This window comes from Elaeis guineensis, chromosome 6 (assembly GCF_000442705.2).
Source record: "Elaeis guineensis isolate ETL-2024a chromosome 6, EG11, whole genome shotgun sequence".
Taxonomy (NCBI): Eukaryota; Viridiplantae; Streptophyta; class Magnoliopsida; order Arecales; family Arecaceae; genus Elaeis; species Elaeis guineensis.
Genome location: NC_025998.2, coordinates 67,692,825 through 67,764,913, shown reverse-complemented (window position 1 = coordinate 67,764,913; position 72,089 = coordinate 67,692,825).

The window sequence follows — 72,089 nt, the reverse complement described above, 5'->3', positions numbered from 1 at the left end:
ATCCAAACCAGTAGCCCCCATGTCCCATAGAAAGTCTTCACTATTGAAAAATCTATCCCAAAGCCAATCATCAGTCTGTTGATGGTTGTGCTATTTAATGTAATTATATATGAATTAATTAATAAAATATTTATTTGATAATTTTCATCATAAACTTGTACATCTTCTATATCGAACTTCTGTGTTATGATGAAAGAGTCTTTAGAACTATTTTAAATCGATAAAGAAGGATTTATCGTTTAGTCCTTAAATGAGTTCGTGACCAAATGATTTGCTATTACTAAAATGATAAACATATCAAGTGTAGATCGTTGTGTGCCATATAAATTGGTTGTCCTCGTAACCAATGAGCATGGAGATGCTGGTATGACATGCAGGTAAAATATAGGAGTATATTTCACTGAACATGACCAACTCCGGAGCACTCTGCTATCAAGAGTCACTCCGAAGGGATAGGATATAAGTATCCCTCCGATTTGAGATCACCACAGTGACTTGCAAGCAACTTATTGTGCTTTGGTGTCGGACTATCTAAATTTTTAATTCAAGATTGAAAGCTTTCTAGGCATAGTCAAGTGCATATGAAGTTGGTGCGTGAATCAAGATGGAATTGACCACTCTAAAAGATTGAAGAGAATACTTTGTGTTTCCATTTAGTAAGACCTTGGCCAGGGCAATACTTGTGAGGAGTCATAGGATTTATTAGGTTCAGATACATAATGAATATACTGTTAAGAGTTGATAGTTTAAACTCTAAGTCATTCTAGCATCAAGGGTCAAAGGGATGAATTATACAGTAACTATATCCAAATAGGTTCTTGAGTGTTGCTTTGCATACATTCGGTCTTTTCGGACGTCGGGTACCATTGCTAGATGGTTACTTTGATTAGTATAAAAATCAATTTTTATACTACCGGCTTAAGTTCGAACCTATTGGGTCAAATACATTAGAAGTTCTTCTCTAATTATATGGCTAATTTGAAGAGTTCTAGTGAACGGAGACTCTGGTGAAGAGTCCCACTAGACTGGGACTCTGCTGGAGAGTCCCACTAGACGGAGACTCTAAAGAAGTATCCCACTAGATTTAGACCCTATCATTAATAAAAAATTAATTAGTGATTAGATCATTAATTAGCTCAATTTGATTGAGCATTGAAATCTGGATCAAATTTAATTGAATTAGATTCAATCAGGTCAAGTCTAATTAAGTTATGAGATGACCTAATCGATAAGGAAGAAATGATCTTGATTTGATCGGGTCTATGACTCAATTAATTTATTGATTTAATCAGATTTAATTAAGATTATAAGAGCCTAATTAGTTAGGTTCATCATATTTTAATTGGGTCTAATTGGATTGGATTTGAAAGAAATCAAATTGGTTAAACCCTATAATCCCAAATGAATGGGACTCTCTCCCTTATGCCACCCAAATTATCTCACGCCTTTTATCACCACATAAAATTAATTTATGCATGAGAAAACTAGAAGATAACCCTTCTTTTGTCAACTATTAAGGATAGAAATTGGTTAATTTTAATTTAAATTCAAAATAGTTTGAATTTCAATCTAAAACCTTATCCATATCCTTCCACACATTGGCTGTTTTTGAAGACACCTTTTGTGTGCGAGAAAAGAAAGTCTTCCTGATTGTTTTCCAAGCCTAATTTTCTCTGATTGTTTTCCAAGCCTAATTCAGGATAAGAGTGAGAAAAAGTTAGAGTCAAATTGAAATTTAAAATGATTTGAATTGCAACAAACTCCAACTCTTATCCTGTCTTACTTGGTTTATGAGACAACTATAAAAAGATCATAATTTTGTGTGCCAACAAGAGAGAGCTTTTCATCGTGAGATACTAGAGAAAAAGAGGGGCCAAAATCATCCTTTGGGATGTGAGGTTTGGGTGGTTTTCTTTCTTCCTTGGCATGAACAAAAGAGGAGACCGTTCTCCTCTCAGGTGAAAGACCTAGAATTGTTCTAGATTTTTGGGTGAGAGAAAAATCAAAGAGAAGAGAGTCTTCATCTAATTTTTCTCTATCATATAGTATCCTCCTTTGATCCATCTTCGACATTGACAAGGTTTGAGATGATCAAAGAAGGAGATCAAGTCAGATCTGCCATCAAAAGCTGACTGCGTGAGCTAGCACTCCTGTAGAGGGCTAATTGGTCCAAGGGCTTTATGTGCACCATCCGTAGAGGTCAAATGTTTGTGCGGCTATGAGGGATCAGAGAGAACTTTTAAATCTATATTCTTAATCATAGAGTTCGACTACCCATGCTCAGGTATTGGGCTCAAAATCCTAGAAGTGGTAGATTAGATCTATTACTAAATATTATTTTTGGTTCACATGCTTGTCATTTTAGATTCAAATTTCTATGCATATAAATTCATGTCATAAATCTATTTGTCAAAGTTTTAAGATCAGATCTTATATATGTATTTATAGATTAAATAGTTTAATCTAATATTTTTCTACTGTAAAATTTTTGAAATGCATGCATGAAATTCCTGCATATCCCAACAGTGGTATCAGAGCCACGATTCAATATGATATAATATTATATGTATATAGATCTATAATTTAATTTAGATTAGATCTAATATATGATATTTAAATCTAAAATTAGTTATAGATCTGATCGCACAAACTGACATAAGGTTTCCTGTTGTAAAGTTTACCCCTTACAATGCAAAGGTTGTCTTGGTTGAAAGAATTATGCCCTACAAGCCAATCGCATATGGGATACGATAGGGTATTTATTATAAATTATCTTCCAAACTCATACAATTGACATTAATATTATTAATAAAATTGATATTTTTGATTCATTATATGCTGCATCTTATTAATTTTAAGATTATAATGAACCCCATAGGTCTGGGCAATAGTCTTAGGGCTGTGATGAGATCACGCCAGTGAGATCTAAATCTTTTATAGCCCTGATCTAAAATATTTCTAGTCGTTGGTATATTAAGTCAGGGATCAATGATACCGGTAAGACTGGCATTTCCTATGTATGCTCAGAAATGAGAATCGTTGATCTCACAATCACATATGTGGTGATCTTAATACAAAGATATGGGTGCTCATTAGAGAATGAGTTCACAGAATTGACCTATGAGAGAATAATCAAATAGAGTCTTATTTACATGTCAACTGATGATTCTCTAGTGAGAGTTGTGTAAGTGATCCTTTGACCTGAGGTTACCATGGTACCTTGTGTACATGGATCCATGTTTTGATTCACTACCTAACTTGATTCTCTGATCCTTATATGGGGTGTTCTGGATATGGTGAAGTATGCATGGAGGTTGTAAGTGATCAATAAGAGATCAGTCACTCCTAATAAGGGGAGTGAACATCCTATGTGATCTCATAAGACGATGATTCTAGAAGTCTTTGGCCAAAGCAAGGTGATAATTAAAAATGGGTTTCTAATATATTGTCAACTGAATCATCATCTTCAGATCAAGATACATAAATATAAGTGATTGGGTTTAACATATTTTCATATCCACAGCTCATCTGGGATGTTGTTTGATTGAAAGATTGAATTACACAGGAACTTGCCATTGAAAGATATTTTGATAATTTTTTATCAAAATTTTAAATCTTCTGGGTAGTCATGACATATTGCTAGATGTCAATCTTGACTTGTGAGCTTAATAAAAATTGAAAGAATTTAATTTTGGAATCAATTTAAAAGAGTCCAAGTTGATTGGGACTCTTCGGGTGACCTAATCTCATCAGATTAGAGTTATATCGAAAGTCTGGATCCACTGCTGACTAGATTTAGAACCCAATGGGTCATATACTTTAGAATTTGGCCTTGGTCTAATTTAATTAGAGTTTAATATAAATTCTATGGGTTAATTTGATATGCTAACATATTATATTAATCCAAGTTCCCAAATTGGTTTGGTTCAAAGTATTTGAGCTAACCTAGACTAGTTGGCTTTGACCTAATGAGATTGGGTCAATTTGGATTGGATCCTTATCCAACTTGGACCAGTTTTAAGTGAAAAATATCTCTTCCATGTTCACCAAAACCTACACAAAAATATAATTGCTGCCCACCTCAAATCAACATGAGAAATAAAGAGTCCTTCTTAAAGAAGGCTCTTTATTAAACGCATTGTGTTAAAAGATAAATCAGAAATCCTATGTTTTAATGCCAAAAATTAATAAAATTTTTATGGCATGTAGAGATGCAAAAGCCCTTCTATTCTAAGTATCTGAATCACCAAAAATTTACTCAGTGACTTTATTTGGTACATGGGAAATTGGAGCACCAAAAGTTGGCACCTCTTCATCCCATGTAATGTCCCCTAGTCTTCTATTTATAGGGGATGCTCCAGATAGCTTCTGGCTGAGATTTTTGGGTGAGCCATATAGAAAGGATGTGGAAATTGTAAGAAAGAGGGGAATTTGAGTGGCAAAAAATTTGAAAAAAAAAAAGAGGGGAATTTGAGTGGCAAAATTCGCTACAAGGGTGGTGAGATTTTCAGCAAGTGTTGCTAGAGTGTCTTAGGATTTGATTTTTCTATTTGTAGCTAAAAATTAAATCTTAGGCTGCATGATATCTAAAAAGTGTCTTCTTAGTGTCATTTTAGTGACAAGATCAAAAGCATTTGGGCTTTGGTGCGATCATGGCGTAAGTTTGAAGCTGGCAGTGTTCTTGAGAAGACAAGGCTGTGGCTGCGCACCGATTGGGAAGGACCTTGGCCAACTTTCATGTGGATCATCGTTGGAGGACTTCTACCTTGGGATCTTGTGGAGAACACCAATATACTACTTTTCTATTTTGGTTGAAGTATAATATTCTATCTCTTTGCATGCTTGAATTTGCTTTGATCATATTTGGTAAGGTGATTCTAGGATTTTAGGTTCGGCTTGATAGTTTTATTTGATAAAGCTATTGATTTGAGTATTTTTAAAAATTTTAAAAATTATTTTCTATTGTGTGATCGAAATCCAACAGTAGTATCAGAGCCTTCCTTCTCTGAATCGATCAAACAAGTATAATATAGTAGCTTAGAATTATTCTTGTTCATATCCTATCAAAAATGTAGCATTATTTTTGCATCGATTCTTCAAACTCAAAAAAATATTTTTGATTTTTTGTGAACTTTGATTCTAAATTTTAATTATTAAATTATAAATTTATGATAATTTAAACTTTTATTATCATAATTGCATGATAATTAAATCGATGTATAGCTAATAAGGGTGTTATGCATGCCTAATTAGATTAGAGTATATTATATTATATGAATTTGTTCGTCATGTGTTATGATTTTGATTGCATCCTGATATATTTTTTGGCATGATAATGTGATTGTTATTTTGAATAGTAGAAGTATGCAAATTTGCATAATTTATAGTGCATATTTTATGCACTTATATAGTTAGAATGTGTCGAGACCAGTTTAAAATCTCTAATAAAATTATATTAAGTTGTAATATCGAGATTTACTTTTAAATCAAAAATTAAATTCTTAAGATCAATTGGTGTTAAGAAAAGTGTGAAAAATGATTTTCTAAGTAGGTCCATATGCTGGCCTAGTCAACTCTGTTGGTGTCTAGAAAAGCTACGGAGAGCCTCCCACCTACTTACCTAACCAATTTGATCTTCTTGAATTTTGGACTTAGATTGATTAGTGATGTAGATACTACATGGGTCTTCCTTAAAACTTGGTTGATAGAGTATGTCAAGATCTTAGTGAGCTTATTGTGCTATCCACAAGACTTACTTTAGAAATTGACATAATATTGATCAAGTGCATATTGATGCTTATAGCATATTTGAATAGTATTGCTTTGTTGTGCTATCTATAAAGGCAGCATTGTTTAAGTATGACTATATAGAATTGAATAGTCAACTTAACTAGAATACTATAGTTTGTTGTACTATCCACAAAACTATATGTGATCTAGAGGTCAGAATAAAAGATGTTGAGAATTGTAAAGGTACAATTGATAAAGTTACCTACTTTTGAACTCATGAATACTTGTTGTGCTATCTATAAGGTATTTGTAAGAAATAGAGATCTCAACCCCACTAAGAAACATTAGTATATTTTTCGATTTTCATATTTAAGGGCTATGAAGTTCGATAAAATAGTGAGAGATACAATTAGATAAAAGTCCTAGTCTAGTTGTGAACTTCTTCATGAGTTGTCCGTTTATATTGTGTTCTTATCATTGTAGATTAACTACACTTATGGCATCCTCACTGTCCCTTGGAGGTATCCTAGATACTAATAAGTTGATCAAATCCAACTATATCGATTGGTTAAGGAACTTGAAAATTATTCTCACTCAAGAGAAAGTCTCCTATATTCTAGATACACCTACTCCAGATTCTCTTGGGGAAGATCCTTCCGAGGAGGAAAGGGCCATATACAAGATGTGGAAAGATGACAGTGTGACTGTCAAATCTATCATGCTTATCTCCATAAGCAATGAGCTCCCGAGGCAACATGAGGACATGGACGTTCCCTCAATTCTTTTTAATCTTAAGGAGTTTTATGGGGAGCAAAGTTAAACTGTTCGATATGAGATATCGAAGCAGTTGTTTCATGCCTGTATGACTGAAGGCTCTTCCATGCAAATGCATGTCCTAAAGATGATTGATTTGATCACTCATCTGAGACAGCTAGGTTTTGCCATTGATGGTGAACTGAGCCAAAATTTGATCCTGTAATCTCTCCCTAACTCTTTTTCTCGGTTTGTCATTAATTATTATATGAACAAACTGAACATCAGCTTGTTTGAGCTGCTGAACATGTTAAAAACAGCAAAGAGCCATTTCAAGAGTGAAAAGGCTCAGATTCTTCATGTTGATAAGATCAGCAAGAAGAAGGCGAAGAAGGGTTCTAAGAAAAAGCTGAACCCTAAGGCATCTCCAAGAAGAAGGCGAAGATGTGGGGATAATCAGTGCAGGGGTAAAATGGTAATTTTAAAACTTTTTCAAAATCACTATTTTACAGTAAAAATTATTAATTAATCTAATTAATTAATAAGAATTTACCCTATACTAGGATCTAAATATATAGCATGCATGCATTTAAATTTAAAATTCAAATTTGAACAGTAAACACTTTACTATAATGTATTCAGAACACAATACCTTTGTGCGGGTAGTAGATCGCCGCAATCTGATCACCATCGGGAGAGTCTGATCATCGCGATGTAGCCACATAGTGTGTCTGGCCTCTGCAGATCATCCACACGAAGCTCCCGATCTGATCGACTCCTCACGAGTGCTAGCTCATTGTAGAGCCTTTTCAACGGCCGATGCTGATCGAACTCCTTCGATCGATGTCTGTTGATTCCTTGGATACTCTGAATTATCAGCAGACGTGCTTAAGAGGATGTTGAAGATCTTCCTAAAATTTGGAGGGCTCATGATACTCGTAGCTCACCTTCTCACTTTCCGAACTCCAGACTGAAACCCTGAAGAACTCACTGAAACCCTGCGCACACTTTTTCTTTCTTTTCTTTCTTTTTCTCTTGGAAGGATATTGACCTTCACCTTGCACACAAGGATTCCAAAATTTTTCTTGCACACGCCCCACTCTTCTTCTCCTTTTAAAACAATGTCAAACGTCTTATCCACGTGAGAGGATAAAGATGAGTAATTTGTACATTTGAATTCAAATCAAATTTTAAATTCAAATGAAAACCAATTTATCCCTATCCACTAAGGGTGTGAGAAGAGGAGGGCGTGACTTAATTTGTGCATGAGTGATTTCATGAGAAACATTTTCTCGTGTAATAAATGGGGCGTTAAAAGAAGATAAGGTCAAGGCGCTAAGATAGGTTGCTCATTCAAATTCAAACTTTGTTTTGAATTTGAATGGCCAACCAATCATCCTTATCCACTCATATGGCGCATTAAAGTAGGGCATGAGGAGGGCTTTGCGTGAGAAAAAAATTCATGAGAACTTTCTTCTCATGAATTCAAATGGGCGCAGTGGAAGTGAGGTGGCGCAGGGAGAATGGGTCAAGGTGGTTTCATTATTTAAACCAACCTAATTGAACCAAATAAGTTAGGCACAATTAGACTAATTTAAACCCAACTTAATTAGGCTTAATTAGGCTCAATAAAATCTTAATCAAATCAGGAATTGATTAAGTCCAACCTCTAATCATATCAGGGACCAATCCATCTCGACGATTAGGTCAACTCTTAACCTAATCAGGTCAAACCCAACTGAATCCAATTCAATTGGACTTGATCCAAAATTAATTACTCAATCAAAATGAGTTAATTAGTGATCAAATCACTAATTAAACCTCTCATAAATATTGAGTCCAAATCTGATGGGTAATCGGGCATCAGAATTCATCGATATGTAACCCTGATCGAAGAGTCCCAAACCAGTGGGACTCTTGACTCCGGTACCTAAAATGTGTGGGACTCATTATCAGAGAATCTTGATTCTCGATCATAGAGTCTCAGACATGTAGGACTCATAGTCCACGAGTATTAGGACTCTTCATCAGCCATCAGATTGTTGGAACCAGATCTAGGGTTTCAGGGTTAGATCTTGAAACTTTTTCAAGATCATACAGCGGAAGACTAAAATAAATCAAAATTTATTTTCTAAAACCAGAGAATCCCTAGATATAAGATCCTATTACATGATTATTACAAGCATTAAATCAGAAATTAAAATATATAAATATAGCATGAACTACATGTTGATCATATCAACATGTTTCTTTACTACATCTAATGTATGTATTAAACAATAGATCAGATCTATTACCTTGCAAGTTAGACGTTCTAACCTCACTGATCTGGGCTTAAGGATGATGTTGCAAGCCGTACATACGTCCAGCCTCTAAGAGTCGTCCACATGAGCCCACGAATCTTGATCAGAAGTCCTGCTTCAGGAAATCAGCACAGTATGCTAGTACTGCGCTGATTTTTCTTTGATGGTTGATCAGGTGCCTCCTTCTTCTTGATTTAGACTCTTCCAAAAATAGAAAGTAAAAGGAGGAGTTTTAGATCTGAGATGCTCTCAGCAAACTCAAGATGGAGAGAGGAAAGATATGAAAACAAAAAACCCTAGAAGAAGACCCTCTTCTTCTTCGCGTTTTTCTCTCTAGACACCCTAACTTGCATCTTTTATATCTCCATGACCCAAAGGTATTTCTCACTAATTTTTGGATGGCACAAAGGTCTCTCAAATCTCTGTCTTTTCCAAAAATTTTATGAATAAACTCATCTTATATAGAGAGATATGATAGAGTCCTTGTCTAGGTCAAATACCTAGTCAAGGCTTATCCAAACATGGCAAGTTAAGGGGCGCCCAACTCTTGAGCACCTCCTCCATATTTTCATGCATGGATCACCAACGAAGGGTACACAATGTGTACCCTAAAAGTCACAAAAATTCTAAAAAAGATTTGGATAAATTCGGTGCAAAATTGAAAGAGTTTTGGATTTCTAAAACTCTATCTCATAGAATTCGAAATCCAAACTTATTCCTTTTTGATTTGATCCAAACCACCCTCCATGTAAGAAAGAAGAGAGGAAACCTTTTGTGAACGTGGGAGAGACCTGGGAGAGGGCTTTTGTCACACAAAATAAGTGGAGATTGGCGTTGAATAAGAGAGAGGGAGTGGGGAAGGCTTATGTGGCGCAAGGTGGAATCCTAGTCTTACCAGGATTCTATCTTATGACTTATTTTAATTTGGTTTCTCAAACCAAATCAAACCAAAATTAGATCAACCTAATTAAAATAGGTCTTAACCCAATTAAGAACCTAATTTAATCAGATTAAATTAGATTTAAATCTGATTTAATTTTTTAATCAAATTAGAAATTAGATTGATCCAAGTCCTAGTTGAATTAGGACTAGTTTTTCCTTGCACTTGGCTTATCCAATAAACCAATTGGACTTGATCCAATCAAGCCCAAACTAAATCTAATTAAATTATATTTAATTAGACTTAATCTCAGCCCATTGGCTTAATCAAATTAAGCCAATTAGCAATCAAATTGCTAATCGATCCTCCTGCAATACTTGCACTGGGTTAAATGTCAATCGTATTGATCATTTAACCCTAGAACGATTCTTAATCGTTGATCAACCATCCGATCGGATCATGAACTCTAATGTGTGTGACCTCATAGGTCCAAACCTAAGTCGGTAGCACAGAAACAAATTTTTGTACCAATCAAAGTGACCATCTAGCAATGGTACCCGACGACCAGATAGGTCGAATGTGTAGAACAACATCCTTAGAACCCATGCGGATATAGTTTTCATATAATTCATCCCCTTGACCAAAATGATCATAGGACACCCCAGAGTTCAACTGTCAACTCTGATAAGGTTGTCCACATTATATTTCAAAATATCAAATCCATTTGATGGATTACCCTGGCCAAGGTTTTGCTAAATTGAAATACAGCAACTTATTCTTCTCCAACTCTTGGAGTGGTCAATCCCATCTCGATCACACTCTGACTTTGCAAGTACTTGACTATGCCCAGAAGCCTTCCGTCTCTGAATTAGAAATTTAGTTAGTCCAGTACCAAAGCACAGTGAGTTGCTTGCAAGTCAGTAAGGCGATCTCAAGTCTAAGGGACACTTATACCTATATCCCATCAGAGACATTCTCGACAGCAGAATACTCTGGAGTTGGTCACGTTCAATGATGATGTACACTTACATCTCACCTGTATGCCATACCAGTGTCTCCACACTCCTTGGTTAAGAGGACAACCAACCCATATGGCCTACAGCGACCTATGCTCGATAGAAGCTGTCGTCCTTATTAACAGTCTATCATTTGGTCGTGAATAGTTTTAAGGACTAATCGATAAATCCTCTCTTTATCGAACTTAAATAGTCCTAAGGACTTCATCATAACAATGGAGTTCATTAGAAGATGAAATCTTATGACGAAGATGCCAAATATATTTTATTTATTAACAAATCAATTACAATACTTGATTGCTCAACCGTCAACAGCTTGACGATTGGCTTTTGAGACATATTTCTCAACAATTTCCACTTGTCCTAAAGCCACTCGGCACAGTATCTAATACCCATCTTCGACTTGTGGTTGTCGTACTCCTTTATCGCCAGGACTTTAGTGAAGGGGTCGGCCAGGTTCTCCTTTTCGTTGATCTTTTGAAGGTCGACGTCACCTCGATCCACGATCTCCCGGACCAGGTGGAAGCGGTGCAAGATGTGCTTCATCCGCTGATGTGCTTTGGGTTCCTTCGCCTGAGCTATGGCACCAGTGCTGTCGCAGTAGAGCAGGACTGGACCATCGAGGGAGGGTGCTACTCCGAGCTCAGTGATGGATTTCCTCAGCCACACAGCTTCCTTTGCAGCATCCGATGCTGCAATGTACTCTGCTTCACAAACAGAGTCCGCCACAGTATGCTGCTTGGAATTCTTTCAGTAGATGGCTCCACCATTCAGAGTAAAGATATAACCCGACACACTCCTGCTGTCATCATGGTCAGATTGGAAGCTAGAGTCTGTGAACCCCACAAGTTTCAGATCTGACTCACCATAAACCAACCATTGGTCCTTAGTATTTCTCAAATACTTAAGAATGGCTTTAACCACTTTCCAGTGATTTTCTCCAAGATCAGATTGGTATCTACTCACTACTCCTAGTGAGTATGCCACATCTGGTCTTGTACATGTCATGACGTACATGATAGATCCCAGGCTGAAGCATATGGGACTCTACTCATACGCTCTCTCTCTTCAGGAGTTGTCGGACAATCCTTCTTAAAGAGAGAAATTTCTTGGCCTATCGGTAGATAGCCCTTCTTGAAATTCTCCATGCTGAACCTCTTCAGCACAGTATCTATGTACATGGACTGGGATAACCCAAGCATCCTTTTAGATCTATCCCTATAGATCTTTATCTCTAGGATGTAGGATGCTTCACCCGAGTCCTTCATGGAGAACTGTGATGACAACCAAATTTTTATTCCCTGTAGTGTGGGGATGTCATTCCCGATTAAGAGAATGTCATCCACGTACAAGACAAGGAATACCACAACTGGACCATTTGCCCATTTATAGATGCAGGGCTCTTCTCCATTCTTAATGAAGCCATACGTTTTGATCACCTTATCAAAATGTATGTTCCAACTCCGAGAAGCTTGCTTCAGTCCATAAATAGATCTCTGAAGCTTGCACACCTTGAACTCATCTGTGGATGTAAACCCCTCAGGTTGTATCATATATACCTCTTCGGTCAGCTCTCCATTCAAGAAAGCTGTCTTTACATCCATCTATTAGATCTCATAATCCAGATGGGCAGCTATTGCAAGCATTATCCGAATGGATTTGAGCATTGCCACAGGAAAAAACGTCTTGTCATAGTCAATACCATAACGTTGACGATACCCCTTGACGACCAGATGGGCTTTATAGGTCTCCACCTTTCCGTCTGCGCCCCTCTTCCTTTTGAAGACCCATTTACACCCAATGGGTTTAACCCCTTCAGGTGGGTCAACCAATGTCCATACATCGTTGACCTTCATGGACTCCATTTTGGATTTCATGGCTTCAAGCCATTTCTCGAAATCAGGTCTCTGCATTGCATCCATATAGGTGATCGGATCCTCATTATTCTCATCAAGTTTGATGGGATCACCGTCCCGAACCAAGAAACCGTAGTATCTTTCCGGCTGACGCGGTACTCTACCGGATCGCCTTAATGGTGCAGGTACATTGGGCTCCGGATATGATCTAATTATATCAGACTCAGGTTCAGCTATTGGTGTCGGTCCTTCTACCTGTTGAACTTCATCAAGTTCAATCTTAGAGGCAACGGTTCCTTCACCAAGGAACTCTTTTTCTAAAAAGATTGCCTTAAGGCTGACGAACACCTTTTGTTCATCAGCATGGTAGAAAAAATATCCTTTTGTCTCTTTGGGGTACCCTATTAATGAGCATTTGTCAGACCTAGGTCCAAGTTTATCTGTGACTAATCATTTGACATAGGCCAGGCACCCCCAGACCCTAAGGTGTGAAAGTGCTGGCTTACGTCCCGTCCATATCTCATATGAAGTCTTAATTACAGACTTACTTGGAACCCTATTTAACAGGTAACAGGCCGATTTGAGTGCATATCCCCAGAAGGATATCGGCAAGCTAGCAAAACCCATCATTGACTTCGAGGATTCCCTCTTGAGTCAACCTATTTATTCTGTTCTTGTTTATACGACCTAGCCTACAGTGCCATAAGTAGATACTATCTAATCTAGGGTGCTTGCCAGTAGAATAGACTCTTATCAGGCTTGATCTTTTTGGTCTGACTCTGCACTGATGTCCCAGCCTGAACTTGCACCTTCTTCACTTTCTTCTTCTTGTTCTTCTTCCCTTTCTTAAAAGGTCGAGAACCAGAAGACGAACCTCCCACTAAGTTCACCGACTCCTTGTGAAGTTGGTGATCCTTCTCAAAGTTCTAAAGCAACCCCAGTAATCCGTGGTAGTTTACTTCAGGCTTTATCATTCTATAATGAGTGAGGAATGGGAGATAAGACTTGGGCAGCGAGTTCAGTATTGCATCTTTCCCAAGCTGCTCATGCAAGGGAAAGCCGAGCTTGCTCAATCGTTCCATCAGCTCGATCATGTACAATACATGATCAGTGACAGAGGCACCATCCCGCATTTTGGTGTTGAAGATGGCACAACTAGTCTTGTGTCTCTCCACGTCATCGGGTGTGCCAAAGGCATCCTCCAACACTTGAAGCATGTCCTTTGGCTGAGCCATCTCAAATTTGCGACTGAACTCGTCGCTCATGGTAGCCAGCATGATACAGTACACCGTGGTCCGGTCACTGAGCCACTTCTGGTAAGTGTCTCTGACTGTTCTACGTGCATTGACAGCTGGCTCCTCAGGTGCAGGATCCATTATCACATATAGGATCCGTTCATGCTTCAAGACTATCTTCAACTTTCGGTACCAGCTACCGAAGTTGGGTCCCACCAACTTATTATTGTCCAACAATGATCGGAGCGATAGGGAAGTGGCCATATTTGCACAAAGGAGAACCATAACCTAATTAGTAATTGATTCATTAAACTTAAAGATTTGGACTTTAATCAAAAGGTTTCTCTCACTATTTTATTCGAATTGGTAGCCTCTACCTCCAATTCGAGAAATTACCCTAATTTCTTAGTGGGTACTAGAATCCACTTAGACTGCACACAAGCCCAACTTTGGTTGGCCAACCCATGTACATCTAAGAGTAGGTTCATAACCAATTGTTTCTCTAAATAATTTCTAGTAATTTTAATTTTGCCCCAGAAACCTAATCAGTAGGCTTTGGCCTCCACTGTAAGGATCCAGTTAGGTCCAATCATTAACATGATCATACTTGGTGTATCTAACCAATGAATGATTAAGCCCAACTTTGGTTGGCTTACCTAACCACCATTAGAGAGATACTTCCAAGTCGTTATATGATGAGTGATAATTTCATTAGTCAACAAGCACCAGGCCTTTGGGTCTGCAATGATTATTGAGTTAATGGACTCATTATCAAACACCTTAATGGGAGGCTATGACTCAGTTATCTCCATAACTTTGTCATTTTAAGGACCTAATAATTTTAGAGGATTTAAATAATATAGAGGATGAGGTCAGATGAACCAGCTTATCATGATCCTCCCACTGGCTTCACCAAGTCAGCTTAAGGGAGACCATTAAAATGGCTGGTCTAGGAGCACCTAAATCAGTCACACTGATTTACCTAGCTGACATGGGTCAGCTCGAATAGTCAAGTGATCTGATCAAAACATAATTTCACCAAGAGGCCAGGTAAGTTCGATCAGTGGGAGGGTCTGCCAAAGCTTGCCTTAGACACCATCAGAAATAGCCAGGTAAGCAGGCTCCCAATTAAAAACCACCGGTCTGGTTTACCTTAGACACCAACTGGTTTAATTAGTTTCGATTAGATCAACCTAACAGTTCGTGCTAGACCGCTTAGCCAAGAATCAAGTCCATTTGGTTCTCGTTAAAGACATGGACTTGACCAACTACAACTATTGTAATTGATCTAGAGAATCCTTGACCTAATCTAAGACAACAATTGATTAGATTTAGTCAATTCTCTAATTAAGTCCATCTTTAATCTAACCATAGGTCTAACCCAATTAATAGACCTAATCTCCACTAACCCATTAACCCAATGTGTTATGATTTGTGTCTTAGGTTCTTCAATTCACAATCCTAGAACCTAATCAAACAACTTCTTAATTCTTAATTAAGTTTTGGGCTGAGAGTTGGGTTCGGCTTTTCAAAAAATAATTTTCATATTTGTAAAATAATTTTATAATATGATTCTACCAACCATATTACATGTTTGATTCATAATCAAGATACAAGTGAATTAAACATGAAACTACTTTAGATCTAATCTAAACAGGTTCATGTAATTGAAACAGTTTCAACTTTAAACAATTTCTTTGCACAAAAATTATTAACAAAGAGATTTTATTTTAGATATCTTTTAAATCTAATAAATTATAAATTTAATCTAGATCATATCTAACAAATTTATGATTAAAGATAGATCTACACAAACTAGGACAACCTTTGCACTGTAAGGGGTAAACCTTACAGCAGGATAACCTTGCAGTTTGTGATTGATCTAAAATTTTAATTTCAGATTTAATAATCAGATTATAAATTAGATCTAATCTAATAAATAATCTAAGCATGTATAAATAATCATGTAATAAAGAACCTAGGCTCTGATACCAATTGTTGGAACCAGATCTAGGGTTTCAGGGTTAGATCTTGAAACTTTTTCAAGATCATACAGCGGAAGACTAAAATAAATCAAAATTTATTTTCTAAAACTAGAGAATCCCTAGATCTAAGATTCTATTACATGATTATTACATAGCATTAAATCAGAAATTAAAATATATAAATATAGCATGAACTACATGTTGATCATATCAACATGTTTCTTTACTACATCTAATGTATGTATTAAACAATAGATCAGATCTATTACCTTGCAAGTTAGACGCTCTAACCTCACTGATCCGGGCTTAAGGATGATGTTGCAAGCTGCACATACGTCCGACCTCTAAGAGTCGTCCACACGAGCCCACAAATCTCGATCAGAAGTCCTGCTTCAGGAAATTAGCACAGTATGCTAGTACTGCGCTGATCCTTCTTTGATGGTTGATCAGGTGCCTCCTTCTTCTTGATTTGGACTCTTCCAAAGATGGAAAGTAAAAGGAAGAGTTTCAGATCTGAGATGCTCTCAGAAAACTCAAGATGGAGGGAGGAAAGATATGAAAACAAAAAACCCTAGAAGAAGACCCTCTTCTTCTTCATGTTTTTCTCTCTAGACACCCTAACTTGCATCTTTTATATCTCCATGACCCAAAGGTCTTTCTCTCTGATTTTTGGATGGCACAAAGGTCTCTCAAATCTTTATCTTTTTCAAAAATTTCATGAAGAAACTCATCTTATATAGAGAGATATGATAGAGTCCTTGTCTAGGTCAAATACCTAGTCAAGGCTTATCCAAACATGGCAAGTTAAGGGGCGCCCAACTCTTGAGCACCTCCTCCATATTTTCATGCATGGATCACCAAAAAAGGATGTACAATATGTACCCTAAAAGTCATAAAAATTCCAAAAAAAATTTGGATAAATTCAGTGCAAAATTGAAAGAGTTTTGGATTTCTAAAACTCTATCTCATAGAATTCGAAATCCAAATTTATTCCTTTTTGATTTGATCCAAACCACCTTCCATGTAAGAAAGAAGAGAGAAAACCTTTTGTGAACGTGGGAGAGACCTGGGAGAGGGCTTTTGTCACACAAAATAAGTAGAGATTGGCGTTGAATAAGAGAAAGGGCGTGGGAAAGGCTTATGTGGCGCAAGGTGGAATCCTAGTCTTACCAGGATTCTATCTTATGACTTGTTTTAATTTGGTTTCTCAAACCAAATCAAACCAAAATTAGATCAACCTAATTAAAATAGGTCTTAACCCAATTAAAAACCTAATTTAATCAGATTAAATTAGATTTAAATCTGATTTAATTTTCTAATCAAATTAAAAATTAGATTGACCCAAGTCCTAGTTGAACTAGGACTAGTTTTTCCTTGCACTTGGCTTATCCAATAAACCAATTGGACTTGATCCAATCAAGCCCAAACTAAATCTAATTAAATTATATTTAATTAGACTTAATCTCAGCCTATTGGCTTAATCAAATTAAGCCAATTAGCAATCGAATTGCTAATCGATCCTCCTGCAATACTTGCACTGGGTTAAATGTCAATCGTATTGATCATTTAACCCTAGAACGATTCTTAATCGTTGATCAACCATCCGATCGGATCATGAACTCTAATGTGTATGACCTCATAGGTCCGAACCTAAGCCGATAGCACAGAAACAAATTTATGTACCAATCGAAGTGACCATCTAGCAATGGTACCCGATGATCGGATAGGTCGAATGTGTAGAACAACATCCTTAGAACCCATACGGATATAGTTTTCATATAATCCATCCCCTTGACCAAAATGATAATAGGACACCCCAGAGTTTAACTGTCAACTCTGATAAGGTTGTCCACATTGTATTTCAAAATATCAAATCCATCTGATGGATTACCCTGGCCAAGGTTTTGCTAAATTGAAATACAGCGACTCATTCTTCTCTAACTCTTGGAGTGGTCAATCCCATCTCGATCACACTCTGACTTTGCAAGTACTTGACTGTGCCCAGAAGCCTTCCGTCTCTGAATTAGAAATTTAGTTAGTCCAGTACCAAAGCACAGTGAGTTGCTTACAAGTCACTGAGGCGATCTCAAGTCTAAGAGACACTTATACCTATATCCCATCAGAGACATTCTCGACAGCAGAATACTCTGGAGTTGGTCACGTTCAATGATGATGTACACTTACATCTCACCTGTATGCCATACCAGTGTCTCCACACTCCTTGGTTAAGAGGACAACCAACCCATATGGCCTACAACGACCTATGCTCGATAGAAGCTGTCGTCCTTATTAACAGTCTATCATTTGATCGTGAATAGTTTTAAGGACTAATCGATAAATCCTCTCTTTATCGAACTTAAATAGTCCTAAGGACTTCATCATAACAATGGAGTTCATTAGAAGATGAAAGCTTATGACGAAGATGCCAAATATATTTTATTTATTAACAAATCAATTACAATACTTGATTGCTCAACCGTCAACAGCTTGACGATTGGCTTTTGGGACATATTTCCCAATAATTTCCACTTGTCCTAAAGCCACTCGGTACAGTATCTAATACCCATCTTCGACTTGTGGTTGTCGAACTCCTTTATCGCCAGGGCTTTAGTGAAGGGGTCGGCCAGGTTCTTTTTTTCGTCGATCTTCTGAAGGTCGACGTCACCTCGATCCATGATCTCCCGGACCAGGTGGAAGCGGTGCAAGATGTGCTTCATCCGCTGATGTGCTTTGGGTTCCTTCGCCTGAGCTATGGCACCAGTGCTGTCGCAGTAGAGCAGGACTGGACCATCGAGGGAGGGTGCTACTCCGAGCTCAATGATGGATTTCCTCAGCCACACAGCTTCCTTTGCAGCATCCGATGCTGCAATGTACTCCGCTTCACAAACAGAGTCCGCCACAGTATGCTGCTTGGAATTCTTTCAGTAGATAGCTCCACCATTCAGAGTAAAGATATAACCCGACACACTCCTGCTGTCATCATGGTTAGATTGGAAGCTAGAGTCTGTGAACCCCACAAGTTTCAGATCTGACTCACCATAAACCAACCATTGGTCCTTAGTATTTCTCAAATACTTAAAAATGGCTTTAACCACTTTCCAGTGATTTTCTCCAAGATCAGATTGTTATCTACTCACTACTCCTAGTGAGTATGCCACATCTGGTCTTGTACATGTCATGACGTACATGATAGATCCCAGGCTGAAGCATATGGGACTCTACTCATACGCTCTCTCTCTTCAGGAGTTGTCGGACAAACACTTTTTGCTCATCAGCTAGGTAGAAGTAATACCCTTTGGTCTCTTTTGGGTATCCTATAAAATTACACTTGTCAGACCTAGGTCCAAGCTTGTCCGTAATTAAACGTTTAAAATAAGCCAGACACCCCCAAACCCTAAGGTGCGACAGTACTGGCTTACGTCCTATCCATATCTCATATGGTGTTTTGGTTACAGACTTACTCGGAACCCTATTTAGAAGGTAACAAGCCAATTCGAGCGCATATCTCCAAAGGGAGATCGGTAGACCAGCAAACCCCATCATGGATCGAACCATGTCCAACAAGATCTGATTCCTCCTTTCAGACACACCATTATGTTGTGGTGTTCCAAGAGGTGTCCACTGAGAGAGAATCCCATCCTCCCCAAGATATGTCAGAAAATTATTGGAAAAGTATTCACCTCCTCGATCAGATCGAAGAGTTTTAATACACTTTTCAGTTTGTTTTTCTACCTCATTTCGAAATAGTTTGAACATTTCAAACGATTCCGACTTATGCTTCATTAAATAGACATAACCATACCTCGATAGGTCATCTGTGAAGGTCATAAAGTAGAAATATCCACCTCTTGCACTTGAGCTCATGGGTCCACATACATCAAAATGTACTAGAGCCAAGAGTTCACTGGCTCGCTCACCTTTTCCAGTAAAAGGTGACTTGATCATTTTACCAAGAAGACAGGACTCACAGGTTGGAAGTGATTCATAATCACCTACTTCAAGAATTCCTTCTTGAGCCAACCTGTTTATCCTATTTTTATTGATATGACCTAGCCTACAGTGCCAAAGGTAGACTTCTGACACATTATCTATTCTAGGGCATTTATCAGAGGTTTGAACTACATTAACAGGTTGTGATAGAAAGTAAATTCCATTATTAAGTTGTTCAACAAACATTGTAACACCATTCAAAATGATATTGCAAACATTTTTTTTTTATTAAAAATTGATAATCATTCATGGCCAAAAGGCCTACAGAAATAATATTTAATAAAAAGCTTGGACAATAGTTACGTTCACTCAGAATTATATTTCGAGAATTGATTATAAGGTTCATGATTCCTAATGCTAGAACTGGAACTTTGCTTCCATCTCCAACGTTCAGAAATTTCTCACCTTCATCAAATCTCCTACTGACCTGCAGACCCTGCATCGAATTGCAAATATGATAAGGACTTCCGGTATCAAATACCCAGGCAGTAGTATCACAAAAGGAAAAGTTGCAAGGTGTTATCATATAAGTACCTTGCTTCTTTTTCGGCCTGTTCGGATCCATTGAGGCAATGTATAGAGGGCAGTTCCTCTTCCAGTGCCCCTGCTTCTTGCAAAAGAAGCACTCCGCCTGGCTCTGGTCGAGCTTGCGCTTCTTGGTCTGACCCTATGTAGACATCCCAGCATGTGGCTGCACCTTCTTATTCTTCTTCTTCTTATTCTTCTTTCCTTTCTTAAAGGGTCGACGACGAGAAGAAGACCCTCCCATAATATTTACCAACTTCTTATGGAGCTAGTGGTCCTTCTCAAAGTTCTGCAGCAACCCCAACAAGCCGTGGTAGTTCACTGCAGGCTTTGTCATTCGAAAATGAGTAAGGAAGGGAAGGTAGGACTTGGATAGAGAATTAAGGATCGCATCCTTACCGAGCTACTCGTGTAGGGGAAAGCCCAGTTTACTTAGGTGCTCAATCATTTCGATCATGTACAGTACATGATCAATGACTGAGGCTCCATCCCTCATCCGAACATTGAAAATGGCACAACTAGTTTTGTGCCTTTCAACATCGTCAGGCATGCCAAAGGAGTCGTTCAACATTTGAAGCACCTCCTGTGGTTGGGTGTTCTCGAACCTGCGGCTGAACTCATCATTCATTGCCGCTAGCATAATGCACCGAACGGTGGTGCGGTCATTGAGCCACTTCTGGTAAGTATCTCGGACCATCCCTCTAGCGTTCGGGGCTGGTTCCTCAGGTGCTAGATCCGTTACTACATAAAGGATCTGCTCATGCTCAAGGATGATCTTTAATTTTTGATACCAGCTATCGAAATTAGGTCCCATGAGCTTGTCATTATCTAATAACGACCGGAGCGAAAGGATAGTGGCCATAGCTGCATAAAGGAAAACCAGACCTATATTAGTACATAAATTATTAACACTAAAGACTTGGACTTTAGTCTAAAGTTGCTCCCAGTATTTTTATGATTTGGTAGCCTCAACCTCCAATTTGAGGAATTACTTTAATTCCTTAGTGGGTACTAAAATCCACACAGACTACACACGAGTCTAACTTTGGTTGGTCAACCCATGTGTATCTATGGGTAGGTTCATAACCAGTTGTTTCTCTAAACAACTTTTAGTAATTAATTTTATCCCAGAACCTAATCAGTAGGCTTTGGGCTCCTCTGAGAAAATCTGGTTAGGTCCAACCATTAACATGATTTGATTTGGTGAATCGGACCAATAAATGATCAAGCCCGACTTTGGTCGGCCAACCTAACCACCATCAAAAAGACTCAAACCAAATTATCATACTATGAATGATAATTCCATTAGTCAATAAGCACCAGGCCTTTGGGCCTCCAATGATTATTAAACTAATGGACTCATTATCACTCACTTAATGGGAGGCTATGACTTAGGACCTAATAATTTTTTTTTTTGAAAATTTTATTAAAGAATAGATGAGAAGAAAATATCCAGCCAATTTCAATCCTCCCACTGACTTCACCAAGTCAGATTAAAAAAGATTTACTTAAAGCTGGCATTAGGAGCACCTAAATCAGTCAAACTGATTTACCTAATGACATGGGTAAGCCTTAATTACCAAGTGATCTAATCAAAACCTAATTCACCAGGTTGGCCAGGTAAGTGAGATCAGTGGTGGGGATAAGCCATTAACTCGTCAGAGATCGAATCACTACGAGTAGCTCCCGCTTAAAAACCACTGGTCAAACTGCCAAACCTACCTTAGACACCAACCGGTTCATTAGTTTTAATTTGATCAACTTAGTAAATAGGGTTCCACCACGTAGCCATGAATTAAGTCCATCTTGGTCTAGTTAAAGACATGGACCCATTCAACTACAATTATTAGAGTTGAGTCTAGAGTATCCTTGACCTAATCTAATTCAACTTTTGATTAGATTTGACCAATTACTCTAATTTAGTCTATGTCTTTAAGCTAACCTTAGGTCTAACCCAATTATGGACCTAATCCATCTAACCCATTGACCCACAAGTTTATGCAATTATCTTAGGTCTTAATTTACAATTCTAGACCTACTAGACAACACTTAATTCTTTTAATTAAGTATTTGGGCTGATAGGTCAGGGTTTGGCATTTCGAAAATAATTTTCAAATTTGAAAGGTTTTATTTTCTGTTCACCAAATATGTTGACTCATTTCACAAATAGATCAGCATATTTCATAAATAGCAATCCTATTGTTAATTACATAACAGAAAATAACTTAATCAAAATAAATCATGAATATTCCTTTCGCTACTTCATCTGCATTGGATATAATTATATCGGCACCCCTACCACCATAGGAGACCCCATCGAATGGGAAGAGAGGGCCTTTAAACCTTACTTTTCTCCTATGACCGGACGGCCATGGCAACCAACCCAATTTGATTACTTGCTACTTGGATCAAGTATATCTAAATATACCAATTTCAAAATTTAAATTTCAAATTTTAAATTTTGAATTTCAAATTTCAAACAAATTTCAAATTTCAAATTTCAAATTTTATATTTCAAATTTTGAATTTTAAATTTTGAATTTCAAATTTGAAATTTCAACCAAATTTCAAATTTTAAATTTTTGAATTTCAAATTTTTGAATTTTGAATTTTGAATTTCAAATTTCAAAATTCAAATTTTAAATTTTGAATTTCAAATTTTTAAATTTTGAATTTCGAACAACTTTCAAAATTTAAATTTCAAATTTTAACTTTCAAATTTTAAATTTAAACTTTTAGATTACAACTTAATCTACGCATGCAAATAAATATATATATCATATCTAAGAACCCGCTCTGATACCATTTGTGGGGATAATCAGTGCAGGGGTAAAATGATAATTTTAAAACTTTTTCAAAATTACTATTCTACAGTAAAAATTATTAATTAATCTAATTAATTAATAAGAATTTACCCTACACTAAAATCTAAATATGATATATAGCATGCATGCATTTAAATTTGAAATTCGAATTTGAACAGTAAACACTTTACTGTAATGTGTTCAGAACACAATACCTTTATACGGGTAGTAGATCGCCGCAATCTAATCATCGTCGGGAGAGTCTGATCATCGCGATGCAGTGACACAGCATGTCTGGTCTCTGTGGATCGTCCACACGAAGCTCTCAGTCTGATCGACTCCTCACGAGTGCTAGCTCGTTGTAGAGCCCTTTCGTTGGCCGATGCTGATCGAACTCCTTCGATCGATGTCTGTCGATTCTTCGGATACTCCAAATCATCAGCAGACGTGCTTGAGAAAATGTTGAAGATCTTCCAAAAATTTGGAGGGCTCACGACACTCGTAGCTCACCTTCTCACTTTTCGAACTCCAGGCTGAAACCCTGAAGAACTCACTGAAACCCTGCGCACACTTTTTCTTTCTTTTCTTTCTTTTTCTCTCGAAAGGATATTGACCTTCACCTTGCACACAAGGATTCCTCATGCCCAGATTTTCTCTCTAAAATTTTTCTTGCACACGCCCCACTCTTCTCCTCCTTTTAAAACAATGTCAAACGTCTTATCCACGTGAGAGGATAAAGATGAGTAATTGTACATTTGAATTCAAATCAAATTTTGAATTCAAATAAAAATCAATTTATCCCTATCCACTAAGGGTGTGAGAAGAGGAGGGCATGCTTTAATTTGTGCATGAGTGATTTCATGAGAAATATTTTCTCATGTAATAAATGGGGCGTTAAAAGAGGATAAGGTCAAGGCACTAAGATTGGTTGCTCATTCAAATTCAAACTTTGTTTTGAATTTGAATGGCCAACCAATTATCCTTATCCACTCATATAGTGCATTAAAGTAGAGGGTGAGGAGGGCTTTGCATGAGAAAAAATTCATGAGAACTTTTTTCTCGTGAATTCAAATGGGCACAGTGGAAGTGAGGTGGCGTAGGGAGAATGGGTCAAGGTGGTTTCATTATTTAAACCAACCTAATTGAACCAAATAAGTTAGGCCCAATTAGACTAATTTAAATCCAACTTAATTAGGCTTAATTAGGCTCAATAAAATCTTAATCAAATCAGAAATTGATTAAGCCCAACCCCTGATCATATCAGGGACCAAACCATCTCGACGATTAGGTCAACTCTTAACCTAATCGGGTCAAACCCAACTGAATCCAATTCAATTAGACTTGATCTAAAATTAATTATTCAATCAAATTGAGTTAATTAGCAATCAAATCACTAATTAAACCTCTCATAAATATTGAGTCCAAATCTGATGGGTAATCGGGTATCAGAATTCATCGATATGTAACCCTGATCGAAGAGTCCCAATCCAGTGGGACTCTTGACCCTGGTACCCAAAATGTGTGGGACTCGTGATCAGAGAATCCTGATTATCGATCACAGAGTCCCAGACACGTAAGACTCATAGTCCACGAGCATTAAGACTCTTCATCAGCCATCAGATCAGATAGAAACCTCTAATGTGTGTGACACTGCAGGTTCGAACCTAAGCCGGTAGCACAGGAACCAATTCTTGTACTAATCGAAGTGACCATCTAGCAATAGTACCCGACGATCGGATAGGTCGAATGGTCGCAGTCGCAACACTTAGAACCTACGTGAATATGGTTACTGTATAATTCATCCTTTTGACCTCTGTGTTTAGGATGACTCAGGGTTAAACTGTCAACCCTGATTAGATCATCCGAATCATGCTCAACTCAAACAGTCCTGTGACTCCTCACAAAGACTACCCTGGCCAAGGTTTTGCTAAATTGAAATATGACTGTACACAGCTCCTAAACTGGAGTGGTCAATCCCATCTTGACACACGCACCGACAAGTCAAGTACTTGACTACACCCAGCAGCCTTCCATCACTGAATTAGAAATTCAGGTAGTCCAGTGCCTAAGTGCAGTGAGTTGCTTGCAAGTCACCGTGGCGGTCTCAGGTCGGAGGGATATTTATACCCATATTCCATCGGAGCAAATCTTGACAGCAGAAATAGCTCCCGAGTCAGTCACGCTCAGTCCAGATGTACCCTTACATCTCACCTGTATGCCATACCAGTGTCTCCACACTCATTGGTTAAGAGGACAATCAACCTATATGGCACACAACGACCTATGCTTGATAAACGTTATCATCTTTGGTAACAACGTATCATTTGGTCGCGAACAGATTTAAGGACTAAACGACAAATCCTCCTTTGTCGAGTCTAAATAGTCCTAAGGACTTCACCACAACATAGGAGTTCATTAGAAGATGAAACATTTTGTGATGAAAAATATCAAAATAATTTTTTTTTAATTCATAATTCATGTACATATACAAAAATGAGCACAACCATTAACAGACTGACGATTGGCTTTGGAATACTATTCCCAACAGAAGAAGGTCTCCACCAAAGGTCCTTGTTATCACTATGGCAAGGAGGGCCACTGGAAGAAAAATTACAAGGAGTACCTTGCAACTGTGAAATCAGCAAACATTGCTAAAAGTTTGTATATGATACAAACTAATTTATCATTAAGTACTTCAATGTCAGATTCTTGGGTATTGGATACCGCCTGTGATTCATACTTTTGCAAATCGTTGCAGGATCTATAGGGAATAAGAAATTTGAATAAAGGTGACTTCGAGCTGTTCGATGTAAGTGGAGAGTCCATTCAAGCTGAAGTTGTAGGAACCAAGGTTTTGAAGTTGCCTTCGAAAAAAGTTTTGAAACTAAAGACTTATTATTACATTCTAAATTTTGTTTAAATATTATTTCTGTATCATTGTTATTGGAATAAAGTTTTAAAATAATTACAAAGAATAATGGTTATTCTATATATTTTTTTAATAAATATTATGAAAGTGCTTTTATTGATAATGGTCTTATATTTCTTTCACTTAAGATAATGTGCTTCATATTGATGATATGAAGAAAAGAAAGAGAGAAAATGTGAATATCACATATCTCTGGCACTGTCGACTTGGCCATATATATGAGTCAAGGATCAACAAGTTATACAAAGATAATTTTTTTTGATCCTTATGATTATAAATCATATGGAACTTGTAAATCTTGCCTCATAAAAAAAATGACCAAGACTCCATTTACTGGATATGGAGATCGGGTGAGTGACATTTTGAACCTTGTACATACTGATGTGTGTGATCCAATATCGATTCAAGCCAGAGGTGGATACTCTTACTTCATCATATTTACTGCCGATATATCTAGGTTTGGATATATGTATTTAATGAAATATAAATCTGAAGCCTTTAACAAATTTAAAGAGTATCAAAGAATGGTCGAGAAATAAATTGGTAAAAGTATTAAAGCTCTTCGATCAGATCGAGGAGGAGAATACTTGTCTAGTGAGTTTCTCGATTATTTGAAATAAAATGGTATACTCTCTCAATAGACACCTCCTTATACTCCACAATTATTTAAATAAAATTATGGAAAGGAAGAATCGCACCTTATTAGATATGGTGCGGTCCATGATATGTTTCATGGATCTTCCATTATCTTTTTGGAGATACGCCCTCGAGGCTGCAGTGTATAAATAAAGTACCTTCAAAATCTATTTCTAGCAGTCTATATGAAATATGGAAAGAAAAAATTCTGATCTTAAGTATCTTAAGATTTGGGGCTACCCAGCTTATGTGAAAAATATTGATGGATATAAGCTGGATACTAGATCAGAAAATAACAAGTTTGTAGGTTATCCCAAAGAGAGTATAGGATACTACTTCTGTAACCCTACTCAACAAAGGGTGTTTGTTGGTAGTCATATAATTTTCTTGGAGAAAGAGTTTATCCAAGAAGAAGGTAGTGGGAGGTCTGTTGAACTTGAGAAAGTTTAAAACCTACAATCCATTCAGGATTCACCAGATGGTTCTCAACCAGATGTGCCCATTATTGAGGCACAGCCACTACACATACCTTCTCTCCAAAGGTTGAGTAAAGTGCATAGTGTACCACTCATGTATGGGTTTGTCATTGAGAATGACAACATAATCCACATCATTGAGAATGATGAGCCCACGACCTATTCGAAAGCTGTCACAATGAGTAGTGACTCTGACAAGTAGCTCAATGCCATGAAATCCGAAATGGACTCCATGTATGCCAACCAAGTTTGGACATTGGTTGATGCGCCTGAGGGCGTGACCCCAATAGGCTGCAAATGGATCTTCAAAAAGAAGATTGCAGTAGGTGGCCAAGTAGAGACCTATAAGGTCAGGCTTGTGGCAAAAGATTTCAGACAAAAATAAAGTGTTGATTATGAAAAAATTTTTTAGCCGGTAGTCATGCTCAAGTCAATTCAGATAATGCTTGCGATTGCAGTATACCATGACTATGAGATCTGATAGATGGATGTCAAGACTATCTTCCTCAATGAAAACCTTGAGAAAGAAGTGTATATGACTCAGCCAAAGAAATTTATCTCAAGTGGAAGAACAAATCAGGTATGTAAGCTGAATTGATCCATATATGGATTAAAGCAAGCATCGAGGAGTTGGAACTATTGCGAGGAATTCAGTGCAGGGGTAAAATAATAATTTTAAAATTTTTTCAAAATTATGATTTTACAGTGAAAAAATATTAATTAATCTAATTAATTAACATGAATTTATCCTACACTAGGATCTAAATATGATATATAGCATGCATTTAAATTTGAAATTCGAATTTGAACAGTAAATACTTTACTGTAATGTGTTCAGAACACAATACCTTTGTGCGGGTAGTAGATCACCGTAATTTGATCACTGTCGGGAGAGTCTGATTGTCGCGATGCAGTCACAAAGCATGTCTGGCCTCTGTGGATCGTCCACACGAAGCTTCCGGTCTGATCGACTCCTCACGAGTGCTAGCTCGTTGTAGAGCCCTTTCGACGGTCGATGCTGATCGAACTCCTTTGATCGATGTCTGTTGATTCTTTGGATACTCTGGATCATCAGGAGACATGCTTGAGAGGATGTTGAAGATCTCTTTGAAATTTGGTGGGCTCACGACACTCGTAGCTCACTTTCTAACTTCCCGAACTCCAGGCTGAAAACCTGAAGAACTCACTGAAACCCTGCGCACACTTTTTCTTTCTTTTTTTCTTGGAAGGATATAGACCTTCACCTTGCACACAAAGATTCCTCGTGCCCAGATTTTCTCTCTAAAATTTTTTTTTCACATGCCCCACTCTTCTCCTCCTTTTAAAACAATGACAAACATCTTATCCATGTGAGAGGATAAAGATGAGTAATTGCACATTTGAATTCAAATCAAATTTTGAATTCAAATGGAAACCAATTTATCCCTATCCACTAAGGGTGTGAGAAGAGAAGGGCGTGGCTTAATTTGTGCATGAGTGATTTCATGAGAAACATTTTCTCATGTAATAAATGGGGCGTTAAAAGAGGATAAGGTCAAGGCGCTAAGATTGGTTGCTCATTCAAATTCAAATTTTATTTTGAATTTGAATGGCCAACCAATCATCCTTATCCACTCATTTGGTGCATTAAAGTAGGGCGTGAGGAGGGCTTTGCATGAGAAAAAATTCATGAGAACGTCCTTCTTGTGAATTCAAATGGGCGCAGTGGAAGTGAGGTGGCGCAGGGAGAATGGGTCAAGGTGGTTTCATCATTTAAACCAACCTAATTGAATCAAATAAGTTAGGCCCAATTAGACTAATTAAACCCAACTAAATTAGGCTTAATTAGGCTCAATAAAATCCTAATCAAATCAGGAATTGATTAAGCCCAACCCCTGATCATATCAAGGACTAAACCATCTCGACGATTTGGTCAACTCTTAACCTAATCGGGTCAAACCTAACTGAATCCAATTCAATTGGACTTGATCCAAAAATAATTACTCAATCAAATTGAGTTCATTAGCGATCAAATCACTAATTAAACCACTCATAAATATTGAGTCTAAATTCGATGGGTAATCGGGCATCAGAATTCATCGATATGTAACCCTAATCGAAGAGTCCTAAACCAGTGGGACTCTTGACCCCGATACCCAAAATGTGTGGAATTCGTGATCAGAGAATCTTGATTCTCGATCACAGAATCTCAGACATGAAGGACTCTTCACCAGCTATCAGATCAGATAGAAATCTCTAATGTGTGTGACCCCACAGGTTTGAACCTAAGCCGGTAGCACAGGAACCAATTCCTGTACTAATCGAAGTGACCATCTAGCAATGGTACCTGATGTCCGGATAGGTCGAATAGTCGCAATCGCAACACTCAGAACCTACGTGAATATGGTTATTGTATAATTCATCCTTTTGACTCCTGTGTTTAGGATGACTCAGGGTTAAACTGTCAACCCTGATTAGATCATCCGCATCGTGCTCAACTCAAACAGTCCTGTGACTCCTCACTAGGACTACCTTGGCCAAGGTTTTGCTAAATTGAAACATGACTGTACACAGCTCCTAAATTGGAGTGGTCAATCTCATCTTGACACACGCACCGACAAGTCAAGTACTTGACTACACCCAGTAGCCTTCCGTCACTGAATTAGAAATTCAGGTAGTCCAGTGCCTAAGTGCAGTGAATTGCTTGCAAGTCACCATGGCGGTCTCAGATCGGAAGGACATTTATACTAATAGTACATCAGAGCAAATCTTGACAGTAGAAATAGCTCCGGAGTCGATCACGTTCAGTGCCGATGTACCCTTATATCTCACCTATGTGCCATATCAGTGTCTACACACTCTTTGGTTAAGAGGACAACAATCTTATATAGCATATAACGACCTATGCTTGATAAACGTTGTCATCCTTGGTAGCAATGTATCATTTGGTCGCGAACAGATTTAAGGACTAAATGACAAATCCTCCTTGGTCGAGTCTAAATAGTCCTAAGGACTTCACCACAACATAGGAGTTCATTAGAAGATGAAACATTTTGTGATGAAAAAAAATACCAAAATAATTTTATTAATTCATAATTCATGTACATATACAAAAGGAGCACAACAGTCAATAGGCTGACGATTGGCTTTGGGGCACTATTCTTAACAATCTCCCACTTGGCCTAAAGCCAATCGATGCAGTATCTAATACCCATCTTCGACTTGTAGTTGTCGAACTCCTTCACCGCAATGGCTTTAGTGAATGGGTCTACCAGGTTCTCCTTCCCATCGATCTTCTGAAGGTCGACGTCACCTCGATCCATAATTTTTCGGATGAGATGGTAGCGACGCAGAATATGATTCGTCCACTGGAATGCCTTCGGTATCCTCACCTGAGCAATGGCTCCAGAGCTGTCACAGTAGAGCAGAACTGGACCAACAAAGGAGGGTGCTACTTCGAGCTTGGTGATAAACTTCCTTAGCCATACTGCTTCTTTGGCAGCATTTGATGCAGCGACATACTCCGCCTCGCAAATTGAATCAGTCACTGTATGCTGCTTGGAACTCTTCCAGCAGATAGCCCCACCATAAAGGATAAAAATAAATCCCGACACACTTTTGCTATCATCGTGATCAGATTGGAAACTAGAGTCTGTAAACCCTATAAGTCTCAAGTCCGATTCACCATAAACAAGCTACTGGTCCTTAGTATTTCTTAAATACTTTAGGATGGTTTTAACAACCTTTCAGTGATTCTCTCCTGGATCAGATTGGTATCTACTCACTACCCCTAGTGAGTATGCCATATCTGGACGTGTACATGTAATGGCGTATATGATAGATCCCACTACCGAAGCATATGGAATTCTACCCATACGTTCTCTCTCTTAAGGTGTTGTCGGACAATCCCTCTTCGAGAGAGAAATTCCATGGCCTATCGGTAGATAGCCTTTCTTGGAATTCTCCATGCTGAACCTTTTCAGCATAGTATCAATGTACGTGGACTGGGATAAGCCAAGCAGCCTTTTAGATCTATCTCTATAGATCCTCATCCCTATGATGTAGGAAGCTTCTCCCAGATCCTTCATGGAGAATTATGACAACAGCCAAATCTTTATTCCCTGTAATGCAGGGACATCATTCCCGATTAAGAGAATGTCATCCACATACAATACAAGAAATACTACTACTGGACCATTAGCCCACTTATAAATGCAAGGCTCTTCTCCATTCTTAACGAAGCCATACATCTTGATCGTCCTATCAAAATGTATGTTCCAACTTCGGGATACCTGCTTAAGTCTATAAATGGACCTCTGTAGCTTGCACACCTTAGACTCATCTGTGGATGTGAATTCTTCAGGTTGTATTATATACACCTCTTCGTCCAGCTCTCCATTTAGGAAAGCTGTCTTCACATCCATCTGTCAGATTTCATAGTCTAGATGGGCAGCTATCGTAAGCATAATCCGAATGGATTTGAGCATTGCCACAGGAGAAAATGTCTCGTCATAGTCTATACCATAACGTTGACGATATCCCTTGGTAACCAGACGGGTTTTATAGGTTTTCACCTTTCCGTCTGTGCTCTTCTTCCTCTTGAAGACCCACTTACACCCTATGGGTTTTACTTCTTCAGGTGGGTCAACCAATGTCCACACATCATTAACCTTCATGGACTCCATTTTAGATTTCATGGCCTCTAGCCATTTCTCAGAGTCGGATCTCTGCATTGCATCCATATAGGTGATCGGATCCTCATCGTTTTCATCAAGTTCGATAGAATCGTCGTCCCAGACCAAAAAACTATAGTATCTGTCCGGTTGACCTGAGACTCTACCAGATCGCCTTAAGGGTGCTTGAACAATGGGCTCCGGATCTAATCTAATCAAATCCAGTTCAGCAACTTGTGTTAGTTTTTTCACCTGTTGAACTTCGTCAAGTTCGACCTTAGAGGCAACAGTCCCTTCACCAAGAAACTCCTTTTCTAAAAAGATTGCCTTAAGACTGACAAATACCTTTTGCTCATCAGCTAGTAGAAATAATACCCTTTGGTCTCTTTTGGGTACCCTATAAAATTACACTTGTCAGACCTAGGTCCAAGCTTGTCCGTAATTAAATGTTTAACATAAGCCAGACACCCCCAAACCCTAAGGTGCGAGAGTACTGGCTTACGTCCTATCCATATCTCATATGGCATTTTGGTTACAGGCTTACTTGGAACCCTATTTAGAAGGTAACAAGCCGATTCGAGCGCATATCCCCAGAGGAAGATCGGCAGACCAGCAAACCCCATCATGGATCGAACCATGTCCAACAAGGTCCGATTCCTCCTTTCAGACACACTATTATGCTGTGGTGTTCCAAGAGGTGTCCACTGAGAGAGAATCACATTCTCCCCAAGATATGTCAGAAAATCATTGGAAAGGTATTCACCTCCTCGATCAGATCGAAGAGTTTTAATACACTTTTCAGTTTATTTTTCTACCTCATTTCGGAATAGTTTAAACATTTCAAACGGCTCTGACTTATGCTTCATTAAATAGACATACCCATACCTCGATAGGTCGTCTGTGAAGGTTATGAAGTAGAAATATCTACCTCTTGCACTTGAGCTCATGGGTCCACATACATCAGAATGTACCAGAGCCAAGAGTTCACTGGCTTGCTCACCTTTTTCAGTAAAAGGTGACTTAGTCATTTTACCAAGAAGACAAGACTCACAGGCTGGAAGTGATTCACAATCACCTACTTTAAGAATTTCTTCTTGAGCCAACCTGTTTATCCTGTTCTTATTGATATAGGGCCTACAGTGCCAAAGGTAGACTTCTGACACATTATCTATTCTAAGACATTTACCGAAGGTTTGAACCACATTAACAGGTTGTGATAGAAAGTAAATTTCATTATTAAGTTGTCCAACAAACATTGTAACACCATTCAAAATGTATTGCAAATGTTTTCTTTTATTAAAAATTGATAACCGTTCATGGCCAAAAGGCCTACAGAAATAATATTTAATAAAAAGCTTGGACAATAGTGACATTCACTCAGAATTATATTTCGAGAATTGATTACAAGGTTCATGATTCCTAATGCTAGAACTGGAACTTTGCTTCCATCTCCAACATTCAGGAATCTCTCGCCTTCATCAAATCTCGTACTGACCTGCAGACTCTGCATCGAATTGCAAATATGATAAGGGCTTCCAGTATCCAATACCTAGGCAGTAGTATCACAAATGAAAAAGTTGCAAGGTGTTATCATATAAGTACCTTGCTTCTTCTTTGACCTGTTCGGGTTCAGTGAGGCAATGTATAGAGGACAGTTCCTCTTCCAATGCCCCTGCTTCTTGCAAAAGAAGCACTCCACCTGGCTCTGGTCGGGCTTGCGCTTCTTAGTCTGACCCTGTCCAGACATCCTAGCATGCGGCTGCACCTTCTTATTCTTCTTCTTCTTGTTCTTCTTCCCTTTCTTAAAGGATCGATGACCAGAAGAAGACCCTCCCACAACATTTACCGACTTCTTATGGAGCTGGTGGTCCTTCTCAAAGTTCTGCAGCAACCCCAACAAGCCGTGGTAGTTCACTGCAGGCTTTGTCATTCGAAAATGAGTAAGGAAGGGAAGGTAGGACTTGGGCAGAGAATTAAGGATCGCATCCTTACCGAGCTGCTCATGCAAGGGAAAGCCTAGTTTACTTAAGCACTCAATCATTTCGATCATGTACCATACATGATCAGTGACTGAGGCTCCATCCCTCATCCGAGCATTGAAAATGGCACAACTAGTTTTGTGCCTTTCAACATCGTCAGGCGTGCCAAAGGAGTCGTTCAACATTTGAAGCATCTCCTGTGGTTGGGCGTTCTCGAACCTGCGGCTGAACTCATCATTTATTGCCGCCAGCATAATGCACCGAATGGTGGTGCGGTCGTTGAGCCACTTCTGGTAAGTATCTCAGACCACCCCTCTAGCATTCGGGACTGGCTCCTTAGGTATCGGATCTGTTACTACATAAAAGATATGCTCATGCTCAAGGATGATTTTTAATTTTCAATACCAGCTATCGAAATTAGGTCCCATGAGCTTGTCATTATCTAATAATGATCGGAGCGAAAGGATAGTGGCTATAGCTGCATAAAGAAAAACCAGACCTATATTAGTACATAAATTATTAATACTAAAGACTTGGACTTTAGTCTAAAGTTTCTCCCAGTATTTTTACGAACTGGTAGCCTCAACCTCCAATTCGAGGAATTACTTTAATTCCTTAATGGGTACTAGAATCCACACAGACTACACACGAGCCTAACTTTGGTTGGTCAACCCATGTGCATCTATGGGTAGGTTCATAACCAGTTGTTTCTCTAAACAACTTCTAGTAATTGATTTTGTCCCAGAACCTAATCAGTAGGTTTTGGCCTCCACTGAAAAGATCTGGTTAGGTCCAACTATTAACATGACTTGATTTGGTGAATTGGACCAATAAATGATTAGGCCCAACTTTGGTCGGCCAACCTGACCACCATCAGAAAGACTCAAACCAAATTATCATATTATGAATAATAATTCCGTTAGTCAATAAGCACCAGGCCTTTGGGCCTCCAATGATTATTAAACTAATGGACTGATTATCACTCACTTAATGGAAGGCTATGACTTAGTTATCACTATAACTTAATCATTTTAGGGACCTAATAATTTTGAGAATTTTATTAAAGGATAGATGAGAAGAAAATATCATATCCAGCCAATTTCAATCCTCTCACTGACTTTACCAAGTCAGATTAGAAAAAAATTTAATTAAAGCCGGCATTAGGAGTACCTAAATCAGTCACACTGATTTACCTAATGACATGGGTGAGCCCTAATCACCAAGTGATCTAATCAAAACCTAATTCACCAAGTTGGCCAGGTAAGTGAGATCAGTGGTGGGGATAAGCCATTAACTCGTCAGAGATCGAATCACTGCGAGTAGCTCCCGCTTAAAAACCACTGGTCAAACTGCCAAACTTACCTTAGACACCAACCGGTTCATTAGTTTTAATTTGATCAACTTAGTAAGTAGGGTTCCACTGCATAGCCATGAATTAAGTCCATCTTGGTCTAGTTAAAGACATGGACCCATTCAACTACAACTATTGGAGTTGAGTCTAGAGTATCCTTGACCTAATCTAATTCAACTTTTGATTAGATTTGACCAATTACTCTAATTTAGTCTATTTCTTTAAGCTAATCTTAGCTCTAACCCAATTATGGACCTAATCCATCTAACCCATTGACCCACAAGTTTATGCAATTATCTTAGGTCTTAATTCATAATTCTAAACCTACTAGACAACACTTAATTCTTTTAATTAAGTATTTGGGCTGATGGATCAGGGTTTGGCATTTCGAAAATAATTTTCAAATTTGAAAGGTTTTATTTTCTGTTCACCAAATATGTTGACTTATTACACAAATATATCAACACATTTCATAAATAGCAATCCTATTGCTAATTACATAACAGAAAATAACTCAATCAAAATAAATCATGAATATTCCTTTAGATCTAATCTAACACATTCATGATAAATTTCATAATTAAATATTTACAATTAATTCTTTTCGCTGCCATGACTGCATGGGATATAATCGCATCGGCACCCCTACCACCATAGGAGATCCCATCGAATGGGAAGAGAGAGCCTTTAAACTCTACTTTTCTCTTATGATCAGATAGTCATGGCAACCAACCCAATTCGATTACTTGCTACTTGGATCAAGTATATCTAAATATACCAATTTTAAAATTTAAATTTCAAATTTCAAATTTCAAAATTTTGAATTTCAAATTTTGAATTTTAAATTTTGAATTTCAAATTTGAAATTTCAACCAAATTTCAAATTTCAAATTTTGAATTTCAAATTTTTGAATTTTGAATTTCCAATTTCAAAATTCAAATTTCAAATTTTGAATTTCAAATTTTTAAATTTTGAATTTCGAACAACTTTCAAAATTCAAATTTCAAATTTTAAATTTCAAATTTTAAATTTTAAACTTTTAGATTACAACTTAATCAACGCATGCAAATATATATATCATATCTAAGAACTCGCTCTGATACCATTTATAGTGAGGAATTTAGTGCAGGGGTAAAATGATAATTTTAAAATTTTTTCAAAATTATGATTTTACAGTGGAAAAATATTAACTAATCTAATTAATTAACATAAATTTACCATGCACTAGGATCTAAATATGATATATAGCATGCATGCATTTAAATTGAAAATTCGAATTTGAACAGTAAACACTTTACTGTAATATTCAAAACACAATACCTTTGTGCGGATAGTAGATCGCCGCAATCTAATCACCGTCGGGAGAGTCTGATCATCGTGATGCAGCCACACAGCGTGTCTGGCCTCTGCGGATCATCCACACGAAGCTCCCGATCTGATCGACTCCTCACGAGTGCCAGCTCGTTGTAGAGCCCTTTTGACAGCCGATGTTGATCGAACTCCTTCGATCGATGTTTATCGATTTTTTGGATGCTCCAGATCGTCAGCAGATGTGCTTGAAAGGATGTTGAAGATCTTTCTGAAATTTGGTGGGCTCACGACACTCGTAGCTCACCTTCTCACTTTTCGAACTCCAGACTGAAAATCTGAAGAACTCACTGAAACCCTGCGCACACTTTTTCTTTCTTTTCTTTTTTTTTTCTCTCGGAATGATATAGACCTTCACCTTGCACACAAGGATTCCTCATGCCCAGATTTTCTCTCCAAAATTTTTCTTTCACACGCCCCACTCTTCTCCTCCTTTTAAAATAATGACAAACGTCTTATCCATGTGAGAGGATAAAGATGAGTAATTGCACATTTGAATTCAAAACAAATTTTGAATTCAAATGGAAACCAATTTATCCCTATCCACTAAGGGCGTGAGAAGAGGAGGGCATGGCTTAATTTATGCGTGAGTGATTTCATGAGAAATATTTTCTCGTGTAATAAATGGGGCGTTAAAAGAGGATAAGGTCAAAGTGCTAAGATTGGTTGCTCATTCAAATTCAAACTTTGTTTTGAATTTGAATGGCCAACCAATCATCCTTATCCACTCATTTGGTGCATTAAAGTAGGGCATGAGGAGGGCTTTACATGAGAAAAAATTCAGGAGAACTTCCTTCTCGTGAATTCAAATGGGCGCAGTGGAAGTGAGGTGGCGCAGGAAGAATGGGTCAAGGTGGTTTCATCATTTAAACCAACCTAATTGAACAAATAAGTTAGGCCCAATTAGACTAATTTAAACCCAACTAAATTAGGCTTAATTAGGCTCAATAAAATCCTAATCAAATCAGGAATTGATTAAGCTCAACCCCTGATCATATTAGGGACCAAACCATCTCGACGATTTGGTCAACTCTTAACCTAATCGGGTCAAACCCAACTGAATCCAATTCAATTGGACTTGATCCAAAAATAATTACTCAATCAAATTGAGTTAATTAATGATCAAATCACTAATTAAACCTCTCATAAACATTGAGTCCAAATTCGATGGGTAATCGGGCATCAGAATTCATCGATATGTAACCCTGATCGAAGAGTCCTAAACCAGTGGAACTCTTGACCCTGGTACCAAAAATGTGTGGAATTCATGATCAGAGAATCCTGATTCTCGATCATAGAATTCCAAACATGAAGGACTCTTCATCAGCCATCAGATCAGATAGAAACCTCTAATGTGTGTGACCTCGCAAGTTCGAACCTAAGCCGGTAGCACAGGAACCAATTCCTGTACTAATCGAAGCGACCATCTAGCAATGGTACCCGATGTCCGGATAGGTCGAATAGTCGCAATCACAACACTCAAAACCTACATGAATATGGTTACTGTATAATTCATCCTTTTGACCCCTGTGTTTAGGATGACTCAGGGTTAAACTGTCAACCCTGATCAGATCATCTGAATCGTGCTCAACTCAAATAGTCCTGTGACTCCTCACTAGGACTACCTTGGCCAAGGTTTTGCTTAATTGAAACACGACTGTACACAGCTCCTAAATTGGAGTGGTCAATCCCATCTTGACACACGCACCGACAAGTCAAGTACTTGACTACACCCAGCAGCCTTCCGTCACTGAATTAGAAATTCAGGTAGTCCAGTGCCTAAGTGCAGTGAGTTGCTTACAAGTCACCGTGGCGGTCTCAGGTCGGAAGGACATTTATACCCATATTCCATCGGAGCAAATCTTGACAGTAGAAATAGCTCCGGAGTCGGTCACGTTTAGTGCAGATGTACCCTTACATCTCACCTGTATGCCATACCCGTGTCTACACACTCTTTGGTTAAGAGGACAACCATCCTATATGGCATACAACGACCTATGCTTGATAAATGTTGTCGTCCTTAGTAGCAACGTATCATTTGATCGCGAACAGATTTAAGGACTAAACGACAAATCCTCCTTTGTCGAGTCTAAATAGTCCTAAAGACTTCACCACAACATAGGAATTCATTAGAAGATGAAATATTTTGTGATGAAAAAAAATACCAAAATAATTTTTATTAATTCATAATTCATGTACATATACAAAAAGAGTACAACCGTCAACAGGCTGACGATTGGCTTTGGGACACTATTCTCAACTGGAACATCTATTTTGATAAAATAGTCAAATCGTTTGGCTTCATAAAAAATATGGATTAACCTTGGGTGTACAAGAAGTAGTGGGAGTGCTATTATCTTCTTGGTCTTATATGTGGATGACATACTACTCATTGGGAATGATATCCCGATGTTGCAATCGGTCAAGACTTGGCTATCACAGAAGTTTTTTATGAAAGACTTGAATGAAGCAACCTATATACTTGGTATAAAGATCTATACAAATAGATCGAAAAGGATGCTAGGCTTGTTCCAATCTAGGTACATTGACCTTGTGTTGAAGAGGTTCAACATGGAGGGAAGTAAAAGAGGTTACTTGCCCATAGGTCATACAACTCTTTAAGAAGATGTCTTCTAAGATACCTGAAGGGAGAAATAGAATGATTTCTATTCCTTAAGCTTCGACAGTAGGATCAATAATGTATGTTATATTATGTACCAAGCCTGATATAGCTTATACCTTAGGTATTGTAAGCAGATTTCAAGCTGATCTCGGGGAGGATTATTGGAAAGCTGTGAAAAACATAAGTACTTGAGAAGAACTAGAGATGTTTTCTAATATATGGTGGATCCGATTTAAAACTGGAAGGTTATACTGATTCTAATTTTCAATCTGATCTGGATGATAGCAAATCGATATCTGGATATGTGTTCACCTTGTATGGTAGTACAATAAGTTGAAAAAGTTCTAAATAGTAAACTGTTGCTAACTTGATCACTGAGGCTGAGTATATTGCTGCAAATGAGGCTACTAAGGAGGTCGTCTGGATGAAAAAATTTATCACAGAGTTGGGCATGGTTTCAGAAATTGAACAACCAGTGCCTCATTACTATGATAATACTGGGGCAATTGCTCAAGTCAAAGAATCAAGATCTCATTATAAATCCAAGCACATCCTAAGACGGTTCCACCTCGTTCGAGAGATAGTCAAAAGACATGATGTGATCGTGGAGCGAGTTGACACCATAAATAATATAGCGGATCCGTTCACTAAGGCCTTGTCAATACAGCAGTTTGACCACTACCTTGATAGTATGGGTATCAAGTATAGGGGTGATTGGCTTTAGTGTAAGTGAGAGATTGAAAGAATTATGTCCTACAAGTCAATCGCATATGGGATGTGATAGGATGTCTATTATAATTTATCTTTCAAACTCATGTAATTGATATTAATATTATTAATAAAATTGATATTTTTGATTCATTATATACTGCATCTTATTAATTTTAAGATTATAATGAACCCTATATGTTTGGACAATGGTTTTAGGACCATGATGAGATCACACCAGTGAGACCTAAATCTTTGATAGTCCTAATCTAAAATATTTTTAGTCATTGGTACATTGAGTCAGAGATCAATAATACTAGTAAGACTAGTTATGCCCTATGTATGCTCAGAAATAAGGGTGGTTGATTTCACAACTACTTGCGTGGTGACCTTAATACAAGGATATGGATGCTCATTAGAGAATGAGTTTACTGAATTGACCTATAAGAGAATAATCAGATCGAGTCTTATTTACATGTCAACTGATAATTCTCTATATGGGGTGTTCTGGATATGATGAAGTGTGCATGGAGATTGTGAGTGATCAATAAGGGATCAGTCACTCCTAATAAGGAGAGTGACATCCTATGTGATCTTATAGGATGATGATTTTGGAAATCTTGGGCCAAAGCAGGGTGATAATTAGAAAAAGATTTCTAATATGTCATCAACTGAATCATCACTTTTAGATCGAGATACATAAAGATAAGTGATTGGATTTGACATATTTTCATGCCCACATCTCATCTGGGATGTTGTTTGACTAAAGGATTGAATTACACAGGAACTTGCTACTGAAGGGTATTTTGATAATTTTTTATCAAAATTTTATATCTTTCAGATAGTCATGACATATTGCTGGACAACAATCTTAACTTGTGGGCTTGATAAAATTTGAAAGAATTTGATTCTGGAATCAATTTGGAAGAGTCCAAGTTGATTGAAACTCTTTGGGTGATCTAATCTTATCATATTAGGGTTACATCGAAAGTCCAGGTCCACTACTAGCTAGATTTAGAACCCAATGGATCACACACTTTGGAATTTGATCTTGATTTAATTTAATTAGAGTTTAATATAAATTTTATAGATTAATTTGATATGCTAGCACATTGTATGAACCCAAGTTTCCAAATTGGTTTGGTTCAAAGTATTTGAGCTAACCTAGACCAGTTGGTTTTGACCTAATAGGATTGGGTCATTTTGGATTGGATTCTTATCCAACTTAAATCAATTTCAAGTAGAGAAGGACTCCATATTCATCAAAAGTCACACAAAAATATAATTGCCACCTACCTCAAATCAGCGTGAGAAATAAAGAGTCCTTCCTCAAAGAAGGCTCTGTATTAAATGCATTACCTTAAAAGATAAATCAGAAATCCTATGTTTTACTGCCAAAAATTAATAGATTTTTTATGACACATAGAGAAGGAAGAGTCCTTCTACTCTTAAGTATTTGAATCAGCAAAAATTTACTTCATGAATTTATTTGGTGCATGGGAAGTTGGAGTGCCAAAAGTTGGCACCCCTTCATCCCATATAACATCCCCTAGTTCTCTATTTATAGGGGATGCCCCAAATGGCTTCTAGCTTAGATTTTTAGATGAGCTAGAGAGAAGGGATGTGAAAATCATAAGAAAAAATCTAAAAAAATTTTGGAAGAAAAAAGAGAGGAATTTGAGTGGCAAAAGTTGCTACAAGGGTGGTGAGATTTTTAACAAATATTGTTGGAGTGTCTTAGGATTTGATTTTTTTATGTGTTGGAGCTAAAATTAAATCTTAGGCTGATGATATTTGAAGAGCGTCTTCTTAGAGTCATTTTGGTGGTAAGATCAAAAGCATCTGGGCTTTGGTGCGATCGTAATGCAAGTTTGAAGCTGACAGTATTCTTGAGAAGACAAGGCTGCGGCTGTACACCGGTTAGGAAGGACCTTGGCCAACTTTTGTGTGGATCACCGTTAGAGAACTTCTACCTTGGGGTCTTGTGGAGAATACCAACATCCCACTTTTGTATTTTGATTAAAGTATAATATTCTATCTCTTTGCATGCTTGACTTTGCTTTGATCGTGTTCGACAAGGTGATTCTAGGATTTTGGGTTTGGCTCGATAGTTTTATTTGATAAAGCTATTGATTTGAGTATTTTTAAAAATTTTGAAAATCACTTTCTACTGTGTGGCCAGAACCCAATACTAGTATGTGCTGGTCTTTATAAAATCTGATTTTAATTTGAAGTATGTGAAATTTATTTATGATGATTATTATCTGATTTTGATATGATCAAAATATAATAATCAGATCTAAAATAATTTAGATTAGATCGAAATTATTTAGATTAGATGATCTGAGTAATGAAATAATCGGATCAAGTTTGTCACCAGGCTGTTTGGTCATAGGAGGTAATAAAGATTGGATCTTCTTTTTTTCTATTCAATTAGGTCTCTTATGATATGTAGGGGTGCCATTATGATTATATCTCATGAAGATGAATGCAAAAAAAAAACTTTACTTTTCTCAAAATCCTAAGATTGTATATATGATACATTATATGAAAAATAGTTGCATCGAATCTTTGCAAATGAAATCTAGAATCATGAACATATTTAGAATAGTTTTAAAATAATTTATGATTAATTTTATTGCTATTTATGCAAAATTATTTTGATCTAAAATTAATATAATTATTGTAGTTTGCCTGTTGAGTCGACTCAATATTATTTGGATCGACTCAAGACCCTGGTTCCTCAGCTCAATTTCTATTGAGCTGACTCATTATTACAGACTAAAAATTATGATTAATAATTCATCATCAATGAGTCAACTAAGTCTCAAAATTTAGTTGACCCATTGTGATGAGTAGGCTCAATCTAATGGTGAGTCGATTCAAGTTTCAGATCTAAATGATTGTGCATAAAATTAATTATAAAAATATTTTATAAAATTTAAAATTATTTTCAAACACCAAACTCCGATCCACAACCTCAAACTTAATTGAGAATTAAGTTGAACCTATTAGATTTAGAATTGTGAATTGAAGATCTAATATAATTTGCATAAAATATGGGTGATGGGTTTATGGGTTAGCTTGATCAGAAATTGGGTTAGACCTAGGATTAGAATCAAAGATCAAATGGACTAAGAAGAGAAATTAGATTAAATCAGAATTTCTCTAGAGCCTATACAATAGTTGTAGTTGGTCGAGTCTATGTCTTTGATTAGATCCAAATGGACTTTGATCTTGAACTCAGTGGTTGAACCCAAATTCATAAGTAGATCTAATTGAAACTGATTAACCAATTGGTATCTAAGTTTGGCAGTCTTGATCGATGGTTTTTAATTGGGAGCTACTCACAGAGATTGAGTCTATGACGAGTTAATGACATATCCCTCCTACCGATCTCACTTACCTAGCCAGCATGGTGAATCAAGTTTTGATCAGATCACTTAATGATTAGGATTGACCTATGCTTACTAAGAAATCAGTTCGACTGATTTAGGTGCCCCTAGTTCAACTTATCTTTATCTTCGACAAGACTTGGTGAAGTTAGTGAGAGGATTGATCACTTGTTAGCTGAACCGACTTGTTTCTAGTCTACCCTGATATGACTTAATGAAGTGAGTGGGAGGACTGAGATTAGTTGGTCTATATATTTAATTCTGTTAAATTATGTTAACTAAATTTTTTAAATTATTAGGTCCATAAAATGAGCTAGTTATGGTAATAACTAGATCATAGCCTCCCATTATGGTGAATGGTAATGGATTCATTATTTTTGATTGACATTGCAGGCACCATCCGTCTGATATTTTTTTGAATGATGAAATTATTATTTATCATATGATGACTCTGTTGTACTATCTGATGAATGGTTCAATTGGTCGAGCCATATTCGGACCCAATTATTCATTAGTTAGAATCACTTAGTAGGTTCATGTTAATGGTTGGACCTAACCAGGACTTTCAGTGGAGGCCCATCGCCTACTAAAATAAAATCTAGAGCAAAATTAATTACTAAAAATTATTTAAAAAAATAATTGATTGAGAATCTACCCATAGATGCATATGGGTTAGTTGAGCCATACTTGGGCCTATATGCAGTCTGTGTGGATTCTAGTACCCGCTAAAGAATTAAGGTAATTTCTCGAATTGGAGGTAGAGGCTATCAATTCGTATAAAATAGTGGGAGAATCTTTAGACTAAAGTCCATGTCTTTAGGCTTGATTAATTCATATACTAATTAGGTCTGTATTTTTTTTCTTTTCAGAAATGACTAGTAATTTATCACTCCACTCACTGTTTGACAATAATGAGCTTATTAGACTCAACTTTGATAGACTCAAGTTGAATATTGATCTTGAGCCTAATCTAGCTAAAAAGTTTAGGATTGAATCGAGTCAAGTAAACTATGACCCAAATAGGCTAAAGAGAAACAAACAATTAGTTGCTGATCAAGGTGCTTATATGATAACACCTTGTAATTTCTCTATATGTGACACCACTATCTGGGTATTGAATACTGGAAGTCCAGTTCACATATGCAATTCATTGCAAGGACTTCAAATTAGTAAAAAATTTGAGAATGATGAGAGATTCCTAAATGTGGGAGATGGAAGTCAAGTTCCAATTTGGACTTTAGAAGTTGTCGAGCTTGTTTTCAAGTCTAATAGTATCATTTTAATTAATTGTCATTATTGTCCATCTTTCTTGATGAATATAATTTCTATTGATCTTTTGGCCAAAGATGATTATAGTTTATCAATAAAGAATAATTGTTGTGATATCATTATGAATAATATTATAATAATACAAGAATAATTAAGAAATGGTATTTATGTATTGTCACAGCCTATAATGTAATGTACACTCCTAATAAACATCCAAAGTTAGATAATACCATAGATACCTACCTTTAGCATTGCAGGCTCAGTCATATTAACAAAAGCAGGATAAACAGGTTAGCACAAGAGGGTATCTTCAATATCAATGATTGTGAATCATTGCTGACCTATAAGTCTTGTCTTCTTGGAAAGATAACTAAGTCATCTTTTACTAGAAAAGATGAACGAGCTAGTGAAGTTCTCAGTCTAATACATAGTGATGTTTGTGGATCTATGAATATTAGTACCAGAGGAGGGTATAGCTATTTCATTACGTTTATAGACGACCTATCTTGGTATGGGCATGTCTACTTGATGAAACACAAGTCCAAATCGTTTAAAATATTCAAACAATTTCATAATGAAGTAGAGAAATAAACTAAAAAAGGTATTAAGACTCTTCAATCTAACCGAGGGGGTGAATACTTTTTCATCATCCGGATTAGATTGAAAACTAGAATCGGTATAACCTTTCAGTTTTAAATCAGATCCAACATATAGTAGAAAAAAATCTTTAGTTCTTCTTAAGTACTTGAGTATATTTTTCACAGCTTTTCAATGATCTTCTTCGGGATCAGCTTGAAATCTGCTTACAATGCCTAAGGCATAAGCAACATCAAGTCTGGTACATAATGTAGCATACATTATTGATCTTACTGCTGAAGCATAAGGAATAGAACACATTCTATTTCTCTCTTCAAGTATCTTAGGAGATATCTTCTTAGAGAATTGTATGCCATGACCTATGGGCAAGTAACTTTTTTTACTTTCCTCCATGTTGAACCTCTTCAACACAAAGTCAATGTACGTAGACTGGGATAAGCCTAGCATCATTTTTGATCTATCCCTATGGATCTTTATATCAAGTATATGGGATGCTTTATCCAAGTCTTTCATGAAAAATTTTTATTGTTGGGTATAAAATTTTTATTGTTGGGTATAAAATAACCCCAGCCAAAGTTCGTAAAAGGCCGACCCTTCCGGGGCTCTTTCGGCTTCTGACCTTGTGCAGCATCTTTCTGAACTTCCCCGACTGTCCGAGATTCCATAATACTATCCAGACTTCTCCGATAATGAGCTGCTCCATTCATCTACCGGGCTACTCCAAATACTTTCTGAGCTTCGCTATCAGCTGGTTTTCTACAGTGATCGACTATTCTCCGAATCTTTTCCAGATTTCTTCCGACCACGGACGACTTTACTCCAAACTTCTTCCGGACTTCGTCAATGTCTGAGCTTCTTCGACAGTAGGATTTCTACAGTAACCAGACTCCTTCCAAGTTTTTACGACGGTCGACCACCTTCCGGATTTCATTCGAGCTCCTAACAAGAGCCGGATCCCAGCCGAACTTCTACAGTGGATGGATCACAGATGAACTTCTACAACGGGACAGGCTCCACCAGACGGGTCTCTACTCTGAACTTCTACAACGAGATAGGCTCTACCAGCTAGATCTCTACTGTAAGTGAATTCCATTCGAGCTTCTACTGTAAACGAATTCCTTCCGAACTTCTATTACAGGCAGACTTCAATCGAGCTTCTACAATAAGCGGTCTCCATCCGGACTTCTATGGCAATCGGTCTCCAGCCGAACTTCTACCGCAAGCAGTCTACTCCGAACTTCTACCACAAGCAGTCCACTCCGAACTTCTACTGCAAGTGGACCTCTACTGTAAGCAAATTCCATCCGAGCTTCTACTATAAATGAATTCCTTTCGAACTTCTATTACAGGCGGACTTCAGCCGAGCTTCTTTGATAAGCAGTCTCTATCCGGACTTCTACAAGAATCAGACTCCGTCTGAACTTCCATAGTGGATGGATTTCAGACGAACTTCTACAGCAGACGGGCTCCAGCAGCTGGATTTCTATAACGACCGATCATCTCCAGTGTCTGCCGTACCTCTCCAGCCATCAACCTTCAATAGCGTCAGCTGGACTTCAACAATGCCAACCGAACTCCCACAGGATCTTCCATACTCCTCCAGCAGACGAACCTCCATAATGCCATTCAAAGTCCACTGTCGGTCAACCCTCTGTCAGATTCCTCATGAAACTGAACTTTTCCAACAGAAAATTTTCGTCTAAGCTTCTACAGCAGATGACTTCCGCCTGCAGCATCAGCGCTCTAGGCACCTGACAATAGTGGACTCATCAGCAATCTCGAAAACATCCGAGCCTCTCTTAGATTGCAGAGATAGAGAGCCATTTCGCTCCATCAAATGTCCCAGCCGAGATTCAGCCATCAGGCCCGAACTCTCTAGCAAGTCACAACAATGGCCACTACCCCACTCCACTCTCTGTAACAGATTCTACGTGGCCCTACCACTCTCTAATAAGTCACAACAACGGACACCACTCCACTCTCTATAACAAACTCCACGTGGCTCTGAATGGCCCACTTACGCCACTACTCTCTGCAACAAACTCCACGTGGCCACGAACGACCCACTACCAGGCAGTTACAGACGTCGCTGTCGATCAGTTATGCTCTCCATCTATATAAAGGGACCCCAGATACGTTCTTCTCTAAGCTCTAAACTCTATCTCGAAACTCTGCTAAAATCCCATTCGAGTGCTCCATTTCTATTGAGGCAGAGTACTGACTTGAGCATCGGAGGGTCTTGCCGGAGCACCCCCAACTCCGGTTTAGACTTTTCTTGCAGGTCTCGATGACGGACATGATTCCCTCGACTCCAGCTTCTTCAGCATCGGCAGAATTCTGCACCAACAGAATTGGCGCTAGAGGAAGGGCGCTGTGTCTTCACAGGACCCTTATTCTTAAAGGAGTACTCAACGGAACTGTCTCCGATCGTCTTCTTCAATATCTTCCTCTTCTTCTCTTGCCAGATCCTCACCAGATGCCTCCTCGAAAGGCATCCACCAAGCGATCTACGGCCTCTGCGGCCAGATCTCAACGAGATCTACAGGCTCCGGCCTCGTCCCCAATTTTCCAGGCTCCTCCTCCAGTAGTGGCAGTCAGCATGGAGCAGTTTGACCTGCTGGTTCAGCAGGTCAGGGGCCTCACCGAAGCAGTGCAGGTCATGCAACAGCAGCAACAGTCGCAGGCATCTGTGCGGTTGGAAAGAACATCGTCGGAGTTCCTGAATCCGATGATAGGGTGGGCCACTTGGGCCAGTCACCCTGTCTTCCCCGAAAAGGGGAAGTAGAGGGTGGAGAGCCCTCAGTCTGATCACGATTCCACCTCCAGAGGATCCCTACCTCCATTCTGTCAGAAGACCCTCGAGACTCGCGATCGAGAGGATCTCCTGGATCAAAGGCTCCAGGAAATGAACCGACGGATCGAAGAGCTCCGCCATGCTCCCCCTGCTTACGGTGAGGACATCTGTACTGACCCTCCTTTCTCTCAAATGATCATGCAAGAACCAATCCCACCGAACTTCAAGCTCCCTCAATTCGAAAGCTACGATGGGACTTCAGATTCGGTTGAACACCTGTAGGCCTTTCGGACAATGATGCTGCTCCATGGAGCGCCAGACACCATCCTGTGCCGAGCTTTCCCATCCACCTCGAAGGGAGCAGCAAGAAATTGGTACTCGACACTGAAGTCGGGTACCATCTTCTCCTTTGATCAGATGAGCCACTAGTTTGTGGCTCATTTCGTTAGCAACCAGCATCCCTGAAGAGGTTCAGAGTCCCTCATCAACATCAAGCAAAAGGAGGGAGAATCCATCCGAACTTACGTCAACCGTTTTAATGCTGCCGCGTTAGAGGTCTGGAATCTGATCAATCAGTTGCAATGGCCGCCTTGAAGAGCGGTCTTCAAAAGAACGATCTTCTGTTCTCCCTGGAAAGGAAGTATCCCAAGGACTCCGCTGATTTGCTGGCTCGAGCCGAAGGATATGCCCGAGCGGAGGAAGCCTTCAAGATGAAAGATGAGGAGGCCGTGAAGGAGCGACATACGAGTGACTCCAGCAAGCCCATAGCTGAAAAAGAGATGAGTGAAGCTCGGCCACATTCTCGAACTCCTCCCGGACACAAGCATGTCCAAACTCCCCCCCCCCCCCCGAGCTCGTAGGCAGAGGAGCCCGGACCACAGGGTTCGGTGGAGCTCTCCCCTAGGAGATTGCACAGCTACGCGTTGATCCCAAACATTGGCCGATGAAGGAAAAAATCCGAAGTCACGCACCAGAAAGACAGATGGCAATAGCTGAGGAAGTTGAAAAACTCCTGAAAGCTAGGTTCATCAGAGAAGTCAACTATCCAAACTGGGTCGCCAATGTGGTTCTAGTCAAGAAGGCGAACGGCAAGTGGAGGATGTGTATAGACTTCAAAAAACTGAATAAAACCTGCCCGAAAGATAGTTACCCACTACCCAGAATCGACCAACTAGTGGATGCAACCTCAGGCCACGAGCTTCTTACTTTCATGGATGTATTTTTCGGCTACAATTAAATCAGGATGGCACCAGAAGATGAAGAAAAAACTGCTTTTATTACTAACCGTGGTCTTTATTGTTACAGGGTCATGCCTTTTGGCCTCAAAAATGCAGGGGCAACCTATCAACGACTGGTGAATAAGATCTTCAAAGAGCAGATCGATTGCAACATGGTGGTCTACGTGGATGATATGTTTGTAACAAGCAAGTCCACAAAGAACCACGTTGCCGACCTTGAGGAGACCTTCAGTGCCCTCCGAAAATATAAGATGAAGCTGAATCCGACCAAGTGCGCTTTTGGAGTAACCTCAAAAAAATTCTTGGGCTTCATGGTATCGGAGCGCGGGATCGAAGCAAATTCGGAAAAGATTCATGCCATCCAGAAAATGACCGCCTCGAAGTCAATAAAGGAAGTTCAATGCCTTACTGGGAGAGTAGCAACTTTGAATCGCTTCGTCTCAAGGTCGGCCGAACGATGCCTACCTTTCTTTCAGACCCTCAAGCAGCCGAAGAACTTTTATTGGACCACTGAATGTCAGCAAGCATTCAAAAAATTAAGGAGCTACTTCAGCTCACCTCTGCTATTGACAAAGCTCGAACCCGAAGAGGAGTTGTTCCTATATCTGGCGGTCTCTCCTATGGCTCTCGCAGCAATTCAGGTTAAGGAAGAAGTAAAAATTCAACGATCGATCTACTACATTAACCGAGTATTGAAAGACGCCGAAACCAGGTATACTAAGTTAAAGAAACTAACTTACACCTTGTTGATTACAGCTCGAAGGCTCTGACCTTACTTTCAAGGGCACACCATAACACTGCTCACCGACCAGCCGATCAAGGCGGTTCTGCATCGAGCGAATGCTTCCGGAAGATAGCAAAATAGACAGTCGAGCTCACGAAATTCGACATCAACTATCAATCTCGACCAGCGATTAAAGCCCAGATATTAGTAGAATTCATAGTGGAGTGCACTATTCTGAAAGAGGCCGAACTTGAATGAGGTGAAGCCGACAACTCAGGGCTCCAGTCGAATTCCCCTGAAGAAAGAACAGATCTCCCTGATGATTTTTGGGCCCTCTACGTGGATGGTTCCTCCAACATGTTAGGCGCAGGTGCGGATCTGATCTTGGTCAATCCAGAAGGAATTATTGTGGAGTACGTGCTGCGCTTCAAATTTTCTGTGACGAATAACGGAGCAAAATATGAAGCTCTGATTGCAGGACTGAGGATCGCCAAAAAGTTAGAAGTAGATCGGCTCCAAGTCTACAGTGACTTCCAATTGGTGGTGGGACAAGTCAGCGAAAAATATGAAGCTCGGGAGGACAGTATGGCCAAATATCTCGAAAAGGTAAAAGAGATCATCCCTGTCTTCGGTAGCTTTGCCATCAAGTAGATTCCAAGAGCAGAAAATACTAGGGCCTACCTTCTCTCCAAGTTGGCTACACTGGCTCCGGCCGAACTACCCAAAGACTGCTCATAGGGGAGACCTCCTTTGCCTTAGCCCTTAGAACAGAAGCCGTGATCCCGATCAAACTCAAGCTTCCATCAGTGCGAGTCGTGGCATTCGATGAGCAGCGCAACTCACAGGATCTCAAGGCCAACCTTGACTTGTCAGAAGAAAAGCGGGAGATAGCTCAAGTTTGGATGACAGCTTACAAGCAAAAAGTAGCCCGCTACTACAACTCCCAGGTCAAGAGCAAAGCCTTCAGAGTGGGGGACTTAGTACTTCGGCAAACTGCTGTTTCACAACCACAAAACCAAGGGAAACTTGCCCCAAACTGGAAAGGCCCGTAAGAAGTCAAGGAGGTAGTCTGATCCGGAACATACTATCTAAAAGAGCTCGAAAGAGCAGACCTTCCACGACCGTGGAACTCGAAAAATCTACGAATGTATTACCGGTAACTTTACCTTAAATGAAAGTTTTATATTTGCATATCTTTTCTTTTGGCATGAGCCTATAACGACAGGGAGTAGCTCCTTAAGACAATCGAAACTAAGCGTGTCGGAATAAGAGGAGAACCTCGTCCCGACACAAATAAAGGTTCGATTATTAAGAGACCGGATGGGGGGAGAGGCCCTCGCAATGGCCCTTATGTGCCCCCACAGCCATGTTAGGAACAGGAGGAGAACCTCATCCTAACGTGAGCAAAATCGAAGGCCTGATTATTAAGAGACCGAATGGGGGGAGAGGCCCTTACAACGGCCCTTATATGCCCCCACAGTCATGTTAGGAATAGGAGGAGAACCTCATCCTAACATGAGCAAAGTCGAAGGCCCGATTATTAAGAGACCAGATGGGGGGAGAGGCCCTTACAACGGCCCTTATGTGCCCCCACAGTCATGTTAGGAACAGGAGGAGAACCTCGTCCTAACATGAGTAAAGTTGAAGGCCCGATTATTTAAAAATCGAATGGAGGGAGAGACCCTTACAACGGCCTTTATGTGCCCCCACAGCCATGTTAGGAACAGGAGGAGAACCTCGTCCTAACATGAGTAAAGTTGAAGGCCCGATTATTTAAAGATCGGATGGGGGGAGAGGCCCTTACAATGGTCCTTATGTGCCCCCACAGTTATGTTAGGAACAGGAGGAGAACCTCATCCTAATATGAGTAAAGTCGAAGGCTCGGTTATTTAAAGATCGGATGGGGGGAGAGGCCCTTACAACGGCCCTTATGTGCCCCCACAGCCATATTAGGAACAGGAGGAGAACCTCATCCTAACATGAGCAAAGTCGAAGGTCCGGTTATTTAGAGACTGGATGGGGGGAGAGGCCCTTACAACGGCCCTTACGTGCCCCCACAGCCGACCTCATCCTAACACGAGCTGAAATTGACTGTGTCGGAAACAGGAGGAGAACCTCATCCTGACATAAATGAAGACCTAGTCGTTCAAGACTGGATGAGGAGAAAAGCCTCCTCAATGGCTCCTCTACACTCCTACGACCCCATTAAGAGCAGAGGGAAAACCCTCACTCGAACACAAAAAAAAAAGGGAAGAAGAGAAGAGGGGAAAGCGATGAGCTATGTCGGTGATAAGGAAAAAAAAACTACATCAAAGACACAAGGAACCTCATCTCAATGAGGAAGGAGATCCTTGTCAAAAATCCTCAGTCTCTGAGAGGAAACCCAACACTGGCAAGAGAAAATCGACTTCCTCAAGGTAACGAGAAGTTTGGGCCCCCAAGCTCGAGCACCAAGAGGAAGCGTCAAACTCAAGTGGCCTTAAAAAGACCTTTGGTCATGAACAAAAAAGGACAAATCAACACGGCGACGATCAGGAACTTTCAAATAACGTCAACATCGAACAAGACAAAAGATGAAAGAAGCTCGGTAAACAACAACTCAAAGCAAGAATAGACAAGGTAATAAGAAATTTCCTTCTCATTTCATTAGTAAAGCATGCATTACAAAGCCTTTGAAGGCCAAAAAAGAAAAACGACAAGTAAAGAAAAGAATGCATGGAAGCTCTAAGGAAGCTTGATTTTTTCTGACTCCGAACTCTCGGTTCCAACCATTATCAGAGATTGCCTTAAAGTTCTCAACTTCTTCTCCTAGTTCCTTCTTTCTTAACAGCATCTCCCGATACATCTGGTGGAACCGTCTGCATCCTTGACTGCCCGCAGCTCATAGGTCAGTAGAATTTTTAAATCAAAGGGAGGCAACTTTGGTTGTGAAAATTTTTCTGTACTTCCTTCACTCGGAATCCAAACTCGAAAGTAGGGGGACTGGTGTTGGGTATAAAATAACCTTAGCCGAAGTTCGTAAAAGGCCAACCCTTCTAGGGCTCTTCCGACTTCCGACCTTGTGCAGCGTCTTTCTGAACTTCCTCGACCATCCAAGCTTCCATAATACTATCCGAACTTCTCCGATAATGAGCTGCTCCATTCATCTATCGGGCTGCTCCAAATGCTTTCTGAGCTTCGCTATCAGCTGGTTTTCTACAGTGATCGACTATTCTCTGAATCTTTTTCAGACTTCTTCCGACCACGGACGACTTTACTCCAAACTTCTTCCGGATTTCATCCGAGCTCCTAACAAGAGCCGGATCCCAGCCGAACTTTTACAGTGGATGGATCACAGATGAACTTCTACAACCGGACAGGCTCCACCAGATGGGTCTCTACTCTGAACTTCTACAACGGAACAGGCTCTACCAGTCGGATCTCTATTGTAAGTGAATTCCATTAGAGCTTCTACTGTAAACGAATTCCTTCCGAACTTCTATTACAGGCAGACTTCAGCCGAGCTTCTACAATAAGCGGTCTCCATCTCGGCTTCCACGACAATCGATCTCCAGCCGAACTTCTACCTCAAGCAGTCTACTCCAAACTTCTACCACAAGCAGTCCACTCTGAACTTCTACTACAAGCAAACCTCTACTGTAAGTAAATTCCATCCGAGCTTCTACTATAAACGAATTCCTTCCGAACTTCTATTACAGACGGACTTCAGCTGAGCTTCTTCGAAAAGCGGTCTCCATCCGGACTTCTACAAGAACCAGACTCTGTCTGAACTTCCATAGTGGATGGATTTCGGATGAACTTCTACAGCGGACAGGCTCCAGCAGCTGAATTTCTACAACGGCCGACCGTCTTCAGTGTCTACCGTACCTCTCCAGCCATCAACCTTCAATAGCATCAGTCGGACTTCGACAACGCCAATTGGACTCCCACAGGATCTTCCAGACTCTTTCAGCAGACGAACCTCCACAACACCATCCGAAGTCTACTGTCGGTCGACCCTCTATCGAATTCCTCATGAAATCGAACTTCCCCAATAGAAAGGTTTCGTCTGAGCTTCTACAGCAGATGACTTCCGCCTGCAGCATCAGCGCTCTCGACATCCGACAACAGTGGACTCATCAGCAACCTCAAAAACATCCGAGCTTCTCCTAGATTGCAGAGACAGAGAGCCATTCCGCTCCATCAGACGTCCCAGCCGAGCTTCAGCTGTCAGGCCCGAACTCTCTGACAAGTCACGACAATGGCCACTACCCCACTCCTCTCTGTAACAGATTCTACGTGGCCCCACCACTCTCTAGCAAGTTATGACAACGGACACCACTCCACTCTCCATAACAAACTCCACGTGGCTCTGAATGACCCACTAATACCACTACTCTCCGCAACAAACTCCGCGTGGCCACAAACGGCCCACTACCAGACGGTTACAGACGTCGCTGTCAATCAGTTATACTCTCCGTCTATATAAAGGGACCTCCAGATACGTTCTTCTCTAAGCTCTAAACTCTATCTTGAAACTCTGCTAAAATCCCATTCGAGTGCTCCATTTTTGTTGAGGCAGAGTACTGACTTAAGTGTTGGAGGGTCTTGCCAGTGCACCCCCAACTCCGGTTTAGACTTCCCTTGCAGGTCCCGACGGTGGATGCGATCCCCTCGACTCCAGCTTCTCCAACATTGGCAAAATTCTGTACCAACATTTATAATAGCCAAGTCTTGACCAATTGCAACATCGGAATATCATTTTCAATGAGTAGTATGTCATCCACATAAAAGATTAAGAAGATAATAGCACTCCCACTAGTTTTTTTGTACACACAAGGTTCATCCATATTTTTGATAAAGCCAAATGATTTGACTGTCTCATCAAAATGGATGTTCCAGCTCCTCGATGCTTGCTTCAATTTATAAATAGATCTATTCAGCTTGCATACCTGATTTGCTCTCCCACTTGAGACAAATCCCTCTAGTTGAGTCATATAGACTTCTTTCTCAAGGTTTCCATTGAGGAAGGCAGTCTTGACGTCCATCTGTCAAATTTCATAGTCATAGTATGCTGCTAGAGCAAGCATTATTTGAATAGACTTGAGCATGGCTACCAGCGAAAAGATTTCTTCATAATCAATATCTTATTTTTGCTTGAAATCTTTTGCCACAAGCTTGGCTTTATAGGTCTCTACTTGGCCATCTACTCCAATCTTCTTTTTGAAGACTCATTTGCAGCCTATTGGGGTCACATCCTTAGGCACATTAACTAAAGTCCATACTTTGTTGGCATACATAGAGTCTATTTCGGATTTCATGATATTGAGCCACTTGTCAGAGTCACTACTCATGATAGCTTCCGAATAGGTCGTAGGTTCATCATTCTCAATGATGTAGGATATATTGTCATTCTCAATGATAAATCCATACCTGAGTGGTACACTACATACTCTACTCAACCTTTGGAGAGGAGGTATATGTAGTGGCTGTGTCTCAACAATGGGCACATCTAGTTGAGAACTATTTAGTGAATCTTGGGTAGGTTGTAGGTTTTGAACTTCCTCAAGTTCAACAGACCTCCCACTGCCTCTTTATTGGATAAACTCTTTCTCCAAGATAACGGTATGCCTACCAACAAACACCTTTTGTTGAGTAAGATTATAGGAGTAGTATCCTATACTCTCCTTGGGATAACTTATAAACCTATATTTTTTTGATCTAGCATCTAGCTTATGTCCATCAATATTTTTCACATAAGTTGGGCAACCCCAAATCTTAAGATGTTTAAGATTGGATTTTTTTTCTTTCTATATTTTATATGGAGTGCTAGAAATAGATTTCGAAGGTACTTTATTTAAGATATACACTGCAGCCTTGAGGGCATATCTCCAAAAGGATATTGAAAGATCCATGAAATACATCATGGACCGCACTATATCTAATAAGGTGCGATTCTTCTTTTTTATAATTTTATTTAATTATGGAGTATAAGGAGATATCCATTGAGAGAGTATTTTATTTTGTTTCAAATAATCAAGGAACTCATTAGATAAGTATTTTCCTCTTCGATCCGATCGAAGAGTTTTAATACTTTTATCAGTTTGTTTCTCGACCATTCTTTGATACTCTTTCAATTTGTCAAAGGCTTCAGATTTGTATTTCATCAAATACACATATCCAAATCTAGACTTATCATCAGTAAATGTGATGAAGTAAGAGTATCCTCTTCTGATTTGAATTGACATTGGACCACACACATTAGTATGTAAAAAATCCAATATGTCACTCATCCTTTCTCCATGTCCAGTAAATAGAGTCTTGGTCATTTTTTTCCTGACACATGATTCATAAATTTTATATGATTCATAATCATAAGGATCAAAAAAAATATTTTGAATAACTTGTTAATCCTTGACTCATTTATATGGCCAAATCGGCAGTGCCAAAGATATGTGACATTCACATCCTCTCTCTTTTTTTTCTTTATATTATCAATATAAAATATATTATCATTAAGTGTAAGAAACATAAAATTATTATCAATAAAAGCACTTTCATAATATTCATTAAAAAAATAAATAGAACAACCATTATTTTTTATAATTATTTCAAAATCTTATTTCAATAATAATGTTACAGAAATAATATTTCTAACAATATCAGGAATATAATAACAGATCTTTAATTCTAAAATTTTGTCTAAAAGCAATTTCAAAATCTTGATTCCTATGACTTCGACCTGAATGGACTCTTCACTAGCACCAAATAGGTCGAAATCACCTTTATTTAGATTCTTTATTTTCAGTAGATCCTGCAATGATTTACAAATGTGTGAGCCACAAACGGTATCTAATACCCAAGAATCTAAAAATAAAGTACTTAATGATAAATTAGTTTGTATCATATACAAACCTTTAGCAATATTTGTCGGTTTCACGATTGCAAGATACTCCTTGCAATTTCTCTTCTAGTGGCCCTCCTTGCCACATTGATAACAAGTACCTTTAACAGAGACCTTCTTCACCTTCTTTTTGGAGATGCTAGCCTTAGGATTCATCTTTTTCTTAGAATCCTTCTTTGCCTCCTTCTTGCTGATCTTATCAATATAAAGGATCTGAGCCTTTTCACCTTTGAAATGGCTCTCTGCTATTTTCAACATATCTAGCAGCTCAGACAGGCTAATGTCAGTTCATATGATAATTTATAGCAAACTGAAAAAAAGAGTTAGGGAGAGATTATAGGATCAAATCCTAGCTTAGTTCACCATTCATGACAAAATTCAATTATACCAGATGAGTGATCAAATCAATCATTTTTAGGACATGTGTTTGCATGGAGGTGCCTTCAGTTACACAGGCACGGAACAACTGTTTCGATATCTCATATCAAGTAGTTCAACTTTATTTCTCATATAACTCTTTAAGATTAAGGAGAATAGACGGAACATCCATATCCTCATGCTATCTCTAGAGCTCGTTGCTCATGGAGGCAAGTATGATGCATTTGACAGTCACACTGTATTTTTTTTATATTTTATATATAGTCTTATCCTCCTTGAAAATATCTTTTCCAAGAGAATCTAGAGCAGGTGTATCTAGAATGTAGAAGACTTTCTTTTGAGTGAGAATAATTCTCAAGTTTCTTAACCAGTCGATATAGTTAGGTCCAATCAACTTATTTGCATCTAAAATACCTCTAAGTGAAAGTGAGGATGCCATGTGTGTAGTTAATCTACAATAATAAGAACATAATATAAGCAGACAACTCATGATGACATGCACAACTAGATTAAGATTTTTATCTAATTATGTCTCTCACTATTTTATCAAACTTCATAGTCCTCAAATATAAAAATTGAGAAATATTTTAATGTTTCTTAGTGGGGTTGAGATCCCTATTCCTTATAAATACCTTGTGGATAGCACAACAAGCATTCATGAGTCCAAGAGTAGGTAACTCTTTACCACTTGTATCTCTATAATTCTCAACATCTTTCATTCTGGCCTCTAGATCACATATAGTCTTATGGATAGCATAACAAACTATGGTGTTCTAGTTAAATTGACCCTTCAATCTCATATAGTCATACTTAAACAATGCTACCCTTGTGGATAGCACTACAAAGCAACACTATTCAAATATACTATAAGCATCAATATGCACTTGATCAATATCATGTCAATTTCTATAGTAAGCCTTGTGGATAGCACAACAAGCTCACTAAGATCTTGACATACTCTATCGATCAAGTTTGAAGGAAGGTCCTTGTAATGTCTACATCACTTAATCAATTTAGATCTGAAATTCAACAAGATCAAATTGACCAGGTAAGTAGGTGGGAGGCTCTCCGTAGCTTTTCTAGACACCAACAGAGTTGGCTAGGCCAGCATATGGACCTAATTAGAAAATCACCATTCATACTTTCTTCGACACCAATTAATCTTAAGAATTTGACTTTTGATTAAAAGTAATTTCCGACATTACAACTTAATATAATAAAATGAGGAACTTCAACTGGTCTCGGCACATCCTAACTTTAAGCGCATAAAATATACACTACAAATTATGCAAATTTGCATGCTTCAACTATTTATAATAGCGATCACGTTATCATGCCAAAAATCATATAAGGGTGCATTCCAAGTCATAACATATGACTAATAAGTTCATATAATATAACAAACCCTAATCTATTTAGGCATGCATAACATCCGTAACCATACATCGATTTAAGTATTATGCTACCATGATAATAAAAATTTTAAATTATCATAAATTCATAATTCTAATAATTAAAATTTAACATCATGGTGGTGTTGGGAATAGTGTCCCAAAACCAATCATCGCCTGTTGACGGTTGTGCTCCTTTTGTATATGTACATGAATTATGAATTAATAAAAATTATTTTGGTATTTTTTTCATCACAAAATATTTCATCTTCTAATGAACCCCTATGTTGTGGTGAAGTCCTTAGGACTATTTAGACTCGATAAAGGAGGATTTGCTATTTAGTCCTTAAATCTGTTCGTGACCAAATGATACGTTGCTACCAAGGATGACAACGTTTATCAAGCATAGGTCATTGTGTGCCATATAGGATGGTTGTCCTCTTAACCAAAGAGTGTGTAGACACTGGTATGGCATACAGGTGAGATGTAAGGGTACATTTGCACTGAACATGACCGACTCTGGAGCTATTTTTACTGTCAAGATTTGCTCCGATGGAATATGGGTATAAATGTCCTTCCGACCTGAGACCGCCACGGTGACTTGCAAGCAACTCACTGCACTTAGGCACTGGACTACCTGAATTTCTAATTCAGTGACGGAAGGCTGCTGGGTGTAGTCAAGTACTTGACATGTCGGTGCATGTGTCAAGATGGGATTGACTACTCCAATTTAGGAGCTATGTACAGTCGTATTTCAATTTAGTAAAATCTTGACCAAGGTAGTCCTAGTGAGGAGTCACAGGACTGTTTGAGTTGAGCACAATTCGGATGATCTGATCAGGGTTTACAGTTTAACCCTGAGTCATCCTAAACACAAGGGTCAAAAGGATGAATTATACAGTAACCATATTCACATAGGTTCTGAGTGTTGCGATTGCGACTATTCGACCTATCCGGATATCGGGTACCATTGCTAGATGATCACTTCGATTAATACAGGAATTGGTTCCTGTGCTACTGGCTTAGGTTCGAACCTGCGGGGTCACACACATTAGAGGTTTCTATCTGATTTGATAGTTGGTGAAGATTCCTTCATGTCTGGGATTCTGTGATCGAGAATCAGAATTCTCTGATCATGAATTCCACATATTTTGGGTACCGGGGTCAAAAGTCCCACTGGTTTAGGACTCTTCGATCAGGGTTACATATCGATGAATTATGATGCCCGATTACCCATCGAATTTAAACTCAATATTTATAAGAGGTTTAATTAGTGATTTGATCGCTAATTAACTCAATTTTATTGAGTAATTATTTTTGGATCAAGTCCAATTGAATTGGATTCAGTTGGGTTTGATCCGATTGGGTTAAGAGTTGACCTAATCGTCGAGATGGTTTGGTTCCTGATATGATCAGGGGTTGGACTTAATCAATTCCTGATTTGATTAAGATTTTATTGAGCTTAATTAAGCCTAATTAAGTTAGGTTTAAATTAGTCTAATTGGGCCTAACTTATTTGGTTCAATTAGGTTGGTTTAAATAATGAAACCACCTTGACCCATTCTCCCTGCGCCACCTCACTTCCACTGTGCCCATTTGAATTCACGAGAAGGAAGTTCTCATGAATTTTTCCTCATACAAAGCTCTCCTCACGCCCTACTTTAATGCGTCAAATGAGTGGATAAGGATGATTGGTTGGCCATTCAAATTCAAAACAAAGTTTGAATTTGAATGAGCAACCAATCTTAGCGCCTTGACCTTATCCTCTTTTAACGTCCCATTTATTCCATGAGAAAATGTTTCTCATGAAATCACTCACGCACAATTTAAGCCATGCCCTCCTCTTCTCATGCCCTTAGTGGATAAGGATAAATTAGTTTCCATTTGAATTCAAATGTGTAATTACTCATCTTTATCCTCTCACGTGGATAAGACGTTTGTTGTTGTTTTAAAAGGAAGAGAAGAGTTGGGCATGGGTATTTGAAAATTTTGGAGAGAAAATCTGGGTGTGAGAAATCCTTGTGCATGAGGTGAAGGTCTATATCCTTCCGAGAGAAAAAAAGGTGCGCAGGATTTCAGTGAGTTCCCCAGGGTTTCAGCCTAGGGTTAGGGAAGTGAGAAGGTGAGCTACGAGTGTCGTGAGCCCACCAAATTTTAGGGAGATTTTCATCATCCTCTCAAGCATGTCTGCTGATGATCCAGAGTATCCAAAGAATCGACAGACATCGATTGAAGGAGTTCGATCAGCATCGACCGTCGAAAGGGCTCTACAACGAGCTAGCACTCGTAAGGAGTCGATCAGACTGAGAACTTCGTGTGGACGATCTATAGAGGCCAAACACACTGTGTGGCTATATCGCGACAAGCAGACTCTTCCAACGGTGATCAGATTACGATGATCTACTATCCGCACAAAGGTATTGTGTTCTGAACACATTACAGTAAAGTGTTTATTGTTCAAATTCGAATTTCAAATTTAAATACATGCATGCTATATATATCATATTTAGATCCTAGTATAGGATAAATTTATGTTAATTAATTAGATTAATTAATATCTTTTCGCTGTAAAATCATAATTTTAAAAAAGTTTTAAAATTATCATTTTACCCCTGCACTAAATTTCGCTTCAAATGGTATCAGAGCAAGGTTCTAAGATATGATATATATATTTGCATGCATAGATTAAGTTGTAATCTAAAAGTTTAAATTTGAAATTTAAAATTTAAAATTTGAAATTTGAATTTTGAAAGTTGTTCGAAATTCAAAATTTGAAATCTGAAATTTAAAATTTGAAATTTAAAATTTGAAATTTAAAATTTGAAATTTGAAATTCAAAATTCAAAATTTAAAAATTTAAAATTTGAAATTTGAAATTTATTTGAAATTTAAAATTTAAAATTTAAAATTTAAAATTTAAAATTTAAAATTTAAATTTTGAAATTGGTATATTTAGATATACTTGATCCAAGTAGCAAGTAATCGAATTGGGTTGGTTGTCATGGCCATCCGGTCATAGGAGAAAAGTAGGGTTTAAAGACCCTTTCCTCCCATTCGATGGGGTCTCCTATGGCGGTTGGGGTGCCGCTGCAATTATATCCCATGCAGATGAAGCAGCGAAAGAAATTAATTGTATAGGTTCAATTGTGAAATTTATCATGAATGTATTAGGTTATATCTAAAGGAATATTCATGATTTATTTTGATTGAATTATTTTTTGTTATGTAATTAGCAATAGGATTGCTATTTATGAAATGTGCCTATTTGTGAAATGAGTCAACATATTTGGTGAACAGAAAATAAAACCTTTCAAATTTGAAAATTATTTTCGAAATGCCAAACCCCGACCCATCAGCCCAAATACTTAATTAAAAAAAAAAAATTAAGTATTGTCTAGTAGGTCTAGAATTGTGAATTAAGACCTAAGACAATTGCATAAACTTGTGGATCAATAAATTAGATGGGTTAGACCTAAGGTTAGCTTAAAGAAATAGACTAAATTAGAGTAATTGGTCAAATCTAATCAAAAGTTGAATTAGATTAGGTCAAGGATACTCTAGACTCAACTCCAATAGTTGTAGTTGAATGGGTCCATGTAACTAGACCAAAATGGACTTAATTCATGGCTATGCGGTGGAACCCTATTTACTAAGTTGATCAAATTAAAACTAATGAATCGGTTGGTGTCTAAGGTAAGTTTGGCAATTTGACCAATGGTTTTTAAGCGGGAGCTACTCGCAGTCATTCGATCTCTGACGAGTTAATGGCTTATCCCCACCACTGATCTCACTTACCTGGCCAACCTGGTGAATTAGGTTTTGATTAGATCACTTGGTGATTAGGGCTCACCCATGTCATTAGGTAAATTAGTGTGACTGATTTAGATGCTCCTAATGCCGGCTTTAATTAAATCTTTTTTTAATCTGACTTGGTGAAGTCAGTGAGAGGATTGAAATTGGCTGGATATGATATTTTCTTCTCATCTATCCTTTAATAAAATTTTCAAAATTATTAGGTCCCTAAAATGATTAAGTTATAGTGATAACTAAGTCATAGCCTCCCATTAAGTGAGTGATAATCAGTCCATTAGTTTAATAATTATTGGAGGCCCAAAGGTCTGGTTCTTATTGACTAATGGAATTATCATTCATAATATGATAATTTGGTTTGAGTCTTTCTGATGGTGGTCAGGTTCGCCGGCCAAAGTCGGGCTTGATCATTTATTGATCCGATTCACCAAATCAAGTCATGTTAATGGTTGGACCTAACCAGATCTTTTCAGTGGAGGCCAAAGCCTACTGATTAGGTTCTGGGATAAAATTAATTACTAGAAGTAGTTTAGAGAAACAACTGGTTATGAACCTACCCATAGATGCACATAGGTTGACCAACCAAAGTTGGGCTCGTGTGCAGTCTGTGTGGATTCTAGTACCTACTAAGGAATTAAAGTAATTCTTTGAATTGGAGGTTGAGGCTACCAGTTCGTAAAAATACTGGGAGAAACTTTAGACTAAAGTCCAAGTCTTTAGTATTAATAATTTATGTACTAATATAGGTCTGGTTTTCCTTTATGCAGCTATGGTCACTACTCTTTCGCTCCGATCATTATTAGATAATGACAAGCTCATGGGACCTAATTTTGATAGCTGGTATCAAAAATTAAAAATCATCCTTGAGCATGAGTGGATCCTTTATGTAGTAACGGATCCAGCACCTGAGGAGCCAGCCCCGAACGCTAGAGGGGTGGTCCGAGATACTTAGCAGAAGTGGCTCAACGACCGCACCACTGTTCGGTGCATTATGCTGGCGGTAATGAATGATGAGTTCAGCCGTAGGTTCGAGAACACCCAACCACAGGAGATGCTTCAAATGTTGAACGACTCCTTTGGCACGCCTGACGATGTTGAAAGGCACAAAACTAGTTGTGCCATTTTCAATGCTCGGATGAGGGATGGAGCCTCAGTCACTGATCATATACTATACATGATCAAAATGATTGAGCGCCTAAGTAAACTGGGCTTTTCCCTGCACGAGCAGCTCGGTAAGGATGCGATCCTTAATTCTCTGCCCAAGTCCTACCTTCCCTTCCTTACTCATTTTCGAATGACAAAGCCTGCAGTGAACTACCACGACTTGTTGGGGTTGCTGCAGAACTTTGAGAAGGACCACCAGCTCCATAAGGAGTCGGTAAATATTGTGGAAGGGTCTTCTTCTGATCATCGACCCTTTAAGAAAGGGAAGAAGAACAAGAAGAAGAAGAATAAGAAGGTGTAGCCACATGCTGGGATGTCTGCACAGGGTCAGACCAAGAAGTGCAAGCCCGACCAGAGCCAGGCGAAGTGCTTCTTTTGCAAGAAGCAGGGGCACTGGAAGAGGAACTGTCCTCTATACATTGCCTCACTGGATCCGAACAGGCCGAAGAAGAAGCAAGGTACTTATATGATAATACCTTGCAACTTTTTCATTTGTGATACTACTGTCTGGGTATTGGATATCGGAAGCCCTTATCATATTTGCAATTCGATGCAGGGTCTACAGGTCAGTAGGAGATTTGATGAAGGCGAGAGATTCCTGAACGTTGGAGATGGAAGCAAAATTTCAGTTCTAGCATTAGAAATCATGAACCTTGTAATCAATTCTCGAAATATAATTCTGAGTGAATGTCACTATTATCCAAGCTTTTTATTAAATATTATTTCTGTAGGCCTTTTGGTCATGAACGGTTATCAATTTTTAATAAAAGAAAACATTTGCAATATCATTTTGAATGGTGTTACAATGTTTGTTGGACAACTTAATAATGGAATTTACTTTCTATCACAATCTGTTAATGTGGTTCAAACCTCCGGTAAATGCCCTAGAATAGATAATATGTCAGAAGTCTACCTTTGGCACTGTAGGCTAGGTCATATCAATAAGAACAAGATAAACAGGTTGGCTCAAGAAGAAATTCTTGAAGTAGGTGATTGTGAATTACTTCCAATCTATGAGTCCCGTCTTCTTGGTAAAATGATCAAGTCACCTTTTACTGAAAAAGGTGAGCGAGCCAGTGAACTCTTGGCTCTGGTACATTCTGATGTATGTGGACCCATGAGCTCAAGTACAAGAAGTGGATATTTCTACTTCATAACCTTCATAGATAACCTATCGAGGTATGGGTATGTCTAATTAATGAAGCATAAGTCGAAGTCGTTCGAAATGTTCAAACTATTCTGAAATGAGGTAGAAAAACAAACTGAAAAGTGTATTAAAACTCTTCGATCTGATCGAGGAGGTGAATACCTTTCCAATGATTTTCTAACATATCTTAGAGAGAATGGGATTCTCTCTCAGTGGACACCTCCTGGAACACCACAGCATAATGGTGTGTCTGAAAGGAGGAATCGGACCTTGTTGGACATGGTTCGATCCATGATGGGATTTGCTGGTCTGCCGATCTCCTTTTGGGGATATGCGCTCGAATCGGCTTGTTACGTTCTAAATAAGGTTTCGAGTAAGTCTGTAACCAAAATGCCAAATGAGATATGGATAGGACGCAAGCCAGTACTCTCGTACCATAGGGATTGGGGGTGTCCAGCTTATGTTAAACATTTAATTACGGACAAGCTTGGACCTAGGTCTGACAAGTATAATTTTATAGGGTACCTGTTGGGTATAAAATACCCGCAGCCGAAATCGACAGCGGAACGGCTCCGCCCGGCTCCTACGGGAGCCGGGCTCCTCCATCAACAACAGAACGGCTCCGCCCGGACTCCTACGGGAGCCGGGCTCCTCCATCAACAGCAGAACGACTCCGCCCGGACTCCTACGGGAGCCGGGCTCCTCCATCAACAGCAGAACGGCTCCGCCCGGACTCCTACGGGAGCCGGGCTCCTCCATCAATAGCAGAACGGCTCCGCCCGGACTCCTACGGGAGCCGGGCTCCTCCATCAACAGCAGAACGACTCCGCCCGGACTCCTACGGGAGCCGGGCTCCTCCATCAACAACAGAACGGCTCCGCCCGGACTCCTACGGGAGCCGGGCTCCTCCATCAACAGCAGAACGGCTCCGCCCGGACTCCTACGGGAGCCGGACTCCTCCATCAACAGCAGAACGGCTCCGCCCGGACTCCTACGGGAGCTGGGCTCCTCCATCAATAGCAGAACGGCTCCGCCCGGACTCCTACGGGAGCCGGGCTCCTCCATCAACAGCAGAACGGTTCCGCCCGGACTCCTACGGGAGCCGGGCTCCTCCATCAACAGCAGAACGCTCCGCCCGGACTCCTACGGGAGCCGGGCTCCTCCATCAACGCAGAACGGCTCCGCCCGGACTCCTACGGGAGCCGGGCTCCTCCATCAACAGCAGAACGGCTCCGCCCGGACTCCTACGGGAGCCGGGCTCCTCCATCAACAGCAGAACGGCTCCGCCCGGACTCCTACGGGAGCCGGGCTCCTCCATCAACAGCAGAACGGCTCCGCCCGGACTCCTACGGGAGCCGGGCTCCTCCATCGGCAGCAGGACGACTCCGTCCGGATTCCTATGGGAGCCAGGCCCCGCCTGCAACTTCAGTTCCGAGAGGGTTTCGCCCGGACTCCTACGGGAGCCAAGCTCCGACCTCAGTCTCCGACCTCAGCATCAGCCGCTGGAGCCGAACCCCACCCACGACCTCAACCGAGGGGGGGACTCCTCCCGGACTCCTGCAAAGGCCGAACTTCGACCACTGTCGAGCCTTGATCGACAGATCCGCGTCCCTTGGCAGATAACAATAACTGCCAAGATCCTGTTCCACTTCCTGTAGCGGATTCCGCACGGCTCCACCTCCCCCTGCGACAGGTGCTGCACGATCCCACTACTCTCTGACAGGCTGTGTCGATAGCTATGATGCTGCTCCGCTCCCTGCGGCAGGTGCTGCACGATCCCACTACTCGCTGACAACTAGCGGCAACGGACACCGCTCCACTACCTACAGCGGGCTATGATGATGGCCACGTGTCTGCTCCATTATCTTTCGCAATCAATTCCCCTGACCATGGGCGGCCCACGACCAGGTGGTTACAAACGTCGCCATCAGTCCGTTGCCTCCCCCGCCTATAAAAGGGGGACTCAGATACGTTATTCTTTAAGCTCTTTTGCCTTATCTCAAAACTCTGCTAAACTCTCCGTTCGAGCACTCCATTCTTGTTGAGGCAGAGAACTGACTTGAGCATCGGAGGGTCTTGCCGGAGCAACCCCACCTCCAGTTTAGACTTCCCTTGCAGGTCCCGGCGGCGACCGCGGCTTCCTCAACTCCAGCTTCTCCGACGCAGGCAGATTTTTGCACCAACAGGATTGGTGCTAGAAGGAGGGCGCGTGTCTTCGCAGCACCCTTGTTCTTGAAGGAGCGCTCAACGGATCCGCTTCCGGCCATCTTTTCCGGCATCCCATCCTCTTTTCCCCATCCAATGCCCTCTCGCGAGGTTTCTGCACAACTACCTCCAGCTATGGTTGCTGATAAAGGATGGCCGGATGACCAGTCTTCGCCAGATTCTGTCAACGTCATCTCGGGGGAATCCCGGTAGGAGGCAATTATCACATCAGCTGCACCCCTCAAGCGGCAAAAAGTTGAAGAGCCCATAGCCTTCACTGAAGAAGATGCCCAGGGAGTCCAATTCCCTCATAACGACGCGGTCGTAGTTTCTTTGAATATAGCAGATTATGATGTCCGTCGCATTCTCGTCGACAACGGAAGTTCGGCCGACATCTTATTCTACAATGCCTTTTCGAGAATGGCCGCTCTTGGCGATCATCTAAGGCCGATGTGCTCCCCCTTGATAGGGTTTACTGATGACTCCGTTCCGACGGAAGGAACGATAGCTCTAATGTGACCGCGGGTCAGCATCCAAAGCAGTCCAGAGCCCTGGTGAATTTCCTGATGGTAAAGGCGCCATCTGCCTACAACGCAATTCTTGGCCGACCCGGCCTCAATGCCCTCAGAGCCGTTGTTTCAACCTACCATTTGAAGTTGAAGTTCCCCACTGACAAGGGGATTGGAGAAGTTCGGGGAGACCAAGCGCTGGCAGGCACTGCTACAATATTGCCCTGCAAAGAAGCGATCAAGCAGACCTCTGTCCAGTCGACGGGTTGGATGCGCGCGACGACCTCACTGAAGAGAGGGGCGGCCCGATCGAGGACCTAATACCAATTCCTTTGAATGATGGGAATGCGGAGCATGTGGTGTTAATTGGCTCCAACCTGGAAAAGGAGGTGCGGACGCATCTCGTGGATTTCCTCCGAAGGAATGCAGACGTTTTCGCATGGGTCCCGACGGATATGCCGGGGATTGACACAGAAGTCATGGAACATCATCTGGCGGTCGACCCTAAACACCGGCCAACAAGAGAAAAAATCCGGAGTCACGCCCCGGAGAGGCAGAAGGCAATAGCTGAGGAAGTGGATAAACTTCTCAAGGCCGGATTCATCAAGGAGGTCAACTATCCGGAATGGATCTCCAATGTTGTCTTGGTTAAGAAAGCAAACGGCAAGTGGAGGATGTGTATCGATTCAAAAAGCTGAACAAGGCTTGTCCAAAGGACAGCTACCCCTTCCCAGGATCGACCAACTGGTGGATGCTACCTCGGGCCATGAGCTTCTCACTTTTATGGACGCATTCTCCGGCTATAACCAGATTAGGATGGCATCGGAAGATGAAGAAAAGACTGCTTTTATCACTAATCGCGGCCTTTACTGCTACAGGGTTATGCCGTTCGGCCTCAAGAACGCGGGCGCAACCTATCAACGACTGGTGAACAAAATCTTCAAGGAGCAGATCGGCCAAAATATGGAAGTTTATGTGGACGATATGCTCGTGAAGAGCAGGTCTTCCGGGAATCATGTCACCGACCTCGAAGAAACCTTTGGCGCTCTTCGAAAGTATAGAATGAAGCTGAACCCAACCAAATGCGCCTTCGGGGTGACCTCGGGAAGTTTCTAGGCTTCATGGTATCAGGGCGCGGGATCGAGGCCAATCCGGAGAAAATCCGTGCCATCCAAAATATGATTGCCCCAAGATCGATCAAGAGGTTCAGTGCCTCACGGGAAGAGTTGCGGCTCTTAATCGCTTTGTCGCAAGGACGGCCGAGCGATGTCTGCCCTTCTTTCAAACTCTCAAGCAGCCGAAGAACTTCTGTTGGACCCCTGAATGCCAACAGGCATTCGAAGAATTGAAAAGCTATCTTGGCTCACCCGCATTGCTGGCGAAGCCCGAGCCCAAGGAGGAATTATTTTTGTACCTGGCAGTCTCTCCCACAGCCCTTGCAGCTGTCCTTGTTAAAGAGGAAACGAAAGTCCAGCGACCGGTCTACTACATTAGTCGCGTGTTGAGGGACGCCGAGACCAGGTATACTAAATTAGAAAAACTGACCTACGCCTTGTTGATTGCAGCTCGGAGACTCCGGCCTTACTTTCAAGGGCACACGGTGACGTTACTCACCGACCAACCGATCAAGGCGGTTTTGCACCGAGCTGATATCTCCGGGAAGAATGGCGAAATGGGCCATCGAGCTCACAGAATTCGACATCAACTACAAACCTAGACCGGCGATAAAAGCCCAAGTGTTGGCGGATTTCATAGTAGAATGCACCATCCCGAGGAGGTCGAACCGAGCAAAGCAAAAATTGACGACCTGAGGACTCAACCGAACTCCCCCGACGAAGAAGCCAGTTCCTCCGATAGCTTTTGGACCCTCCATGTGGACGGATCGTCCAACATGCAGGCGCGGGTGCAGGCCTGATCTTGACCAGCCCGGAGGGAGTCGTTGCGGAGTACGCTCTGCGTTTCGAATTCCCCAACAAACAATGGAGCGGATATGAAGCTCTGATCGCAGGATTGAGGATCGCCAGGGAGCTGGAATAGGTCAACTCCGGGTGCACAGCGATTCCCAACTTGTGGTGGGGCAGGTCAGCGGGAGCTTTGAAGCGCGGGAGGACAGTATGGCCAAATATCTGAGAAGTGAAGGATTCATCCTCCTTTGGCAATTTGACATCAGGCAAATTCCAAGGTCGGAGAACACCAGAGCCGATTTCTCTCCAAACTGGCGACATCGGCCCGGCTGAATTGCCAAAGGCGTCCTCTTTGAAGTTTTAAACATCCGAGTACGAAGAACCGTGACTCGTAATGGAGATCGACCATGACCCAGCTGGGTCGACCCACTGATAACCTATCTTAGAGATGGGATTCTCCCTCAGGACGCGAAAGAGCCCGGAAACTTCGAAATCAAGCCTCCCGGTACATCCTTTATGAGGGCAAATTGTACAAAAGATCGTACTCCTTGCCCTCTTGAGATGCCTCCGACCCTCAGAAGCTGACTACGCTTTATGGGAAAGTACACGAGGGAGTTTGCGGAAAGCCATTGGGTGCCAGATCTCTATCCCACAAGCTACTCCGCCAAGGGTATTACTGGCCAACAATGCATCGTGATTCAATTGAATATGTCAAAAATGTGATCGATGCCAGAGATACGCCAACGTCCAGAGACAACCTGCTACCGAGCTTACACCCTTAGCCCCCATGGCCTTTTGCACAATGGGGGATGGATATTCTTGGCCCCTTTCCCATGGCGTCTGGTCAAAGGAAATTCCTCCTTGTAGCAATCGACTACTTCACCAAATGGGTCGAGGCCGAGCCACTAGCCAAAATCACAGAAGCGAAAGTGCAGGATTTCGTCTAGAAATCGATCGTGTGCAGGTTCGGTTTGCCTAGAACCCTCATCACTGATAATGGACGGCAATTCGCGGGAGCCAGATTTGCTGAATTCTGTGAAGATCTAAACATCTCCCACAACTTCACATCAGTGGCCCATCCTCAGGCGAACGGCGAAGCCGAGGTAACAAACAGAACCCTTTTGCAGGGGATCAAGACCAGGCTCGAAAAGCAAAAGGAACTTGGGCGGACGAACTTTATCATGTGCTATGGGCTTATCGGACCACCCAGAGGTTGCTACAGGAGAGACTCCCTTTGCTTTAGCCTTTGGTATGAAAGCCGTCATCCCGATCGAGCTTAAACTCCCGTCGGCACGAGTCGTGGCATTCGACGAACCCCAAAACGCGCAAAGTCTCAGAGCCAACCTCGACCTACTGGAAGAAAGGTGGGAGATTGCTCAGGTTCGAATGGCAGCCTACAGACAGAAAGTTGCCCGATATTACAACGCCCGAGTCAAGAACAAGGCATTCAAAGCAGGGGATCTAGTGCTCCGACGAGCTGCTGTCTCACAACCACAGGGCCAGGGGAAGCTTGCCCCAAACTGGGAGGGACCTTATGAGGTCAAAGAAGTAGTCCGGCCTGGAACTTATTATCTTAAGGAGCTCAGAGGAGCCGACCTCCCGCGACCTTGGAGCTCAAAAAACTTACGGATGTACTACCAGTAATTTCGTCCTAATCAAAAAATGCGTGCCCATTTGTCTTGGGATAATTCAAGCAGACAGTATCAAAAACGAGAAGGCACCTTATAAAAGTCGAAGGCTCGGTTCTTTTAGACCGGATGGGGGGAGAGGCCTTGCAACGCCCATATGTGCCCCCACGGCCCTGTTAGGGACAGGAGGAGAACCTCGCCCTAACTTGAGCAAAGTCGAAGGCCCGGTTCTTTTAGACCGGATGGGGGGAGAGGCCTTGCAACGCCCATATGTGCCCCCACAGCCCTGTTAGGGACAGGAGGAGAACCTCGCCCTAACTTGAGCAAAGTCGAAGGCCCGGTTCTTTTAGACCGGATGGGGGGAGAGGCCTTGCAACGCCCATATGTGCCCCCACAGCCCTGTTAGGGACAGGAGGAGAACCTCACCCTAACTTGAGCAAAGTCGAAGGCCCGATTCTTTTAGACCGGATGGGGGGAGCGGCCTTACAACGCCCTAATGTGCCCCGACAGCCCTGTTAGGGACAGGAGGAGAACCTCGCCCTAACTTGAGCAAAGTCAAAGGCCCTGTTCTTTTAGACCGGATGGGGGGAGAGGCCTTGCAATGCCCTAATGTGCCCCCACAGCCCTGTCAGGAACAGGAGGAGGACCTCGTCCTGACATGACCAAAGTGGAAGGCCCGGACTCCTACGGGAGCCGGGTTCCTACGCCAAAGAAGATTTCACCCGGACTCCTACGGGAGCCGAGTTTCGCCGCCAAGAAGACTTCGTCCGGACTCCTACGGGAGCCGGGTTCCGCCGCAAAGAAGATTTCGCCCGGACTCCTACGGGAGCCGGGTTCCGCCGTAAAAAGGACTTCGCCGGACTCCTACGGGAGCCGGGTTCTGCCGCAAAGAAGATTTCACCCGGACTCCTACGGGAGCCGGGTTCCGCCGCCAAGAAGACTTCGCCCGGACTCCTACGGGAGCCGGGTTCCGCCGCAAAGAAGATTTCGCCCGGACTCCTACGGGAGCTGGGTTCCGCCGTAAAAAGGACTTCGCCCGGACTCCTACGGGAGCCGGGTTCCGCCGCAAAGAAGACTTCGCCCGGACTCCTACGGGAACCGGGTTCCGCCGTAAAAAGGACTTCGCCCAGACTCCTACGGGAGTCGGGTTCCGCCGCAAAGAAGACTTCGCCCGGACTCCCACGGGAGCCGGGTTCCGCCGTAAAAAAGACTTCGCCCGGACTCCTATGGGAGCCGGGTTCCGTCGCAAAGAA